Consider the following 71486-nt stretch of genomic DNA (forward strand, 5'->3'; position numbering starts at 1 on the left):
ACAACACTCAACCCTCATCCCCAGAAAACAGAAGCTAACCCCAGGCAAGGCAGCGTGATGCATCCCGAGACAACAGGACTGGGATATCGACATAACTGTGTGAGTCAATTGCCTTCAAAAAGTTTATCAATTCACTTGAACCAAAATTACGAACACCCGGTGCTGCAAGAGTTAATAGTCTCATTGGGGCCAAGATATACATTTTATAGTTGCCTGGTATCAATGGTTGTTCATCTGCCTTTATTTATTTATTTAAAGAACCCATAGGTGGGTGTTACGTCCCCTGGCTAGTCTAGGGGGTTGAAGGGATGAACATAAATGTGGATAGAGAAGGAGGAGCCAAGATGGTAATTTTAGAAGGTTTATTTAATACTGGTGATGGGATTTGGGTTCAGACCGAGGTATAACGTCAGGGAGAGCCAAGGCCAACATAACAAACAAAACATCCCTGACGTAGAAATAAAAGAAACTTACCTAACTCCAAAAGAAACAAAAATATACAACCTATAACCATAACCTACCTACAACACATAAACAGGAGAAAACAGGGTGTCAAAACAAAAGGCAGCTCTCCCCTACAAGCAGTCTGAACATGAAGAAAACAACAATGCTCATACAAGATACAAAGGCCTACACAAGTATGGCAACCAAAATGGCCAGAGGGCCCAGAAACACAGCTCCACAGGCCTTAAATAGTGCTCTGCTGATTACCAATTAGCCGGACTCTGCGCAGCATCCAATCAGGACAGAGGAGGTGGAGCCTGGACAAAACAAAGGGTTAATAGGGAGGAGAGACATCCTCCTGGGGATGTAACAGTGGGAATGTGAGTTGTCTGTCTCTGCGTGTTAGCCCTGCGACAGACAGGCGACCTGTCCAGGGTGCAGGGTATGGTAGCTGGAATAGCAAAATATCCAAGGATAAGCAGAAGAGAATGACTGATATGATGAAACTGGGATTTTGTTACACTTAATTATTGCAAACACAGCAATTATTGCAAAAGCAGAAAGCTTTTGACGTGGTTCAGCACACACTTCTGGAGCTGAAATTGGTTCTCAATGCAGAAAAGACAAAGCTAATGCTGTTTTCAAACATGAAGAGATTTCCTCAAACTGTCCCTTTGGTGTCCACTCTTGAGGGAAACCTCATAGAAGTGGTGCATACGTATAAATATCTTGGCTTTTTAATTGATGAGTCTCTGACCTTTAAATCTCACATAGACAATCTTGTGAAAAAACTCTTTCGAAACAAATTTTGCTTTTTTTTTGAGACAAAAAAGCCTCTTGTAAATGCCACATTTTTATCTGTTTTAGATTATGGTGATCTGCTGTACATGAATGCTTCCGCCCAGTGTCTTCATAAGATCAGTATATCATGCCTCTTTATGGTTTATTACAAACTGCAGGGCCTTGACCCATTGTTGTGATCTGTACGCTCGAGTGGGATGGCCTTCGTTGTCCTCCAGGAGGTTTGTTCACTGGTGCATCTTTATTTATAAGGCCCTGCTTGGACAAATGCCCACCTACATTTGCGATCTGCTCACACGGAGAAGTACTGCTTCTTACAGCCTGCGTTTAAGCGATCTTTTTTTGCTCAATGTTCCATTTGTCAGAACTGAACTGGGAAAGAGGGCTTTTACTTATGCTGCCCCTTTCATATGGAACATGATGCAAAAAGACTGGAAGATAGCAGATCTTATTTCATTAAATACTTTTAAGTCCAGATTGAGAGAGTCAGAGAAAAATGTTTTTAAAATGTAATTGTTACTTATAATATGTATATAACTTTGTAATTTCAACATGTTGTCGCCTCTTGGCCAGGACTCCCTTGAAAAAGAGGTTTTTAATCTCAATGGGACTTTTCCTGGTTAAATAAAGGTTAATAATAAAAAACACAACTAAAACTATAACTGAAACTAATCAAAACTAAACTGAAACTAAGGATTTTCAAAAAAATAAAAACTAAACTAAACTAGCATGCAATTGGTAAATACTAATTAAAACTGATATAAAATTGAAAATCTGAAGTCAAAACTAAATAAAAATAAAAACTAATGAAAATTGCAAAACTATTAAAATGAGCTTCAGCAGGTGTCATTAGAGTGAAGATGAGGATGTTAAACAGTCCCTGTCTTAGAGGAAGTCTCCTGGAGGTGGTCCTTACTGAGGTCACATGACTTATTTTCGATGATGGGACTGGTTGGACTTGTTTCTTTGGAGAACACACAAAGACTCGTTTCATCTCTGACATCTTCTTAAAGTCACGGATCACTAGCATCTCGTATGATTTCAGTTCCCCGCCTGCCCTGTAGGTGGCCTCATTATGTTCCCACTGTTTCCAGTCACCTGATCCCTCCTCCAACAGCACACCTGTTCCCTGCTCCTCCTCCTGCATGTACAGGAAATCTAAACACTCTGTGGTAGTGATGGCCAAATGTAGCTTTCTGAAGCATTGAAACTTGTGTTAAAAACGGTTCATTACCCGAGGCGTTTTAATACAGTCCTCTCTGGTGACATCTGGTGGCCAACAAATGAATAACAGCTTGAATCTTCAAATAAAAGTGTACTGCTTCATTATGCCTGCCCACCCTACAGAGTAGAGTTCACAATTCTGTCTGATACTGGGTCACCTTGGTGTTGCTTTGAACATGTAATTTTTGGGTGAAAAATTATTTGTTAAATAAATACATTTGATGAATAAACATTCCTTATTTAAACACGTGCCATTGTGTGGTCTTTCTTTGCTTCTGACTTCTTGATATTGGTAAATACAATAGATGAAAATACATTATGGAGAATGCTTCTGAACAGAAAGCTGTCTGTTCTTGCAGACCAAAATCAACTCAAAATACTCCCACATGTAAGAGCCTCCTCTCTTCCTCGCTGGCTCCATATCTCTCAATAGAATGATCAATGGAAAGATCAAATACCATGAATAACCAACTTCCTTATAAACCATTCAACAGGTTACAGATGCAGTTATGTTCTACATGAAGCTTTGGATGTCACTGATCATGTAACTCTGGCCAAACAAATGAAGCCTCGGCACAGTCCTTCTGTGATGTTTTTTTTGGACACGCACCGGAGCGTCCCTTCATCACTACTCCATAAAACTGAATGAAATGATCTCAATCGGATATTTAATGAAAACAGTTCAAAGTCAGGAGATCAAATTGTTCAAATTGTAAATTTCTCTTATTTTGAACAAGTTCTTTTTTTGAATTTTGATGTTAGTGATATGTTTAAAATATTTTGCTCAAGGCAAACAAAAGGCTGCATCCTCATTGGCCGACCTGCCCAGGAACCTTTAATGTAACCCGACACAACCAGATCCATATTTGGATATTTACATCATTTCACTCATTTCATTCACACAACAACATCTTCAATAACAGAGTCTGAATGAAGGTCAGGTGTTGATGCTGCTTGCTGATTGAATGGTTGGTTTCAGCTCTCCTCTCAGTCTTTACTGCACAGGTGAAGGTAGAAAGTTCGATCTAGGGATTTCCACCCATTTAACACGTTATTTTATTATATTTTATTTTTTATTTTATACATTTTATTTTGTGATGTGATGTGAGCGCAGGTGCAACCCAACAGGCCCCAAACGTTCCTGGCAGCAAGTAAAAATGAAATATAAAAATATAGTCCAAACAGGTAAGGTGTAATTGTATTATGAGCCATAGTGCTTGGTCTGTTTGTCCCATGTAAATCAATTGCAGTTAGAGGCTACATTAATTTTCTTTCTGTAAGCACTTATTGAAATTATCTGAGCACATTACAAGTACATATTTGCTTACTCTGTATGCTCAAATGTGGCCCGTTATAGCAAACAGAAAAAAAGCGGAGGCCTGAAAAACAGGTGGGGGTCCTCCACCACCACCACTCACAGAGGCTGAGCAGTTGCCCTCAGCCAAAACAGTGGGCCCCCTGTGGCTGAAGGCATCTCTGCGGGGACATCCTCTGAGGCAATAACCCCGCAAGACACAAGTGCCTACATAAGAGGTAAATTCAAAATAATACATGATGTGCATACATCCTTTCTTCACAGTCACCTTTGCAGTGCTGCTCATTCATTTGATAAACTCTTTACCATAATGAATTTGTTTGTAGTGAAGTTATTTTCCTACTGATTTTGCCTTCCCTCAGTCTTGGTTGTCTTTGAGAGCATAATGACAATGAAGTGTAAGGTGCTTGGTATGTTTGTTAATTGCCATTTGGTCCCTTGTAAGTTATAAGTGACCTGTATAAACCTCATATTCTATCAGTTGATGGTGATGGTGTTCTGCATCTGGTGCAGCCTCCTGTTGAGCCAGACCAACATGCAGTTGTGAGTAATACTCCACAGATTACATGAGTTTACAGTAGAACAGCAATGTTGTTTATTTCTTTACTGCAGGAAAATAATGAAGAAACATTGACAGCTGTTACAGAGGAGGAAGCAACAGAGACACTTTATGAGGTTTACATCTTTTAATGGAAAATATAACAATTGAATAAAATGTGGTACTATAATACAACCATGGACTTTCTATGTCTCTAACAGAGTGATGATGGAAATGAAGAGGAAAAGGGTCCAGCCACGTCTCCAACAAACCTTTCCTCAGTAAGATGTTCAGCACTGATTTACAACCAACCTAAGTAGGCATGTACTATGAATGGCAATGCTATTTTCTGTTTCAATAGCTCCCTGTAAATGCTGGAACATCAGTTAAGGGTGGGTGAAGTGGTCAGAGATGGACGAATTATTTCAGTGTTTGAACAACATAATAATATACTTATTAATACTTTGTGTACAGGAAACACAGGCGACCAATAAAGCCAGTTGAACAAAAAATCAGTTTATTCTTCTTTCAACATGTTGAGGTGATGGGTCAAAGGAAATGATTGTGACATATGGTGTCTCTGACTGCGCTTCCATCTTGTATGTCCGTGGGAGGGTCAGGATGTTCATGGTTTGGATCACTGCTGATGTTTGGTTCAGAAGGACAGTGTTCTCCTCTAATTGTGGCAATGTTGTGAAGAATCACACATGCCACAATAATGTCACATGCCCTTTCTGGGGTGACCCTGAGTCTTTGCAGGCACTGGAACCGGGCCTTAAGCATTCCGATAGTCATTTCAATTCTGGCTCTTGTCCTGCAATGAGCCAAATTATATCGCTGCTGTGGGCCCGGTTCAGGGTCAGGGTAAGGGGTAAGCAAATAGGGTAAACATGGATACCCCCTATCACCAAGCAAGTAGCCAGTGAACTCTCCTAAGACAGAAGGGTACACTTCAGTTCAAATGTCCCTGTAGCAATTGGTCTTTATATATTTTAAAGTATTTTCAACTCACCATGTCCAAATTTTGTGCTCAGTGTACATTCACGAAAAATTCGTGAGTCATGAACAGAGCCTGGCCACTTGGCTTCCACATTTGTGATAATGTTGGCAGCATCACATATGATCTTCACAGTGCAGAGAACACAAATTATCATCCATTACTATAATGAAATAATTTGTTAGTTTGAAATGCTACAGGGAACTATGTACCTGCACATTAATGCTGTGGAAAGACTTCCTGTTCACATAGTCTCCTTCATTTACTGAAGGAGCAATGATTGGAATGTGAGTGCCATCTGTACAGCCAATCACGCCTGGGAACCCTGAAAATAAATGTGCAATTTAAGTAGTAGTCCAAGTATCACCACATCATACATTAAGTTTTGTTCATCCTGATACCTGCAATTTTGTGGAATCCCTCTTTGATAAATCTTGTGGGTCTGTGACCGGGGAACACCACACACGTGTACAGGAGACGTTTCAGTGCAACTGTAACATTCCTGACTGCCCGACAGACGGTAGCCTTGGAAACGTGCTCAGCGTCACCAATATTATACAGAAAGCTCCCGTTTGCAAAAAACCGAAGTGCAATACAAATAATATGTACAGAACTGAGAGAATGTCCGCGATGTGTCACATGAGCAATATTAGGCCTGAGGATGTTATCCAAATAAATTATAGATTGTGCTGAAAAACGGTAACGTTCACACAGAAGATCATCAGGAAATGATAAAATGTCCAAACGCGCTCTAATCACTCTTTCCCGGCAGAGAGCTCTGCGGAGAATTTGGGCTTCAACATCTACTGGCTCTTCAAGGAAGGGGCACGCCATGTCTGACACTTCCTACAGTCAGGTTTCCGACACAGAGGCGGAGAAGGTCAGGGTTAGTTGTAGTAAACCTGCTAGGGGGCAGGTTAGCTTCACGGAGTGTGTCGTCATAGTAACTCACTCAGGATTAATCTAAACTCGCTTTGTGAAACCGAAAACCCAGAGTTTTCGTTAACTCAGGGTGTACTTACTCAGAGTTTGCACTAAACCGGCTTCCTGAAACAGGGCCCAGCTTGTGAACTTTACTCTGACTTAGACTCACTCTGAGCAGTCAGGCAACATATTTGTAAATCAGCACATGGAGGTGTGGCCCTCGCACACTCTTCAGGTTTAGTTCCGCCTCCTTCCAGGAAGCAGCTCACCTGTGTGTCTGTGTTTAGTGTCCAAGTGTGGATTGGAGCTTGTTGTTCGTGTATCTGTTTGAAGAAACTGTAAGTTTGCTTTGTGTCGTCCTTTAACAGTTTGTCTTTAGGAACTTTACTGTTTGTTTCTGCTCTGTAATATTAGGACCAGATGTTTAGCTCTTATTTCAGGACAAACTTTGGATCACTCTTATGCTTGAAGATAAATCCACATGATTATAGATTATTGATTGAGTGGAATCCATACTGGTTAACTCTGCACTGAAACATTTGTTACTGTGATAAACAGTTTAAATGAATCTGTTTGACACTGATCATCACTGATGGGACGTTTTTTCCTTCTTTAACTGGAAACAATCAGATATAATCATTCTGTTCTTAGAAGTCGACTTTCAGGTTTTACTGAAGTGACATTGAAAAACAGAAAGTGAATCATCTCCAGCTCAGATCAGTTTACTGCAAACAAAGTTAATGAAAATGAAATCTAGAAGTTTACAAACAACATGAACAATTACTGCGTTTTTTTAAATGAACTTTATAATATCTGCATGTGGAGGCTGGGATATTGTGCAGGAAAGTATTTGGATTTGTTTTTGCGTTGTGTCGCTGTCATGTTCACTTTGTACTTTGTGTTTTAATCAGTGGATTTGAGTTTTCGTCTTCTAGTGTTTGAAGTTTTTAGTCATTAATCGTTGGTCAGAGTGTGGTCTCTTGTGTTTTCCTGTTTGTTGCCCTCTTTTATAGTCGTTGGATTTTTTGATAAACATTTTGAATTTTGTTCCTCGTGAACAGTTTTAAGTCTGAATGAACGTGTGCTGTAAGTTATTTGAGCCAGTTGTCCTGGATTTGGCTTCAAAACTCTGCCGGCTAATGAAAATAGTCTTTTGTTACATTTATAGAGTCACTCAGTGGTACGTTTTCATGAAATAAATAACTGAACAGATACATGTTAAAATTATGTCAGTTGTATTAAAATAAACACAAGTAACTGTTGATAGATGATTTTTGGTGGTTTTGTGTCCCTTTGTGAATTTTATTTCTTAGATAAAACCAGAGGCCCACTGACTCTTTGCACCTCTAGTCTGGTCTCAGTAGTCAGTTCATTATTCTGTAAAAGACTGTTGTTGTTTTAGAGCAAGTAGTCATGTAAAGGTTAACATCGTCACACAGGATGCAATCAGAAGCTCAAGTAATGAAAAATAAGCATCACTCAGTACTGATTATCTGATATCAGAGTCATTATACATCAGACACTTGGTGAACTCGGTAACATCACACAAAACATTTTAATTCCTCATGTATATCATGGAAGCCAGTGAGGGAACTAATGCTGACTTAAATGAACAGCTCAGGATCCACTTCTACTCTTCTTTTCTATTGTAAACAATATTATGGGGATTGTATGTAAATATTGTAAGGATCTTTCTAATGTTTTATACCTTAAAGGTTTTTGAAACATCTCTTTATGCCTGTGTCTGTGAAAGAACTGATGTCTGCACATGGATTATTTTTCTATCAGTAAAGACTATTAATTCTGATGATATTATAGCTACTCTTCGTCAATCTTTCTGTCAGCTTTATATTTAGCTACCACCACCCTCAACCAGTTAATGTTGCTAAAGGCAATATTTCCAATCAAGGATGGTGGAATAGAACACAGCCAAAACTCGGTCTCCTCCTCTCTGATGTGTTCAAAGGTGCTCGTCAATCATCTGTAATTCTTCTGTGCCTTTAAAAAAACAAAAAACAAAACAAAACAAAAAAACAACAACATAGATTTAACAATAGAGAAAAACCTTTGTTCATTTGACTGAATATCCACCAAAGTGGGTGGACGAGATGGCGTCTTCAAGCACCAGATTCTATTTTAAACCAACAATCAGAAGAACGTTGGATTAGAGACAAGGAGGGGAACTGAACTGGCATCCAGACAACTGGTGAACTGGATTAGAATAAAGACAGAAAATAAATTATTATTTTGAACTTATAATCACATAAATTTATTCTAATCACTAAATTCACAAAAAGTATACACTAAAATATAAACCCCAGTTACAAAAGAAAAATCAAACAATAACAGAAGTCCGTATTTTCACAAAAAAAAGCAAAGCTTTTTTGCTCAGGTAGAGCAAGTGAGAACAGGAAAAAAGATATTGCAATATTATGCAGCTCTTACATAAAAGGCTGCATAATAACAGAAACATCTTTTCTTTTAAGCCCAAATATGTACTTACTCCAGTGAGTAACTAAGTAATGTTCTGCATTACTTTTAAGAAAAGAAACCAGTAATGTGTAATATTTTATTTAACTTTTTGAGTGACCACCCTAACAAAGCATGTGAACTTTACTCTGACTTAAGTCTGAGTAGTCAGACAGCATTTTTCTGGAGTGAACACACACACACACGCACACACACACACACACACACACGCACGCACGCGCACACACACACACACACACACACACACACACACACTTTATTCTGGGCTGATAGACTATGAGGTCTTTTATTTATTATTCATTGCTGTTGAACAGCAGTGTGGACAGAGCCTCTTCTTGGTGGGTCCCGCACTTGATGGGGACTTGTGCCATTAGCTTGAAGTTGACCTCTACTGTTGTTCACCACATTCACATTGAGTTCCTGGTGAAGAGTCTTGGGTTCCTGTTGTACAGTTTTAGGCATTCCAAGCTCCAAGTGTGGGGCATCGAGTCAGGCCTTGTAATAAATCCAGGCAGTGCACAGGTTGGTCAGTCTGGCCTTGCAGTTTCGGGCAACGGCTCTGTCTACCAGGAGCTGGTGTTTTGTTCCTCTGGTAATCCTACAATTCTATTTTTGTGCCTCGCTCATGTATTAACTGTAAATGTTGAAAAAAGTATATTAGTTGAGCAGCTCTTGGAGCTTTTTTTTTTTCAACAGTTTTCTGAATTCTCATCCTGATCACCAGCTTCATGCAGTTCTGTCTGGTGTTCATGGGCTTACAACAACATAATAAATCGATTATTTTTCAGGGTTAGTAATTATCAGTTTATTGAAAGATACAAACTCATTATGTTATTTTAATAATAACCAAAACTGCTTGGTGAATAATTGAATTAAATGATACAAGTTGAATTCTACTTTAAATCTGACCACATAAAGGCATATTTTCAGTAACTCTTCTGAAAATCTGAAAATCTGCCTCCTCCAACCTGTCCTACTTCAGGTAGAGTCCCTCCCCCTTCCATGAAACAGCTCACCTGTGTGTCTGTGTGTGTCTGTCTACAGCTCTTTTAATAACCTTTTGTTGCTGTTAATGCTTCAAAAAGATTGTGCGTGCTGCAAACTGAAACTATGCTGCATGCAGTTTCTAGTTTTTCTAGTTTAAACATGTGAGGAATGTTTCCCTAGATGCAAACATCGATAATCAGCTTTAATGTCTGCATGTGATTCCTACTCTTTAAACTAGAGTTTGTGAACTCTGCAGATTGGGACAGTTTTGCTTTTCTCTGTTAAAATCCCAGAACCAGAAATGTGTGAGGCTCTGCTCTGAGATCCAGAACCAGATCACATCTGGGTAGATTTTGGCATAGAAAAAGTGTTCATGTGAATTTGTGAGTGCCCTGATGTACTCATTTCTAATTTACTCACTCGGCCTCTCTCAGTGAAAATCCTAGTACAGTGAGCTGTCACTAAATGTTTCCTTCAGTCTAAATTAAAGCTACACAGTCAGAAAACACCAGTCTGGCATAAACTGAATTCAAGACCAGTTCTCTTACTTTGAAGCTCTGGCTCCTCCTCTCTCTGACTGGCTGTTCACATTAACCCTGAACTGAAGATTCGTATTACCAGTGAATCAGTGTGTCTACAGCTCTCTGCAAACTCAGCAGGAATAGTTAGTCTGAAGCTTTTAGCTCTAATGACCCTAAAGGTTTTTATCATGGATCGGCAGAAATGTTTGAAAATGTTGTTATGTGCACATGAATGATTTGTGTTTCCTCTGCAGGTGAAGGTAGAAAGTGTGTGTGAGCTGATGTGAATTGAGCAGCATGGATCAGTGTGAAGACAGAGAGGAGGGAGCCCCTCCCTCTAAAACCACTCTGTGTGGGGAACATGAGAGCCAGACCAAAGCGCAGAGGTGAGATGACCATCTCTAACTGTCCATGACTCTTTTCCATGTCGCAGCTCAGCACTCGCATCACTGCTCCATCATTATTCACAGGAACCAACCTGGACCTCCACCCAGCTCTGTGTCCTTAATGAGTGACCACTCAAAACGAGACCCCATTGAATTTAAACACCAGCACGTGTCTGCTCCAGAGAGGTGAGCAGTTATTAACATGAACTATTTGAATGTCAGCCAGGTGTCTGATTTAAATGGTGATGCTCGTTGTATTTTGTTTTATTTTTTTATTAATCTTTCATGGTTTCATAAATGCATCTCTGTAGGAGACCACTGGCTAAAAGGACATACACAAAAAAACGAGGAACTAAATGTAAACATGAGCCTGAACCCAGCTGTATGTCCTTAAGGAGTAAACAGTCAAAATGTGACCCCATTGAATTTCAACAGTCGCCTGCTGGAGAGAGGTGAGCTGTTAGTAACACTCTTTCATGTTAGTACAGTGTCTGATTTAAATGATGATGCTTATTTTATTTTTTATTTTTATAAATCCTTCATGGTTTCAAAAATTTATCTCTGTAGGAGACCATTGACTCAAACAACATCCAGGAGAAAACGAGGAACTAAACGTATAAATGAACCTGGAACCAGCTGTATGTCCTTAAGGAGTAAACAGTCAAAACGTGACCCCATTGAATTTAAACATCATGGGTCTGCAGCATACAGGTGAGCTGTTAGTAACATGAAGTCTTTGAGAGGTATCCTGATGCATACTTAGTCATCCATTTAAGTTAATCCCAAAAAGATGATTCTGTTCATTTGGACGTTGTGTTTTCAGTGGTAGAAACATGTTGTCACTCATCCAAGTGACACTTTTTGGATTTACTTTCTTTACTTTCTTGGATTATTGACCATGCATCAAGACATTTTAACCCACTTTGTCAAGTACTGGCTTAAGCTAATATGACTATGAGCAAACAGCACATAAGATAGTTGATTGCCTGAACCACCTGTTGTTCAGCCTCAGATGCAGACAAAACAGGATTACTCCTAGAAGTCTGCAGATGAGCTCTTCAGTTAAGGGCCTTGGAGCAACAAGAAATCTTTAGGAAGACGCAGAACTAGCTCCTCAATGAATGTTTCAAAGAAACAAATTTTATCATTAATGTGCTAAAATCTGAAGAGGAGTGGATGCCACAGAGACTTACAATGCTTCTAGATGAGAATACTCCTCAAAGGGTGTTTGAATTCAGTAAGACAATCCAACTAGCACAGCATGAAAAGTCCAAGACTAACAAAGAAAGTTTTACTTAATTGTTGTTTACCAGAAACCACAACAAATTGAGTATTGAGAGACTTCCTGATCAATGGTTCTTGGTCAATGGTCATGACATTTTGCATATAAATGATCAAGTAACTGACCTCACAGCCCATTGTTCATTCTGTGGAGATTTCAGTCATTGTACAAAGGTATTGTTTATAAGGCTTAGGAAACCTGCAGTCAGCTGAGAATGAAGTATGAGTGACGAAATGTTTCTTCCATTGAAAATGCTACATCCAGATGAACAAAATCAACTTTTGGGATCTTTGAGAGGTAAATAACTACCTGATGTTGTTGAAAAGAAGACTGTAACTGGGTGTAAATTTACACAAATGTGAGAGTTCTAAAAAAAAAACAGTAATACATTTAACTATGTCTCTTAAGCTGGATGTAAACAAAAAATAAATGTTCAAAGTTTTAGAACATGTTTAGTGCCATCTTTGAACATTTGAGCCTGCTGCCAATAGACTTACATTACATTATTTCCTGACTAGTTACAGAATCAACAACAATAAAACTAAATATCAAGTTCAATGCCGAGTTGCTGAAACAATGAATTTATGTTCATAACAAGGATATACTCTCCACTTTCACTTGTTTTTCACTGCGATATCAGTTTTGTCAGTAGTTAGCTAACATTATGTTTTGTAAATCTATTGGCAGCAACCTACATGGTGACATCTTCTGTAACAGCAAAAGATGGCGCTAAATACTTCTAAATCTAGTGTTTCAAACAGTATTTAAATCTAGGACAGTATTTAGAGCAGGGCTCTGACAAAAAAAAGTAGAGACGAAAAGCCCTGAGGAACTAAACATGAAAGAAATTAACTCCATAGAAAAATAAGCTTAATCATGGGCAAAACAAACTCAACAGGCACACAGGAATCACACAGGAGCTTATATTCAAAATAGCAGCTGGATACACTACAAGCTCTAATTTGCTTTGCTCTTGGAATATAAGCCAGCAGATTGGCTACTTTTTTCCTGGACTGGATGAACAGCTAAATATTGTTCAAGAGTTAAATTATATTGATGAGATGAACATCACTAGAAGCACCTGTGTCTTTTCCTTTCCTTGTCTCTCTGGAGACAGATTTCATGGGGACTAACTCTTCATGATTCCTCCACAGAGTGGATCAGGAGAGCTCAGAGGTTCCGAGGGGTCAGTCTGCCCAGCAGCATCAAACACAGCTGGACTTCATATTTATGGTCTGTACATGTACAAAACTTTCGTCTGTGAAAGTTCTCAGTCATCCAGGTCATCGTAGTCAAAGGAGCTTGCAAAGAAAAGCGTCTGGACTTCTTTAAGTTGCTTGAAGACGTTTCACCTCTCATCCGAGAAGCTTCTTCAGTTCTAAGGTCAAATGGTGGGGAGTCCCAGATTTAAACTTAGTGGGAGAATATCCCCCCAAAGAGGGAAAAATGGACCCCCTGATGATCCTCTAATCGCCTGAGCCAAGGTGTGAAAATGGGTCCCAATCAGCCAGGGTTTCGGGTGAGCTCATTGTGAAACCGGGCCCCACCTTATCATGCGAATTCCTGAGGTCAGATGGCCCAGGATGTGAGTGGGTGTTAAGGCGTCTGGGGAGGGAACTTAAAACTGGATTATAGATGGCAGACAGTTGGTGTCGTAAACCACCGCCTCTGTTCAAAGATGGTCGCTCACAGTGGACATAGATGGCTTCTTTCACTCCTCTTTCAAACCATCTGTCCTCTCTGTCCAAAATGTGAACATTGGTATCCTCAAAAGAGTGACCTTTGACCTTTAGATGCAGATGGACTGCTAAGATGAGATGATGAGATAGCCTTTATTTGTCAGTTGCAGGTCTTTTGCCCACAACCGAGATGACAGACCTTGCCGACCGTATATACCTGACCTGTCCTGGTCGTTGTGTCCTTGGGCAAGACACTTTATCCTACTGCCTACTGGTGTTGGCCAGAGGGGCCGATGGCGCGATATGACAGCCTCGCTTCTGTCAGTCTGCCCCAGGGCAGCTGTGGCTACAATCGTAGCTTGCCTCCACCAGTGTGTGAATGTGAGAGTGAATGAATAGTGGCATTGTAAAGCGCTTTGGGTGCCTTGAAAAGCGCTATATAAATCCAATCCATTATTATTATTATTATACAATACACAAACATCACATTGGGGAGACAGGTCAGGCTAGGTAGTGAGGAAAAAAAACATCGAAATGTGTAACACAAAAGGATGATACAGGAATGCACAGATATCAACACACCATAGCACAATAAACACAGACAAGCAACATGGGAAAGAGTTCCAGTGTGTACATCCGATCTGGGATCGCTGCAATCTTTCGACTGCGCCTCCAACTGACCCGATGTCCACATCAGAGGGGAGGTAAGCGTTGGAGGTGGCGTTGGATCCGGGGTAGGGAGGGCGATGCGTCGGTGAGTGCTTATCAGTATCAGTATACCGTATTTTCACAACCATAAGGCACACTTAAAAGTCTTAGATTTTCTTCAAAAAGTACGGCGCGCCCTATAGCGCAGTGCGCCCTGTGTGTTGTAATGAGGACGTAGTAGAGAACACCACGAGAACGCTAAAGGGTGAAGTGTGTGCGTTGACTTTATCGCACATACCTGTATAAAAGAACAGGTATGTGCGTTATGCAGGACATCGTTGTTTTAACAACCCTGAAAATGGCAAAGAGACACGCTTACGAAGCACAGTTTAAACTGAAGGCCATCAGCTACGCGGAGGAACATGGAAATCGAGCAGCGGCGAGAGAATTTAAGATTAACGAATCGATGGTTCGCAAATGGAGGAAGCTGGAAAACAAGCTCCGGCAGGTCAAGAAAACGCAGCTGAGTTTCCGCGGACATAAGGCGAGGTGGCCCGAGTTGGAGGAAAGACTCGAGCGGTGGATCATCGAGCAAAGAACGAGCGGGAGAAGCGTTTCGACGGTCACCATTCGGCTAAAAGCACTTTCACTTTTTATGAAACGGTGCCATTTTTCCATCCGCACCAGGACTACGGTAGCGCAGCAACTTCCAGTGGATTATAAGAAAAAGCTGGCCATCTTCCGCTCCTACTGCAGCAAACACATCGGCGACAAAAACATCCAGCCCAGCCACATCACAAACATGGACGAGGTCCCGCTCACTTTTGACATCCCAGTGAGTCACACTGCGGAGAAGAAGGGGACCAGCACGCTAGCGATACGCACAACAGGGTATGAAAAGTCTTCTTTTACTGTTGTGCTTGGCTGCCATGCTAATGGACAGAAACTGCCGCCTATGGTGATTTTTAAGCGAAAGACTTTGCCTAAAGAGAAGTTTCCAGCAGGAATCATCATTAAGGCAAATGAAAAGGGCTGGATGGATGAGGAAATGATGAAAGAGTGGCTGAGGGAGGTGTATGTAAGGAGACCAGGTGGTTTTTTCCACGCATCACCATCGCACTTAATCTGTGACTCTATGCGTGCCCATCTCACAGCCGATGTGAAAAAACTAGTGAAACAAATGAACTGTGAGCTTGCTGTCATTCCGGGAGGCCTGATAAAGGAACTCCAACCGCTGGACATCGGTGTGAACCGCCCGTTCAAAGTAAGGCTGCGAGCGGCCTGGGAGCGATGGATGACCGATGGAGACCACAGTTTCACCAAGAGTGGAAGGCAGCGCCGGGCGAGTTACGCCACAATTTGCCAATGGATTGTAGATGCTTGGGCTAACATGTCTGCTGGCACTGTTGTTCGAGCTTTCACAAAAGCCGGCATCATTTCCGAGGAGCCGCACGGCACGGAAAGTGACTCTGACAGTGAAGAAAGTGAACCTGGCATGTTTGATGGAGATTTAGCGCAGCTGTTCAATTCAGACACAGAGGATGAGGACTTCGATGGGTTTGATTGATGATAAAAATGTGAGTACCAAACTTTGTTTTGCTCCTGCTTTATTTTTAAATACGCACACTTGTATGCTTGTGTGTTGTTGATGATGATGATTACTGGTAATAAAAATGTGAGTAAGGTACCGAACTCAGGTTTGCTCCCGCTTTATTTTTAAATACGCATACGGTACTTGTATGCGCCCTATGATCCAGTGCGCCTTATGTGTGTGTTAAATACAGTAATGGCACACATAACTGAGACTGCGCCTTTTAGTACAGTGCGTCTTATGGTCGTGAAAATACGGTATGTATGTGTGTGCGTGTCCAGAGTTCAGCTGAGACAGTGTCCTTCACCCTGCCAGGCTAAGTAAACAGTCTTCCAGCCAACCCAGGTGGCCTTGCATGGAATGGGAAGGAACAGACTAAACACAGTCGTTATCAGGGTGTTTTGTTCAGCTCCGGCCTTGCAGCTGGCGCCGAAGGGGTATCCGCATAAGTGATGTTATTTTTTACTTTAGTGCGAACAGCTCATATGAATTTCAAAGCAGTTCTACAGTCCAACACTGGTCTCTCAATCTCCCGTTGGAGAGCCGCGAGCTTCGCCATACTTGACTTCTGTGATGTTGTCATTTCTTGTGCTCAAGGAGCGACTTCTGAGAACTCACAGCAGTGTGCCTCCCCGAGATGTCATCCAATTTTGCGCCCAGAGATGTTATTCCGGGCTAGCCCTTCCGAGATGTATCCAGTCTGCAGTCAAAGATCTTATTCTGAGTATTCACAGCAGCCGTAGCCTCTCCAAGATCTTATCCGTGCTGACTCAATGAGCCTATTTTGAGAAACTCACGCCTCTCCCATTATTCCAATCCCAGCGGGCAACCTTGTGGGAGTTTGAACAGCCGGTTCCGCTTTCCTAATTCTTCGATAAGTCAGGGCCAAGCCAGCTCTGATCAGCCAGAACCCTGTTACCATGGTTCCGAATAGGTAGATATCTTCAGCACTCAGGCTCACCCAAGCCCAAACTGTCATGATTCGGCCGTGTGGCAGGCAGGATGAGAACCCAAATTGCAAACTCACAGACACGGGGGATAAACTCAAAATGCAGCTTTATTGCTGACAGGTGATAAACAATAACGATGATACAAAAGCAATGCAAAACTACACTAAACTGGGAAAAGCTAAAGTAACATATACCGGAAGACACGGGGAGAACCACACACGGCATGAGGGAGAACGCGACGCCGAACAGAGGGAGACGCAGACAGAAATACACACAGGGTAAACGAGGAAAGTTTGAACACACGGGGAACACAGGTGACGCTGATAATCATAACGAGACAGGGCGGGGTGAACTGAACATGACATGTACAGGCGTGAGAGTCACAAAGTAAACAGGAAGTGCACAGAGGTTCAGACAGGAGGAGAGAGAGCACGGGGAAAACACAGACATAACGGGCTGGGGAAACATGGAATAAAACATAAGGAGAGACGAGGGCTCAGATACACAGAGGGGCACACAGGGGGTGAGAGTCACAACGGGAAAACACACAAGGAACAACGTAACAGATCAACCCAGGAAGCATGGCCTAAATAAAGAACAAAATACAAAAATACATGAAAACTAAGAATACTGGGCCCACATGGCCCAGGACCATGACATCACCCCCCCCCTAAAGGGCTGGCTCCCGACAGCCCAAACCCGAGAAACAAAACTAAAACAGAAAACAACCCACCCAGGGCGGGAGGCGGGGGACCAGGACGGAGGGACCAGAACGGGAAACAAAACAAACAACAGAAAACACAGGAGCACATGACCGTAGTCCAAATAAGGTTCAGGGGGCCGACCCAGAGCCCACAGGCACAAGAGTTCACGGGTCACACGGTCGGGGGGCCGACCAGGCGGGTGGCACAGGTGGCAGAGCTGGTCCGGAGGCCGGCCGTGCGGAAGGCAATGGCGGCGGCGACGAAGGAGACGACGGAGCAGTTCAGGAGGCCGGCCGCGCGGAAGGCAGCGGCGGCGACGAAGGAGACGACGGAGCAGTTCAGGGGGCCGGCCACGCGGAAGGCAGCGGCGGCGACGAAGGAGACGACGGAGCAGTTCAGGGGGCCGGCCACGCGGAAGGCAGCGGCGGCGACGAAGGAGACGACGGAGCAGTTCAGGGGGCCGGCCGCGCGGAAGGCAGCGGCGGCGCATCAGTGTCAGGCGCACTGGCTGAGGCCCGGTGGACACAGGACCAGACGAGGCTGAAGACTCTGATGAGGCCGGACCAGACGAGGCTGAAGACTCGGAGGCTGGACCAGGCGAGGCTGAAGCCGGGCCAGGCGAGGCTGAAGCCGGGCCAGGCGAAGATGAAGCCGGGCCAGGCGAAGATGAAGCCGGGCCAGGCGAAGATGAAGACGCTAGAGCTGCAGCGAACGTGGACGAGGCTGCCGGTGGAGCAGCTGGTGGCTGAACGGGCCCCTCGGACCCTCCAGCGGAGACAGGAGGCTGAACGGGCCCCTCGGACCCTCCAGCGGAGACAGGAGGCTGAACGGGCCCCTCGGACCCTCCAGCAGATGAGGTAGATGGCGGCGTGGGAGCCGCGGAGTCCTGGATGAGCTCATCCGGGCTCCCAGCAGGAGCTGATGCAGAGCCAGGGAGATTTGGGACCCCTGGCTGAATGTTAAGCTGACCAGCGGACCATACTGCTATCGGGGACTGGGCTACAGGAGCTACTGGGGCCTGCGCTACAGGCGGCACTGGAGCTACTGGGGCCTGCGCTACAGGCGGCACTGGAGCTACTGGGGCCTGCGCTACAGGCGGCACTGGAGACTGAACTGAGGGGGACACTGGAGACTGAGCTGAGGGGGACACTGGAGACTGAGCTGAGGGGGACAATGGAGACTGAGCTGGACACTGGAGACTGAGCTGAGGGTGGCTGCGAGGGAGCTAACTGAACTGAGGGTGGCTGCGAGGGAGCTAACTGAACTGAGGGTGGCTGCGAGGGAGCTAACTGAACTGAGGGTGGCTGCGAGGGAGCTAACTGAGCCGGGAGTAGCTGCGGGGGAGCTAACTGAGCCGGGAGTAGCTGCGGGGGAGCTAACTGAGCCGGGAGTAGCTGCGGGGGAGCTAACTGAGCCGGGAGTAGCTGCGGGGGAGCTAACTGAGCTGAGTGTGTCTGCGGGGTGGCTAACTGGGCTGCTGGTGGCTGCACCGGCGATAAGCAGCTCGCGTCGACATCCGCCACACAAAACACAGCCCCTGAGCGAACAGTCACTATGTCTGGAAAAGACACAGAGTCCTCACTCACCACAGCAGGTGAATTGGAAGTCCGAGTGTCCGGCTGTGGGGTGGTGCGTCGCTGTACAGTGTCTCCGGAGTCCAAACAAAAGGGGACAGAATTATCCGAGTCCGGTGTTAAAAAAACAGAGCCACTCACAGTTGTGCACGGGTTAAGAAGTCCGGGATCCGAAGGCTCGGGCTGAGAGTGTGACACACGGTCACTCTCTCCCAGGGGTGAAAACTGCTCCGCTGCTCGGGAACGGCGACGACGTGAACGCCGTTTTCTCCGGGAAGGGGGAGGAGACGAGCCGGGCCGCGAATCCGTCAGCGGGCCGGGCTGAACATCCTCCGGCTCTTCGTACAGGAGCGACCGCTCCGGGAGGACGCCTACAGTGGAGACGAGGAAGTCCTGGATGTGGGGGTGGAGCGCGCCGAATAGCCACGGGAGTCCGGACACCATCCGCTGTAGGCGGACGGCTACGGTCTCCCGGTACTCACCCTCGGGCAGCACCACCCACTCCTGACAGTGATACTCCACTGTATAAATCAGATCCTCCCGGAGGTCAGCGGAGGGGTTGTGAATTGCTGGGTCCATATCGTGGTCGCGTTCTTCTGTCATGATTCGGCCGTGTGGCAGGCAGGATGAGGACCCAAATTGCAAACTCACAGACACGGGGGATAAACTCAAAATGCAGCTTTATTGCTGACAGGTGATAAACAATAACGATGATACAAAAGCAATGCAAAACTACACTAAACTGGGAAAAGCTAAAGTAACATATACCGGAAGACACGGGGAGAACCACACACGGCATGAGGGAGAACGCGACGCCGAACAGAGGGAGACGCAGACAGAAATACACAGAGGGTAAACGAGGAAAGTTTGAACACACGGGGAACACAGGTGACGCTGATAATCATAACGAGACAGGGCGGGGTGAACTGAACATGACATGTACAGGCGTGAGAGTCACAAAGTAAACAGGAAGTGCACAGAGGTTCAGACAGGAGGAGAGAGAGCACGGGGAAAACACAGACATAACGGGCTGGGGAAACATGGAATAAAACATAAGGAGAGACGAGGGCTCAGATACACAGAGGGGCACACAGGGGGTGAGAGTCACAACGGGAAAACACACAAGGAACAACGTAACAGATCAACCCAGGAAGCATGGCCTAAATAAAGAACAAAATACAAAAATACATGAAAACTAAGAATACTGGGCCCACATGGCCCAGGACCATGACACAAACTTCTCGTTGAGAAAGGGGTGTCTATTGCATTTAGGGACCAGTTGATCCAATCCATAATTCCTCTTTTAGGTTTTAGAGAACAGACTGTGAGAGAATGTTCCAGGGAAAAAAAAAAAAAAAAAACACGAGACTAGACAAGGACATAAGCAGGGAAGATAAGGGAGAGGAGAAAAAGTGTGTCCGCCTCCTCCGAAAGCCAAAGAAGAGAGTCATGTCCTGTGGAGGTGGCTCTTCTGTGTTGTGCCATGCGCTTGTGAATCGGCTGTTTGGTCTCTCCAATCTAGAGGTCTGGGCATTCCTCGCTGCACTGTACAGCATACACCACATTGTTAAGTTTGTGTTTAGGAGTTTTGTCTTTCAGGTGAACCAATTTTGGTCTGAGTGTGTTGCTGGGTCTGAAATGCACCGGGATGTCATGCTTGGAGAAAACTCTCCTGAGTTTACATAGGGGATGACAATTTTGTTGCGTCCTCCCTTGCTGGTGTCTGGTCTATCTTCTTTTCTGTGCCTCTTTGCTGACATTATGAACGCCTAGTTAGGATAACCGCATGTTTTGAGTGCTTCCTTTAAAGTCTAAGCCACCCTCTCCAGTGCCAAAGTCCCTCCATCCAACCTCACAATACAAGAAAAGAAGGCCGTCGCTTCCCTGAGCAAAGACTACAACATCACTGTTTTACCAGCTGATAAGGGAAGATGCACCGTGGTCCTAAACACTACAGATTACCACACAAAGATCACTACTCTCCTCAGTGACAACAATACCTACGAAGCCTTAAAGCAAGACCCCACAAGCCCCTACAAAAAGAAAGGTATAGGTTGCCTTCAGGACCTTGAAAAGGACAAAATCATTGACCGCCTTACATATCACCGCCTTTATCGAGAGATTGCCATACCCTGCATTTACGGACTTCCTAAAATCCACAAGGAAGATGTCCCACTCATAGTAAGTAGCAAAAACTCAGCCACTTATAACATTGCAAAACACTTTGCTACCATCCTTGCACCTCTTGTGGGGAACACCCACATCAAAAACTCCACCGACTTCACCGAAAGGTCCAGAAACTTACCCTGGATCCAGATGAAACCATGGTGTCCTTTGATTTAGTCTCTCTTAACTTGCATACCCACCACAGAGGCCGTGGAAACTGTCAGAAAACGACTACAAGACGACAGCTCCTTGGAAGACAGGACCAACTTCACACCCGATCAGATCTGCACACTGTTAGACCTCTGCCTTACCACAACATACTTCAAATACAACGAAGGCTTCTATAGACAAAAACATGGCTGCGCCATGGGCTCCCCCATGTCACCTATTTTAGCCCAGACCTCTACATTGGAGAGACCAAACAGCCACTTCACAAGCAAATGGCACAACATAGAAGAGCCACCTCCACAGGACAAGACTCACCAGTCCATCTGCATCTTAAGGATAAAGGTCACTCTTTCAAGGATACCAATGTTCACATTTTGGACAGAGAGGACAGATGGTTTGAAAGAGTGAAAGAAGCCATCTATGTCCACTGTGAGCGACCATCTTTGAACAGTGTCGGTGGTTTACGACACCAACTGTCTGCCATCTATAATCCAGTTTTGAGTGCCCTCCCCAGATCGCTTAACGCCCACTCACATCCTGGGCCATCTTACCTCAGGAATTCACACGATAAGGTGGGGCCAGGTTTCACAATAAGCTCACCCAAAACCCTGGCTGATTGGGACCCATTCCCACACCAGTTTTCACACCTTGGTTCAGGCGATGAGAGGATCATAAGGGGGTCCTTTTGTCCCTCTTTGGGGGGATATTCTCCCACTAGGTTTAAATCTGGGACTCCCCACCATTTGACCTTAGAACTGAAGTAGCTTCTCGGATGAGAGGTGAAACATCTTCAAGCAACTTAAAGAAGTCCAAACGCTTTTCTTTGCAAGCACCTTTGAACACTTACTTTTACAACTTCATGCTGCTCTTTATGCAACAGTGGATAATCTGTATTTGGCTCCATGATTTCAGTATAATTGGGTCATTCATGAAGTATTCTATTCCAGCTGCTGGAGGACAACATCATCAGCTTTGTGAAGAAAGAGCTGAAGAAGATCCAGAAGGTTCTGAGTCCAGATTACCCAGAATGCTTAGAGAGTCAGAGGGAGGAGGAAGAGGAAGAGCAGAGGAGGAGCAGCAGAGAGGCATTTGTGAAAATCACCCTGGACTTCATGAGAACAATGAAGTTTGATGAGCTGGCTGACCGTCTGCAGATAAGTAAGTCGATTTCCCTAAAGATTTAAGTTGCTGGTGTAAAGAATTTACTAATTTCAAAATAAGTAGAACAACACATAACAATGATGATATATGGAATTTAAATTGTCTATACATTTTTTTTAAACAGTACCTTATGTTGTACTTTTTTTGTTGTTTTTTCTCTGAAAACGTCTAGATGCCATTTGTCCTCACAAACTTAAATCTACACTAAAGGAGAGGTTCCAGTGTGTGTTTGAGGGGATCGCTAAAGCAGGAAATCCAACCCTTCTGAATCATATCTACACAGAGCTCTACATCACAGAGGGAGGGACTGCAGAGGTCAATGAAGAACATGAGGTCAGACAGATTGAAAAGGTATGCAGGAAACGAGACAGACCAGAAACATCAATCAGAGAAGAAGACATCTTTAAAGCCTCACCTGGACGACTTGAACCAATCAGAACGGTGCTGACAAAGGGAGTGACTGGTATTGGAAAAACAGTCTTAACTCAGAAATACATTCTCGACTGGGCTGAAGACAAAGCCAACCAGGACATCCAGTTCATATTTCCATTCACTTTCAGAGAGCTGAATGTGCTGAAAGACAAAAAGTTCAGCTTGGTGGAACTTGTTCATCACTTCTTTACTGAAACCAAAGAAGCAGGAATCTGCAGCTTTGAAGACTTCCAGGTTGTGTTCATCTTTGATGGTCTGGATGAGTGTCGACTTCCTCTGGACTTCCACAAAACTACAATTCTAACTGACCCTAGAAAGTCCACCTCAGTGGATGTGCTGCTGATAAACCTCATCAGGGGCAAACTGCTTCCATCTGCTCACCTCTGGATAACCACGCGACCTGCAGCAGCCAATCAGATCCCACCTGACTGTGTTCACAGGGTGACAGAGGTCAGAGGGTTCACTGACTCACAGAAAGAAGAGTATTTCAGGAAGAGATTCAGAGATGAGGAGCAGGCCAGAAGAATCCTTTCTCACGTCAAGACATCACGAAGCCTCCACATCATGTGCCACATCCCAGTCTTCTGCTGGATGACAGCTACAGTTTTGGAGAATGTGCTGAAAACCAGAGAGGGAGGGCGGCTACCCAAGAACCTGACTGAGATGTACATCCACTTCCTGGTGGTTCAGGCCAAAGTGAAGAAGGTCAAGTTTTATCAAGGAGCCCAAACAGATTCACACTGGAGTCCAGAGAGCAGGATGATGATTGAGTCTCTGGGAAAACTGGCTTTTGATCATCTGCAGAAAGGAAACCTGATCTTCTATGAATCAGACCTGAAAGAGTGTGGCATCGACATCAGAGCAGCCACAGTGTTTGCAGGAGTGTTCACACAGATCTTTAAAGAGGAGAGAGGACTGTACCAGGACAAGGTGTTCTGCTTCATCCATCTGAGTGTTCAGGAGTTTCTGGCTGCTCTTCATGTCCATCTGACCTTCATCAACTCCGGAGTCAATCTGCTGGAAGAGCAACAAACCACCTCCCAGAAGCCTGAAACAACAGCGTCTCACTTCTACCAGAGTGCTGTGGACAAGGCCTTACAGAGTCCAAACGGACACCTGGATCTGTTCCTCCGCTTCCTCCTGGGTTTTTCACTGCAGACAAGTCAGACTCTCCTACAAGGTTTGCAGACACAGACAGGAAATACTTCACAGACCAATCAGGAAACCGTCCAGTACATCAAGAAGAAGCTCAGCGAGAATCTGTCAGGAGAGAAAAGCATAAATCTGTTTCACTGTCTGAATGAACTGAATGATCGTTCTCTAGTGGAGGAGGTCCAGCGGTACATGAGTTTAGGACGTTTCTCCATACGTAATTATTCCCCTGCTCAGTGGTCAGCTCTGGTCTTAATCTTAGTCTCGTCAAAAAAAGATGTAGACCCAAAGACATTTTCTTCAGATGACGTTCTTCTGGAGCTGCTGCCAAAGGTCAATGCCTCTAATAAATCTCTGTAAGTAAATATGTGCTGATGCCTTTATTTGGTAAATGGTTATTCTAGTTAACATAAAGCAGTTTGAAAACAGCTGTAATGGTTCAGGGTTTTTTAAAAATATATAAAACATTTACATTATCATCAGTACTCAATCCAACTGTTAATGCATATGTAGCGGCAACGATTGTCAGCATTTCTGACAAAAAAACTAGTAATGTAAGAAAGTAATGTCCAGACCCACCCTGTAGTGAATACACAAGTGCTAAACATAAACTCTTCAAAAACATTTTGTTCATACCAAAACCACATGGAAAAAAACAGTGTTCTGTTACTGCACTGTTCTCTCTTCAGTTCTACCTCATTTCCAAAATACTGCTCTGCTACATTCGGCCTTACTTGTACAATCACCCAAATTTCACCAGCTGCTGGTGAACTGAATCATTTTCCTCATGTTGCTTGTAGTTCATGTTGCCAGTTCTAAGAAAAAAGTCTTTATTTTCTACAACTTTGTCTCATTTCCCTCACCCTTGATTCCTCTATGCTGGTTAGTTCTGTCCTCCCTTTCAGTCTTTGTGGTGTTTTTGTATTCAGTTGGATATTTAATTTCTTACTGACTTCTATCAGTCAAAGAATTGCTTGCTTTTTTTTAGTCCACATGTCCTCTGCATCCTGCACTTTGGGTCAGTCCTGTTCCACAAACTGTGCGATTCTTGACAGATTGTGACAGAATGCCATGACCAGTATGGACCTGTGAAAAGGTACCATTAACGCTTTGGAAAATAAGGCATTAGACTGCTGAATTTAGGTGTCAAAAACTGTGGTAGAGCACTACAAAGGATGCCTTATTGTGAGGCTAAAAAAAAACCATTTTCCTTGTTGCTTTACTTTTGGTTTTACCCGAGAACAATAATTTTCCTCTTAAGCTGATATTTTAGCTAATTTTCTTTTTGGACACATTTTAATCGGGACACTGTTTATATAAATTTGTTTAGTTTAATCCCAAACTGCATTACTTTTTCAGACTGAGTCTCTGTAACCTGTCAGAGACAAACTGTGAAGCTCTGTCCTCAGTTCTCAGCTCCCAGACCTCCAATCTCAGAGAGCTGGGCCTGAGTAACAGCATCCTGCAGGATTCAGGAGAGGAGCCTCTGTCTGACGGACTGAAGAGTCCACAGTGTAAAACTCTCAGGTCAGATCAAATGAAATATATATACACTCAACAAAAATATAAACGCAACACCTCTGCCCTGAACAATGTGAACCATGATTCATCCGTGAAGCGCACACCTCTCCAACGTGCCAGACGCCATCGAATGTGAGCATTTGCCCACACAAGTCTGTTACAGCGACGAGCTGGAGTCAGGTCAAGACCCCGATGAGGACGACGGGCATGCAGTTGAGCGTCCCTGAGACGGTTTCTGACAGTTTGTGCAGAAATTGTTTGGTTGTGCAAACCAATTGTTCCAGCAGCTGTCTGGGTGGCTGGTCTCAGACGATCTTGGAGGTGAACCTGCTGGATGTGGAGGTCCTGGGCTGGTGTGGTTACACGAGGTCTGCGGTTGTGAGGCCGGTTGGATATGCTGCCATATTCTCTGAAACGCCTGTGGAGACGGCTTATGGTTGAGAAATGAACATTCAATGCACGGGCGACAGATCTGGTTGACATTCCTGCTGTCAGCATGCCAGTTGGACGCTCCCTCATTGCTTGTGGCATCTGTGGCATTTTGCTGTGAGACAAAACTGCACATTCCAGGGTGGCCTTTTGTTGTGGGCAGTCTGAGGTACACCTGTGCACTACTCATGATGTCAGATCAGCATCCTGATGTGGCACACCTGTGAGGTGGGATGGATTATCTCAATATAGCAGATGTGCCCACTACCACACATTTGGACTGATTTGTGACCACTGTTTGGGAGGGATGGTTATATTGTGTATCTGGAATGAATTTTAGGTCTCTACGTCCATCCCATGGGGAATGGGAGCAGCAACAAAGGTGTTGCGTTTATATTTTTGTTGAGTGTATACATATATATATGTATATATATGAATTGTCAAAAATGAATTAAAGATCAAGGTAAAAAATACAATTATTATTGCCAAATGTTTTAGTCCTTTAGTCCTGATTACTCTTTAGCAGTTTTGTTTGGTTTGTTTTTCAGAGTGATGGGCTGTAACCTCTCAGAGAGAAGCTGTGAAGCTTTGTCCTCGGTTCTTAGTTCTCAGTCCTCTAGTTTAGGAGAGCTGGACCTGAGTAACTCCAACCTGCTGGATTCAGGAATGAGGCTTCTTTGTGATGGACTGAAGAGTCCGAACTGTAAACTGAATACACTTAGGTCAGACCAAGCTATATATATTTTTTTCATCTGATGAAAGAATTAATAAATTAAATGTTTTGGCTAAAGGAATTACAGGGTCCAGAGAAAAAAAAGTATTAGATATTGCTAAAATAATAATTCAAAATTTCACTTTAAAAACAAATTATTTTTTCAATGGTTACTAATCTGTTATCTTTCAGACTGAGTCACTGTAGCCTTTCAGAGAGAGATTGTGAAGCTCTGTCCTCAGTTCTCAGCTCCCAGTCCTGCAGTCTGAAAGAGCTGGACCTGAGTAACTCTGACCTGCAGGACTCAGGAGTGAAGCTTCTGTCTGTTGGATTAAAGAGTGCAAACTTTAAACTGGAAACTCTCAGGTCAGGTTTCAAACTGTTCTACTGATTATCATCTAAAATCTACATTCAATTGTTGTATAAAAGTGAACCTTTAAAGAATTTTATTAGACTTTGAATTATTGTTTGAGATTTTTCATAATCACATTTCTTTTGTGATGTATTCAAAGAAAATTATGTTACACTAGTAAAGTTAGAGATTTGGGGCAATTTGTCCATATTATATTCTATTAAATTCTGTTCTTTGCATACTTTTGGAGGCAAAGAAAAACTCAAAGCTCAAAGTTTTCTAACTCATGATCTTTATTTCCATTCCTGAGAATGGGAAGCTGTTAGGCGCTCTCATGCACCCACAGCTCTGAAAAAAAATCACAAGATGAATCTGTATGTGTCTAGTTTGGCTATGTCACACACACATAGGGGCGGATCTAGAGAAATATTCTTGGGGTGGCAAAGAAATCAAATGGGGTGGCTCTGTCTCGCTGCCATTACCATCACTCCCAAAACTTTTCCCTCTTCCTAAACAATCAAATCCCACATGTTGACTTTTTTTTAAAATTGGTCGACATGGTACATTTTTCCACCGACAGGAAAGCGGTGGCTTTTTTTCCTTTCTTTACTTTTTTTTCGCGCTGTCCTTAGAAAACGCTTAAAAAACACACACACACACACAAAAACGTTTTTAGAAAAAAGCGTGGCTTATATATATTATCATAACTCTGGATTTACTGGCCTGTAATTAAAATTTAAAAACTTTGAAGTCCGAACTTTCAATACGGGCTGAAATAGAGACTAGAGCACGACTGCAGCTTATATCAGCTTACATCAGTCATGTGATTTGGAGGTGCAGCGTGTCCGTGGACCACAGAGGGTTAATAACACTCACCTTCCTTCCATTTCCAGAGTGTAACATCCAACCACCTGTGTAAAATCCGAAACTCCCATGGTGTTGTTCAAAATGTGCTCTGGCCGGTCCTGCTTTGGGCTGAACCATTTGTTAATGGTGGAGGGGGGGGACACTATCCAATATATTCAGTTTTAGTATTTATATTCACTGTTGACTGTAACTACGCTCAAACTGTTAATGCTATCTTATTTTAATAAACAACAGTGTCATATGAAAAACTGGGGTGGCACTTGGGGTGGCAAGAGATCATTTTAGCGTGGCACTTGCCAACCCATGCCACCCTTCTAGATCCGCCCCTGCACACACACCCTCAGTTTACTCAGTTCCTCTTTCTTTGTGTCAGATTTCTGGTGCAGCTCTGCGCTAAACTTCCTCTTTTCTTCACTTCTTCTTTCTAAAGTCTATTGCCAGGGCAACTTCTCACCCTTTGACTTAGTTCTTTGTCACCTCTGGGCCTGGTTTATAAAGGCCTATACATAAAACAATATAATCAGAAAATAAGCATTAAGAATATATATTTAAATCCCAACAGACCCCCTTTTTAACTAATTTTCTTAGTTAACCTAATTAACTGACTCCCTCAATAACTAGTGTGAACTAAAAACAGATATAATTAACTTTTTCTGGTAAAAAATTCCTACATTACTTTTGTCACTCTTTGGAAACAGCCTCTATAGAGTTAACCCGTTTCCTCTTTAAAAATTTACTCCTGTTTTTCACTCCCTTTAATGGGTAGCACATATCCGGCCTTAACACTATTTTTGGGCAAGTTACATAACATAGAAATCCTACCAACTATCACTGTCCTTAGTTTAAGGTCTTTACTTTTAGTTTAGGTCCTTAGTTTGTATTTTGTTTATTGTTTTTTTTTTCATCTCTCTGAGATCATCCCTTCTTCTTGCCCTCACTCTGCCACCAGTAATGGTAGATGGTCCTTTTGAAGACTGTTTTCATTGGAAATATCTTTGTGTATAAATAAATAAAAAATAAATACTACACAAAGATATTGAATAATGTTATTGTATCTGAAATACAGAAAATCATTGTTCACAGATGGATTGTTGTTTTGTGTGTCTGCAGTCTGTCAGGCTGTCTGATCACAAAGGAAGGCTTTACTTCTCTGGCCTCAGCTCTGCGCTCCAACCCCTCCCATCTGAGAGAGCTGGACCTGAGCTACAATCATCCAGGTCACTCAGGAATGAAGCTGCTGTTGGCTGGACTAAAGGATCCAAGCTGGGCACTGGACACTCTCAGGTATGGAGGGAATGTCTGATAGAGACCTGGAAACATTTCCTGTGGCCTTCGCTCACTTCCTGTTTGTTTCATACACATGTCACATGAAACAATCCATAAAGGATAGGAGGTCTCCAGGGAGACCAACATATCTCAGTATTATTAACAGTTCAGATTAAGGAAATATTTATCCCAGAACACAACAACCACTGGAACCAGGGGGAACTGTTGGGCTTGCTTTATCAAAAGAATAAAATCACTATTCTTTTTTACGGCTGTGGTAGAAACTGAGAACTACATGGAGATGTTCTCTGTAGGCTTAAAGAAAAGCAGCCCTGCAGTAAGGGATTTATGTGTTTCTAGTGCTTTTCATAGACAAAAGTAGCAATGTGATTTTAAAAGCCAATACACAATATACAATAATGAAACTGGAAACAGTCCAATGTCTTGACACATAGTGAATCATCCAGGTAAGTAAATCCCCAAAATATGATTCCACTGATCAATGGCCTTGAGTAGCATTCACAAAGAGTTGGGGAATGGCTGCAATCACAGCATTGTAAGATGGTGACAGATTAGGCCATTAGCATTCACAGAGAGCCATTCCTCACAGAGAGAGGAATGGCTGCAATCACAGCATTGATCCAGCTAAACAGAAGAGTAATATAAAGATGATGAAGGTCACAGTTTGAATCAGTCATATTTCTTTCAACACAGTGGTGTACTGACAGATCCAGGATCAGTCAAAATCATCATCAGTTTGATCAACATATGGATTGAAGAGAATTTGTAAAAATGTTGGACTGTTCCTTAATCAGTGTCTAACAATATGTGTATGAGAGCCATGTAAATGTCCATGTGTGCATGCTGACTGTGCTGGTCTGACCCTCCTCCTCCTTTCAGGGTGGAGCCTGCTGGAGTCCGATGGTTGAGACCAGGTCTGAGGAAGTGTAAGTGTGTTTTTAATGTGATTCATGAAAACAAATCAGCACTCATTCAACCATCATCAAACTTTCACATCACTCATTCACATCTCTGATGTCAGGAGTTATCATCAAAGTATTAATCAATGAACAGATGATGGATCAATAACTGCAGCTGGATTGTGTTTGTTCTCTCCATCAGATTCCTGTCAACTCACAATCGACACAAACACAGTGAACAGACACATTAAACTGTCTGACAACAACAGGAAGATGACACATGTGGAGGAGGTTCAGTCATATCCTGATCATCCAGACAGATTTGATTATTTTTATCAGCTGATGTGTAGTACTGGTCTGACTGGTTGCTGTTACTGGGAGGTCGAGTGGAAAGAAACAGTTGAGATATCAGTGAGTTACAGAAGAATCAGAAGAAAAGGAGACAGTTATGACTGCGTGTATGGATGGAACGATCATTCCTGGAGTCTGATCTGCTCTGAAGATGGTCCTCATTATGTCACGTACAATAACAGAGTGACATTCATCTCCTCCTCCTCCCCCTCCCCTGTCTCTAACAGAGTAGCAGTGTATGTGGACTGTCCTGCTGGCACTCTGTCCTTCTACAGAGTCTCCTCTGACACTCTGATCCACCTCCACACCTTCAACACCACATTCACTCAAACTCTTTATCCTGGGTTTGGGTTCAATCCTGGTTGCTCGGTGCATCTGTGCTGAGTTGAGTGTAAAGAGTGTCCTCATGTTAGAGAAACACTCTGACTGTTGAACAGTTCAGTCTGTACATGTCTGTCTGGTTCACTCAGAAACAGGTTTTCAGATTCATGGATTCAATCAGTTGATGTTTTAAACTGTTCTAAATGATTCCTTGTAAACTTCTTCCTCTTCAGTCCTTTAGCAAACAAATGTTAACATGTAGATACTAGATTAAGATGAATCATTTCATCTGAATTCAGTGAATGTGATCTTTGATTTTTACGAAATTAACATAATTCCTTTCGTCATTTTATAATATTAAAATATTTAAAATCAATCCAATGTATTTGAAATGTCAGATATAAAATCAAGCACTTCGCTCTCGCTCTGCAGGCCTACTTGTTGTTCCTAGAGTATTTAAAGGTAGAATGAGAGGCAGAGCCTTCAGTTTCCAGGCCCCTCTTCTGTGTAACCAGCTTCCAGTTTGGATTCAGGAGACAGACACTATCTCTACTTTTAAGATCAGGCTTCAAACTTTCCTTTTTGCTAAAGCATATAGTTAGGGCTGGACCAGGTGACCCTGAATCCTCCCTCAGTTATGCTGCAATAGGTGTAGACTGCTGGGTACTGAGTGTTTCTTCTTCATTCACCACGTGTGTATACAAGCCGTATGCCTTTAATTATGAGTTACTGTATTATTGTATTTACCTTACAATAGAAGATGTAAATATAAAGCACCTTTAGCTGACTGCTGTGCTATATGAATAAAATTTGACTGAAGGTAACACTGTAATGTGTGTCTGTAATGTGTGTGTGTGTGTGTGTGTGTGTGTGTGTGTGTGTGTGTGTGTGTGTGTGTGTGTGTGTGTCCTGGAACTACCTCTGGTACTGTAAGACAAATATGGACCAGTTCTAGGTTGGTCAATCAACCTGAGTCTCCTAGTCTTCTTAAAAACACAACACAATGCAGCGCAAAGGAGCCTGTTTGGGACGAACTGTTACAGCAGGGTGAAGCAGATGGTTACAAAAACTTGGATAATAAGTAGAAAACAACAGACCGAGAATTGCTAGATAATATTAATGTAGCAAGGTTAGAGATGGAAATCTCATTCAAGGGGAAGGAGCAGATGCAGACGAGGTCAGACATGGATGAAGTGCAGAAGAAGATCCAGTCAGGAGATGGCAGGACCGGTTGCATGTTTCCCAGAAAAGAGTCATAATAGTATTTGTTTTTGTTGTGGTATTATACTGTATTGCCCACTTACAGGGTCATCCTGTTTGTGAAGCAGATCGCTGATTCACATTGAGGTCCAGCATGCTGGAACTTCAATGTGAATTTCAACTGCTGAAATGAATTAAATCTTTTAAAAGGTAGTCATTCTCCTGTACTTCCCAAGAGAAAGAAAAAACAAAGAACACTAACAGAGGTCAGGTTGCCCAGGTGTTTGGCCTGGTCTATCAGAGCTCCTGAGGGCAGCTGTGGGTCATCCAGCAGGGGGCAGCCTTGTAGCTATTGGAATATGAATGTGAGTGAATGTTAGATAACCAGCATTTATATAGAAATAAAAGCTTAGTAAAAGTGCGTGTGTGAATAATAAGGCAAGTTGTCCAGGTGTCTTCCCTGCTCACCCTGATACGAAGAAACCTGAGTAGTCTCGCGGGTCAAATCGTATCAGTCACACCTACTATGGCAGCTCCCCTGTTGATCATGGCACTTGGTTTTTTATCTGACTTGGTTTCAGAGTCTGGACAGCAGGCCCCAAAGATAGATATTACTTGGAAACGCTAAAGCAACCTATTTGGATTAATATAGATTAATATTCATATTCATATATATAATGTTTCATAAAAGGTTAAAAAAGGAATGTTCATTATTTAGGCTTTTTTGTTTAGAAGATTGTATTAAAGCAACTTAGAGAAAAACAAAAGCAAAAATGATTTTAGAAAAGTAATATATATATATATATATATTCACATCACATTGGAGGGAGAGAGATTGGTGGTGATATGGAAGAAAATGTTTTCCACCTCAGTGCTCTGTGGAAATAATCTGGAAAGCAGGATTCCTTGATAGATCGCACATCTTCTCAAACTTCTACTTTTGCTTTTCCACAGGGAAAACCTTCAAAATATCCCCTCTGGATTGTGACTGTATTTATAAATAATATTATATTAGGGAAATTTTCCTATACATATTTTGACCTGGGGGTAGAATTGATTGTGAAATGGAAAGGGAAAATGCTTATGAACTTGCAATTTAAAAACATGATGCATTTAAGGTAACCCTTTTTCATTTTTATTTAAGAAGAGAATTTGTTCCTCTGTGCGATGGCCGAACCTGTTCCTTTTCGTGGAGATAATTTCTCCTGCCTTATGGAAAATCCCTTCACATGGCACAGAAGAGGCTGGAGCGCACAGAAACTGGTAGAGATGCAGTTACACAGTCTACCTGGGCCCCACCAACTATCAGCTAAAGAGAATAAATACATTAAATTGCTGCACATTTTGTAGACTAACATTTTAAGATTATTTAAAAAATATAATATATCTTTTTATAACATTAAATGTTATGAGTCAAACAGAAGTCTTTCTAAAGTTCCATCCATCCATCCATCTTCATCCGCTTTATCCGAGGCCGGGTCGCGGGGGCAGCAGCCTAAGCAAAGAGGCCCAGACCTCCCTCTCCCCAGCCACCTCCTCCAGCTTATCGGGGGGAACACCAAGGCGTTCCCAGGCCAGCCAAGAGATATAATCTCTCCAGCGTGTCCTGGGTCTGCCCCGGGGCCTCCTCCCGGTGGGACATGCCTGGAACACCTCACCCAGGAGGCGCCCAGGGGGCATCCTTGTCAGATGCCCGAACCACCTCAGCTGGCTCCTTTCGATGTGGAGCAGCAGCTGCTCTACTCTGAGCCCCTCCCGGATGGCCGAACTTCTCACCCTATCTCTAAGGGAGAGGCCAGCCACCCTTCGGAGGAAGCTCATTTCTGCCGCTTGTATCCGCGATCTCGTTCTTTCGGTCACTACCCACAGCTCGTGGCCATAGGTGAGGGTAGGGACGTAGATCGACCGGTAAATTGAGAGCTTCGCTTTTACACTCAGCTCCCACTTCACCACGACTGACCGGTGCAGCGTCCGCATTACTGCAGCTGCAGCCCCAATCCGTCTGTCGATCTCCGGCTCCCTTCTCCCATCACTCGCGAACAAGACCCCGAGATACTTGAACTCCTCCACTTGGGGCAGGAACTCATCCCCGACCCGGAGTGGGCACTCCACCCTTTTCCGGCTGAGAACCATGGCCTCAGATTTGGAGGTGCTGATCCTCATTCCCGCTGCTTCACACTCGGCTGCGAACCGTTCCAGTGCGAGCTGGAGGCCCTCACCCGATGAAGCCAACAGAACCACATCATCCGCAAAAATCAGAGATGAGATTCTAAGGCCACCAAAGCGAAAGCCCTCCTCCACTTGGCTGCGCCTAGAAATCCTGTCCATAAAAATTATGAACAGAACCGGAGACAAAGGGCAGCCCTGGCGGAGCCCATCACCCACCGGGAACGAGTTCGACTTATTGCCGGCAATGCGAACCAAGCTCTTACAACGGTTGTATAGGGATTGAATGGCCCGTAACAATGGGCCAGACACCCCATACTCCCGCAACACCTCCCACAGGACACCCCAAGGAACATGGTTGAATGCCTTCTCCAAGTCCACAAAACACATGTAGACTGGTTGGGCAAACTCCCATGCACCCTCAAGTATCCTCGAGAGGATAAAGAGCTGGTCCAGTGTTCCGCGACAAGGACGAAAACCGCATTGTTCCTCCTGTATCCGAGGTTCGACTAGCGGACGAACTCTCCTTTCCAGCACCCTGGCATAGACTTTCCCAGGGAGGCTGAGGAGTGTGATCCCCCTGTAGTTGGAACACACCCTCCGGTCCCCCTTCTAAAGTTATTTAATGATATTTATATTATGAAAAGCAGATTTGTGACATTTTAAGTTTTTCCCGTTTTCAGATAAAATAAACATGCACAAAACAAAAGCAAACAGCCAGAACACAAAATGCGATTTGATGCGCTTTCGCCTGCAGTGTGAACGTAGCCTTAGACTCAACCAACAGAGGATCATGTACGTGTAGCAGTTTCTGACAGCCAATGAAATTACAACATAATACGACATGACAAAGAAGATACATTTTAGGGTTCAACGTAATCAAAAATCACAAGTTCTAATTTAGTCTGATTGAACTGTTGCCTTTTCTTCGACAGTTTAAAGTGCATTCTTAGTTTTCGTCAGCTGAGGTTAAAGCTCCACAACGTCTGAACTTCTTTTATATATAGAGAACCTGGAGCTGAGGGTTAAAATGAGGAAGTGTAGCTGGCACTGTGCAAATGATGCATTTGGCTTAAGCTTCTTAGAAGTATTCTTGGTTTATTCCAAGTGTTTCTCTTTTCCCTCATGCTTTATTGGTCTTCTCTTTGCTCACCTTTTTGGACTTTGTTGTTAATGACTTTCCCCAGCCTGAAATAAATTGCTCGCTTTTTTTTAAAACTGAATTCTGCCTTACATTTAGTCCCTCTCATTCCATACAATATCCTGCTAGCACTTATTTACTCATTACTTTTCAGTCACGCTTCCCTGGCAATATACTAACAAAAATATGACAAGCAGCAGAAATACTTTTATTATGTGAGGGTGTGTTTTTAGTCTTACTCACACCATGAATGTTAAATAGATAGATCCTCTTCCTTCTGACATCAGCACCAACAGCTGCAGCAACAGTTCCACCGCTGGCTGAGTGTGTAAACTATACAAATGAAGCACACAGCTGGACCGTGTATTACGACTCATGCCCTTCAAGGAAGAGGTATAAAGGACAAAAACCTGAAGTATCAGCACCAGAATGTACCTGGAAGTAAATGCCATTTTTTTCTTCAGTTGTATGAGACATGGAGTATTTTGGATTGATAGTACTGCTGTGTTTGTGGCATAATATTGCTGTAGATGTTTATATGCTTTATACATTTTGAGGTAAGTTGATTTAGAGCATTACATGATTTTAAAAAGATGTGTTTGTATCATCTCTATCTACTCGTTCCTGTTTGTTGGAGAGGTTGTGGACAGATCAGGAATTTCTCACATATATTTTGTCTTTAAATGAACCGTCCCTCAAACACCTCACAGCTGGACATGTGAACAGCTGCATGTGAGTAAGTTAGTATTGTGCATTTTCACTCTCAAAGTGCAACAATAAAAGCTTTTCTGTCATGTTAACTACAGTATAAGATGAAAACATTTACTTTGAAGACAAAACAACAAAACAAAACAGAAAACAGTAGATACTCTAATTTTATTGATTATCTTTGAGGTACAGTAATACATTTTTATATAATGTTTACAGATTATTTTCCTACAGCCTAATCCCAAATCTGCTTACCTACATGCCTATTATTATTATTTTTTTCTTGTGCTGGAATTGGTGTCTCGGTTAACCTGTGGTTAAAATCATAGTATGATAAACTGTAGGTACTTCTTGGGAACATTGGGATTGGACATTTTACTATCATTGATTATAATTATAGAATATTCACATCACTAATGAATGACTTACTTCCAAATAGTCAGGTTTCGTATCATGTGTGGTGATCAACCTTCCTGTTTCCACTACACATAGGAAAAAGTAAAAGGCTAAAACTAATATCATAACAATAACTATGACCATGCTAGATTTGGCTCCCAGCCACTAAAGTTAAATTGAAGTTAAACTTAGAGATACGAGGACATCCAGCATGCATTACAGCCGGTATCCTGATCAAATTTGAAATCAGGTAAAGTTTGAGGCTCTCATGGTCCCATTTATGGCTGATATTTTTATAGTTATCAAACAGTGAAAGCAGAAGCAGAAAGACAGTGTCAAAGTGGTCAAAAAGAGATACTGCAAAACAAAACAAGAGACTAGAGCCTATCAGGAAAACTAGTGAGTGGACCTCTGATTAAAGACTTTCTACCAAACTACAACTGCAGCTGAACAAATGAGCTGTTGGTGGAACTTTACACTCTGAAATATTGAAAGATTTAAAGGATGAGACAGCTCAGCACAGCATGTTATTAACTTCACACATGAAGTGGTTCAGTCCAGTCAGACTTCAGTTTTGCAGCCACCGTCCACATCCTGCTTCTTTGACTGGTCGTCACGGTAACTCTGGACTTTCCTCCAACGAATCCTGAAGTCTGTCAGTCCTTCTGACAGCATGAGGCCTGACAGCTGGACAAAATGTGCAGATGATGAAAAACATGAAGCATAGTTTGAACTTGTGTCAAGTTTGTGTTGGTGACGAACTGCTGACCTGCTGTGAAACCTGCTGCTGGATCTCTGTGCTGTGCATGTCTGCCTCTGACTGAAGCTTCATTTTCACCACTGTTTGCTTTGTCACTGCTAAAAATGAACCACATATAACAACACAAACATTAGTGTTTTACATGATGACAGGATCTTACAGTGTTTGCATTCTGGACCTCACCTTTGAAACAGAAAACATAGGCTGTGTCGAAACAGGCGGAATCAGACCATGTCCCTTTGATAAAACTTATTATTGCACAGTACTGAATTGAATTGTAGTTATTAGGCTCAGAAGGCATCCAGTTAGTGAATGTGGAGGTTGTGTTGTCAGACCAGAAGGCCCAGGGATCCCTGTAGAGGCCAATCCACACATACTGAACCCCTGATCCATTCAAAGTGAGCGTGATGTTGGATTTCTCCTCTTTGCTTCTTATACTGGTCAGGTCTGTGTGGTATGTCCTGCAGTACGACTGAGCCTCTGACCAGGTTTGGTTCTCCATCACTAAGATGTAACTTGTATTTTTGGCTGTGAACAAATAAAAAGGATGAATTTTCAAACACTGAATCTCATAAAATTGTAGCATAAGTAGGGCAACAAATGTTTTTTTCCTACCATTGTAACACAGGAAAGGGTAAGAAGCTCCACAGGGTCTATCATTCATCTGTGTTTGTCCCTGAAGAGCCACACAGTATTCATTTGCATTTACACAGTCTGGTTGGCCGTTAGCCCAGAACAGAAATTCATGTGTACTGCCAACATAGAAAAGTTTTCCCTCCATGGACCACTTCCAGCTGTAACGATCATCATAGAGCCCTATCCAAGCCCAAGCATTGATCCTTGGTGCCATTGAAACAAGCAGTTGGTTGATGTTGCTGTTGTAGATGGTGACCAAGTCAGTGAAGTGTTCTCTGCAGTAACTCTGAGCTTCAGTCCAGGTCATCAGCTGGTTCACAAAGTGGTATTCTCTGGAGTGGGGAGGAAGAGTGGAAAGTCCTCCTGAGAAAAATATAAATATAAAAATATAAAGGGCCTTTCTCAATATGCATACTTGTGTGTAGTTGCGTTCTCGTGTACTCGTGATACGTCATCAGTCGGAGACAAAGTACTGTTCCAATTCAAAGTAGGCACCAAGCCGAGAACGCGAAAAAGTCCCGGATGTGTTCTCGCTCCGTCTGTTATATCAAGTATGCATCGGTGGTGGTAAATATCCCAGAATGCATTTCGTCCAAAACTCAAATGCGGCAATGGTGGACGAGCGGGGCTAAAAACTTTTAAATATTACTCTTTCTGGGTCACAAAATAAACGTTTAAGCTATTTTCAAGCGAGAATGCAGCTGTGTAAACTTCAAATATCTGCTCGATTTATCAAGATATCATATATTTCCAAACATGCTCCGACGTTTTCGGAGACGTCTGTGACCCGCCAGCTCCATAGCAGACAGCGAGGTCGAGGGTTATTAGAGCCGGCAAGAACAGCGAACTCCCTCACGTTGTTTTCAACCCCGCCCCACCCCGCGGTCTTTTCGCTACCCAGCATAAACAAACCCTAAACCCCAGTAGCTGTCTATTGTATTGAATGTCCACTAAAATAAAAATAAAAGTGCTCTAACATCTCACCTGCTTGTTTTTATTAAGGTATGTACATGTACACTATTTTTATTAAGAGAGATTTCACTACTGAGGTTAAACATGATATATAAGTCACTTAGATCACTTCTAAATGTTAATGTTTGGTTTATTTCAGTGTTTTATTTGTTCCTGAGTAAACCGATTTGGCTGTGATTAAAGTTAAGCTTCATAACATATTACTCACAGTTAAATTAAGAGGGGACGGCAGTAAAAATTCCGGACCTGTGACATCATCAAGTATGCTGGTGTTCTCGGCGAGTATGTACTTGCGTACTTGACAATTGAGAAAGGGCCAAAGTTTTTATTGGTGAAACTGGACTGTCAGACGAATCACTAAAAAGGTTTTAAAAATTAAACCAATTTAAACTAATTTAAACATCGGAGCACTTTTGCAAATATGTGATATTTGAAGTTTGTAGAATGTAGAATGATGTAGAAATAGAATTTCCAGGTGTTTTACTTTTACTTTTACATATTTACAGATACAGATTTCTGTTTGTTTTCTTTTTTTCTTTTTTTTTACATTTGTGTTATTTGTGTTTGTGTCATTTGTGTTTTAACACATTTTGGAAAGTCTGTATTTCACATCACTGTGTGTTGTCAAACACAAACATATTTAATCTAAATGAATGGAACAAAAACAGAAAAGAATGTCCAGCTAGAGATTCCACCACCTGGACTTTTAACCATGCAATGAGATGAAAGAGGCAAAAACATACAGTTTTTTTGTTTAAACACATGTTGCATATGTTTAAGACAACAGAAAATAGAACTATAGTTTTTATGCTATTTATTTTTCTCTTCTCTGTTGTTAAACTGCAACAACTACATGTAATGCAACAATGTACAACTAGTTTTCAACCCTCTGAAGCCAGGGCAAGTGATGGTTCCTGTTGGTACCTTCGGGTGGCACTGTCACTTGGTGTTCACTCTCGCTGTGGTAGAGTATCACTTGCTGTTCCCGTTCCAACCCACAAGGTCCAAATTCGTAGGCTGCATCCTCCTGAGGACCCGGTCTTTGCGGTCTACGTGGGCCGGGTCCTCAGAAGGTTGGGTAAGCCGGAAGTAAACAGCTGTGAAACTGGACGGTCTAGCTTTCACCGCCGTCTCGGTGGAGTTTAATAAACTCAGCCATCTGCTCGTATATCAAATATAAAACGACACTGGTGTAAATTCTCAACCATCTCACGCTTCTAAATCAGTTTTTTGTTTGACGTTTATTCAGTGGTGTGAAAACCAAGGAGGAACCCACCCGAGGGATTGATAAAATGTTATGGTCCTGGGTCGGTGACCCAGAGTTTTTGGTTTTTGTACTTTTACTTTTGATTTCATCATGGTTTGTGACTGTTTGTGTTTTGGGTTTCTGTGATAGTGTTTCTAGCTCTCAAGTTTCGTGGTACTTCCTGAGTCCTGATTCGTAGGTTTTGTTAATTCTGTGCTCCCTCTGTTCTGTGTCATCCCTACCTTTGTATCCCCTCTAGTGTAGTCAAGTCTCCACATAAAGCCCGCATCTCTAAGTCTGTGTCTTTGCGTGTGTTTTGAGTTTCCTGTTTTATTGTGAAGGTCTGTCTGTGTCTTATGCCAGTGTGTTCAGTTTGCGTTTCCCCTGTCTCCTCTTGTCGATCACAATCAGCTGTGCCTCCCTCCTGTGTGTAGTTTCCGCGTTCCCTTCTGTGTATTTATAGGCTGTATCCCAATTCAGGGTCTGCAGCCAGTTTTTTCAAAAAGGTCTCAAAGACTTTAGAGTCAGACCTGTTACAGATCGTCAACTTTTCTTTATTATCAGGTGTGTTTCCAGAATCACTAAAAACTGCTGTAATAAAACCTATACTGAAAAAGGACAATCTTGACAAGACACAAATGAACAACTACAGGCCGATCTCAAATCTCCCATTTTTAAGTAAGATCATTGAAAAAGCAGTTTCTCAACAGCTCAGTTACTTCTTAAAACAGAATAACTGCTATGATGCCTTCCAGTCAGGTTTTAGACAGAACCACAGCACTGAAACCGCTCTGACCAAAGTGTTTAATGAGAAATATGTCTGAATACAGACAGTGGCAAAATGTCAGTCTTAGTTTTACTGGATCTCAGTGCAGCATTTGATACAGTTGACCACAACATATTACTCAAATGACTGGAGAACTGGACAGGTCTTTCAGGAACTGTACTAAACATACTTAGAAAACAGGAAATACTTTGTATCAATAGGTAACTTCACATCTGAGCAGACATGTGGAGTTCCCCAAGGTTCCATCTTGGGACCCCTTCTGTTTAACATTTACATGCTCCCACTGGCACAGATTATAAAGAACAACAAAATAAACTATCATAGCTATGCAGATGACACACAAATATATATCACAATGTCACCAGGAGACCAAGGCCCTGTACAGGCTCTTGGTAAATGCATTGAGGAAATTAATGACTGGTTGTGCCACAATTTTCTAAAACAAAACAAAAACAAGCTAAACAAAAACAAAACTAAAGTAATAGTCTTTGGTGCCAAAGAAAAACGATTACAGGTCACCAGAGAACTTCAATCTATACATCTAAAAACCACAAACCAGGCGAGAAATTTGGGTGTAGTGATGGATGCAGACCTAAACTTAGAAAAACACATTAAGACAATAACAAAGTCAGCTTACTATCACCTCAAGAATATTTCAAGGATAAAAGATCTGATGTCTCAACAGGACCTGGAAAAACTAGTCCATGCATTCATCTTTAGTAGGCTTGATTACTGTAACAGCATCTTTACAGGTCTACCTAAAAAATCAGTCAGACAACTACAGCTCATTCAGAACTCTGCTGCTCGAGTCCTCACTAAGACCAAAAAAGTGGACAACATCAGTCCAGCTCTGAGGTCTTTACACTGGCTGCCTGTCCGTCAGAGGATAGACTTTAAAGTTCTGATGCTGGTCTATAAAGCTCTGAATGGTTTAGGACCAAAATACATCAGTGACCTCCTGACCCAGTATGAACCTTCCAGATCCCTCAGGTCATCTGGATCCGGTCTTTTATCAGTTCCCAGAGTCAGAACCAGACACGGAGAAGCTGCATTCAGGATGTCCAAAAAACTTGCTGAAAAGCCTTCAGCTTATCCAAAATGCTGCAGCAAGAGTCCTGACAGGGACTAGAAAGAGAGAGCATATTTCTCCTGTTTTGGGTTCCCTTCATTGGCTTCCTGTTAAGTCCAGAATTGAATTCAAAATCCTGCTCCTCACATACAAGGTCTTAAATAATCAGGCCCCATCTTATCTTAATGACCTTGTAGTACCATATCACCCTATTAGAGCACTTCGCTCTCGCTCTGCAGTCCTACTTGTTGTTCCTAGAGTATTTAAAAGTAGAATGGGAGGGAGAGCCTTCAGTTTTCAGGCCCCTCTTCTGTGGAACCAGCTTCCAGTTTGGATTCGGGAGACAGACACTATCTCTACTTTCAAGATTAGGCTTAAAACTTTCCTTTTTGCTAAAGCATATAGTTAGGGCTGGACCAGGTGACCCTGAATCCTCCCTTAGTTATGCTGCAATAGACGTAGGCTGCCAGGGGATTCCCATGATGCATTGAGTTTTTCCTTTCCAGTCACCTTTCTCACTCACTATGTATTAACAGACCTCTCCGCATTGAATCATATCTGTTATTAATCTCTGTCTCTCTTCCACAGCATGTCTTTATCCTGTTTTCCTTCTCTCACCCCAACCGGTCGCAGCAGATGGCCCCGCCCCTCCCTGAGCCTGGTTCTGCCGGAGGTTTCTTCCTGTTAAAAGGGAGTTTTTCCTTCCCACTGTCGCCAAAGTGCTTGCTCATAGGGGGTCATATGATTTTTGGGTTTTTCTCTGTATCTATGAAGCACCTTGAGGTGACTTTTGTTGTGATTTGGCGCTATATAAATAAAATTGAATTGAATATTGGGTTATTTAGACCAAAATAATAAATTTTGCTCAACAATGGCCTAATATCCACTTACGAGGACATCATACTGCTACTGTTCTATCGATCTTTTAAACGAATATCCTGATATGTGGCTCTCATTTTTCTTAGAAACAAAAATCAGGTAAAAAAAAAAAAAGATTTGGTAATTCTTTGTTTTTGCATTCATCAGGCCCCAATATTCCCAGATATCAAAGAGAAATTAAAAATGCATGCCGTGGAAGAGTTCAGGTCTTAGGAGGGATTTTTTGTCATAAATTCCTTTTAGAATGTTTATATAATGTTTCAAAAAAGTGAATGCAGGTATTTTGGTAAAAGGAGAAAAAGGTTTTGTCTTTGTACTTGTGGCGGATGTTTTAATAAATTACATTTTAAAACCCTTACATGTAATGAAATTACCCAAATGGTTTCAGTCTGTCACTGTGTGTTCATATGCTATAATTTGAATGCTTAAGATAATTATTACTGACCTGAGAGCAGTAGGATGAGCAGTAAACAGGTTTCTTCCATTCTTTGCATCTATATAATAGATACAGTCATTACGATTACTGTGCCATATTTATTTATGATATAAGATTTTTATCATTTAAAATTTCTTATCTCCATTCTAATAGCTGCTTGGTATGTGTTTAATATGTATATTTGCAAAATAATCATATGCAATAGTTTTTCAATGTTTACATGTATCTATCATGTCTTAAAAATTTTTAAATAATCATTTATAAGTTTTATCATTAATAAAGTAATGATGTATAACTTACCTGGCAGTTTATTTTTTCATCTGTTGACTCTTCTCTCAGAGAAGAAGACAAATATGTTTTAAATTATACTTTTTTATAATTTATTATCAAAGATTTAGAATTTTAAATTAGTTTTGAGCGGTACCATGGACCTGCGTCTCTCTGGCTCTGACACAGAGTGCTGCCTCACCCAGACAGTAAACACTTTTATTACATGTCATAAAAACAGAATGTTAACGTGATTGGTCAAAAAGCTCAAAAGTTCATGTTTCATCTCCTGCACCTTTCAGACATCTCCCTATAAGGAGACATTGCTTCTAACATCACCATGGCAACCATCTCTTGTCAGGCCTGTAATGCGAGCGGTGGCCATTCCCTAATAACTGATTGGTTGCTCTGTTTTTTTCTCTCAGAGAGTCAGCCATACTTCTGGTGCCATCTCTAGTCTAGTCTCTGTCTACTTATGTCCTATAAAAGAATAAATTCTAACATGCCTGAAGCTTTAAACAAGGTTTTTATTTAATCTTCTAACAGATTTTACTGTCAAATGAGGACACAAAAACAGAGTGAATATCCTCTAGAAAATCGAGACATGTGAAGTTAATGGTAGTTCAGATTAGTCGAAGGAGTTTGCAAAGAAAAGCCTCTGGACTTCTTTAAGTTACTTGAAGACGTTTCACCTCTCATCCGAGAAGCTTCTTCAGTTCTAAGGTCAAATGGTGGAGAGTGCCAGATATAAACCTAGTGGGAGTAACCCCCACAGAGGGACAAAAAGGACCCCCTGATGATCCTCTGTTCAAAGATGGTCGCTCATTCACATCCTGGGCCATCTTTGTCTTAGTTTCACAGTCCAACTGGGGAGGGTCTCCTAAAATCTACTCCTAAGTTCATGACACAATCAGGCCTTTATTACATTGAGGGCAGTGTCAGTGTCTCTACAATAATACTAAATACACACATTAACACATTTCTCAACTCTAAAACAGCTAAACATTCCTACATCTGTCAATCTCTATTGTGCTTTGTACATTGTGCTTTTTCCACAATGTTGACACAGTAGTATTCCTAAAATTTAGACAATACTTGTACAATATCTAATTCCATTCAATCAGTCCCTCTGCTTTAATAATGATATTTCTTTACCTGACAACAGAAAGTAGTATGTAAAAACAAATTGCTTGCTAATAAAAACTTCAATTCTCTGAATCATGAAGACAATTTATGAGCACACACTCTATAATCCTTCCCGACATCTTCCTACTAAACATGTTGTTTGTTCCTAGAACCACATCTAACCTCATTTGCCTTTCTTTTAAAACCTACTTTAACAGCTTGATATTCCTAGTGATTTGAATGCTGGTGAAGTAGATTCACCTTTATGTAACCTTGCTTATGCTTCTTAAAGCATCAAGACACGTCACTTACAGAATTTATGGGTTTAAAGTAGCATAGGTATGGTTACATGAGAGAAAAATGGCGCTACATTTAATTTTGGGAGATCTCGAATAAGAGATCTTAATCTTAAATTACAGAAGGTAAGGTGATTTTGCCTTTGATCAAAGCTCAGAACATACAATACAAGTATAATACTTGTAATAATAGTTAAAAGTTTACAGCGTTTCCTTAACTACAATCTCTAATCTGAACTACGTCTGTGAAGGTTCTCAGTCATCCAGGTCATCGTAGTCAAAGGAGCTTGCAAAGAAAAGCGTCTGGACTTCTTTAAGTTACTTGAAGACGTTTCACCTCTCATCCGAGAAGCTTCTTCAGTTCTAAGGTCAAATGGTGGAGAGTCCCAGATATAAACCTAGTGGGAGTAACCCCCCACAGAGGGACAAAAGGACCCCCTGATGATCCTCTAATCGCCTGAGCCAAGGTGTGAAACTGGGTGTGGGCTCCAATCAGCCAGAGTTTCGGGTGAGTTCATTGTGTGAAACCTGGCCCCACCTTATCATGCGAATTCCTGAGATCAGATGGCCCAGGATGTGAGTGGGCGTTAAGGCGTCTGGGAAGGGAACTCAAAACTGGATTATAGATGGCAGACAGTTGGTGTCGTAAACCCCGCCTCTGTTCAAAGATGGTCGCTCACAGTGGACATAGATGGCTTCTTTCACTCCTCTTTCAAACCATCTGTCCTCTCTGTCCAAAATGTGAACATTGGCATCCTCGAAAGAGTGTCCTTTATCCTTAAGATGCAGATGGACTGCTGAGTCTTGTCCTGTGGAGGTGGCTCTTCTGTGTTGTGCCATGCGCTTGTGAAGTGGCTGTTTGGTCTCTCCAATGTAGAGGTCTGAGCATTCCTCACTGCACTGTACAGCATACACCACATTGTTAAGTCTGTGTTTTGGCGTTTTGTCTTTCAGGTGAACCAGTTTCTGTCTGAGTGTGTTGCTGGGTCTGAAATGCACCGGGATGTCATGCTTGGAGAAAACTCTCCTGAGTTTCTCTGATACACCGGCTACATAGGGGATGACAATGTTGTTGCGTCTGTCCTTCTTATCCTCCCTCGCTGGTGTCTGGTCTTCTTTTCTGTGCCTCTTTGCTGACTTTAAGAACGCCCATTTAGGATAGCCGCACGTTTTGAGTGCTTCCTTTACATGTGTGTGTTCCTTCTTTTTTCCTTCAGGCTTAGAGGGAACATGTTCTGCCCGGTGGTGTAGGGTCCTAATTACTCCAAGTTTGTGTTCCAGAGGGTGATGGGAGTCAAAGAGGAGGTAATTAATAAGATTGTGAAGTTCTTCTCCTCAGTTCTCAGCTCCCAGTTCTACAGTCTGAAAGAGCTGGACCTGAGTAACTCTGACCTGCAGGACTCAGGGGTGAAGCTTCTGTCTGTTGGATTAAAGAGTGCAAACTTTAAACTGGAAACTCTCAGGTCAGGTTTCAAACTTTTCCACTGATTATCATTTAAAATCTATATTCAATTGTTCTATAAAAAAGTGAACACGTAAAGAATTTTATTAGACTTTGAATTATTGTTTGAGATTTTTCAGAGTCACATTTCTTTAGTGATGTATTCAAAGAAAATTACTTAACACTGGTAAAGTTAGACATTTAGGGTCATTTGTCCATATTATATTTTTATTAAGAAAATATCCAAACCGGATGTTTAGGGGTCTATTATTTTTTCTTAATGCGGAAAAATTTATTTATTAATGCCACATCTGCACATTTAGATGTAAAACATTAAGAAACTAGACATCTTAACGCTTTATTCCCCATGATTATAATAAAATTCTAACAGAATTCTAACAGAAATCTGATGAGCAGCATAAACTCTTAAATATGGCTTTAAAAAAAACATTGGAGAATGTTGGTTATGAATTTGTTTTAATTTGGATGTAGATTGTCATCTTTTTTTCAGCAGATAAGATTCACAATGCCCTTGAACGTGGATTTAAAAAATGTGAGCGTGAATGGATTCGTTGACACTGAATCATCCCTTAGTTATGCTGCTTTAGTGTCAGGCTTTTAGTAGAGTTCCCATGGTGCTCTCTTTTCTTCTCCATTCCCTTATTTTCACCCCTGATGCTTTTATGTGCCACTGGTGCATGTGCTTATCTCTTTCTTTAGTTTGTGTTTTGTTTTTTTGGGTTTTCTCTCTCTCTCATCTCTTCTTTTTGCCCTCACTCTGCCACCAGTCATGGGAGATGGTCCTTTTGAAGACTGTTTTCATTGGAAATATATTTGTGTATAAATAAAGAAAAATTAAATACTACACAAAGAAGTAAATACTGAATAATGTTATTGTGTCTGAAAAACAGAAATTTGTTGTTCACAGATGGATTGTTGTTTTGTGTGTCTGCAGTATGTCAGGCTGTCTGATCACAGAGGAAGGCTGTACTTCTCTGGCCTCAGCTCTGAGCTCCAACCCCTCCCATCTGAGAGAGCTGGACCTGAGCTACAATCATCCGGGTCACTCAGGAATGGCTTGATTGAAGGATCCAGGCTGGACACTGGACACTCTCAGGTATGGAGGGAATGTCTGATAGAGGAGGAACAGCTGGAAACATTTCCTGTGTCCTTCAATCACTTCCTGTTTGTTTCATACACGCATCACATGAAACGATCCATAAAGGATAGAAATGTAGGAGACCTACATGTATTCAGTATTATTAACAGTTCAGATTACAGAAATATTTATCCCAGAACAAAACAACTACTGGAACTGTTAGATTGAAATCATTCTTCTATTTTTGAGCTGTGGTAGAAACTGACAACTACAGGGAGATGGACAAAGGTCACAATGGGATTTTAAAAGCCAATACACGATATACAATAATGGAACTGGAAACAGTCCAATGTCTTGACACAAAGTGAATCGTCCAGGTAAGTAAATCTACAAAATATGATTCCACTGATCAATGGCCATGAGTAGCATTCACAAAGAGTTGGGATGGCTGCAATCACAGCATTGTAAGATGGTGACAGATTAGGCCCCCTGCTTGATTCAGAGATGGTCCTTCCCTTTTCACGTAAATGGCCTCCTTGACTCTGTGCTCAAACCAGCGTTCCTGCTTGTCCAGGATGTGTACATCCTCATGAAAACAACCCAGTAGAAAAGCTAATTTGGAGAAGAGCCCAGTGAAAGCTATAGAGGCAGGAAGGAAGTGAAAAAGTGAAGCATGGTGGATCAAGAATGTAACACAGCAGTAAAGGACAGAGACAGTATTAAGAGATCTTAAAGGAAGTACAATATAACAAAGATCATCGCATTGAAATGTTAAATCTGAAATATCCTGGAGAAGAAGATGGTTCAAAGCAGCTCTTAAATCCATGACAATTATTTCCTGTGGGAAGGATCATGATGCTACATCATGATGAAGCGTTTTGAGGGTGAGGTACTGAATATTCTGCTGCTCTTCTACAATTGAATATGGCAGGACATAAACTATTCACAAACAAATACATGGCTCACTGTTTGTGTGACACAGGCAGACATTTTTCTGTGAGAGAAATAGGATCAGAACATGAATAGTTTTCATATTTCATTCAACACAGTGGTGTACTGACAGATCCAAGATCAGTAGAAATCATCATCAGTTTGATCCACGTATGGATTGAAGTGTATTTGTAAAAATGTTGGACTGTTCCTTTATCAGTGTCTAACAGTATGTGTGTGAGAGCCATGTAATGTCCATGTGTGCATGCTTACTGTGCTGGTCTGACCCTCCTCCTCCTTTCAGGGTGGAGCCTGCTGGAGTCTGATGGTTGAGACCAGGTCTGAGGAAGTGTAAGTGTGTTTTTAATGTGATTCATGAAAACAAAGCAGCACTCATTCAACCATCTTAACACGGTCACATCACTCAGTCACATCTCTGATGTCAGGAGTTATCATCAAAGTGTCAATCAATGAACAGATGATGGATCAATAACTGCAGCTGGATTGTGTTTGTTCTCTCCATCAGATTCCTGTCAACTCATAATCGACACAAACACAGTAAACAGACACATTAAACTGTCTGACAACAACAGGAAGATGACACATGTGGAGGAGGTTCAGTCATATCCTGATCATCCAGACAGATTTGATTATTTTTATCAGCTGATGTGTAGTACTGGTCTGACTGGTTGCTGTTACTGGGAGGTCGAGTGGAAAGAAACGGTTGAGATATCAGTGAGTTACAGAAGAATCAGAAGAAAAGGAGACAGTTATGACTGCGTGTATGGATGGAACGATCATTCCTGGAGTCTGATCTGCTCTGAAGATGATCCTCATTATGTCATGTACAATAACAAAGTGACACCCATCTCCTCCTCCTCCTCTGTCTCTAACAGAGTAGCAGTGTATGTGGACTGTCCTGCTGGCACTCTGTCCTTCTACAGAGTCTCCTCTGACACTCTGATTCACCTCCACACCTTCAACACAACATTCACTGAAACTCTTTATCCTGGGTTTGGGTTCAATCCTGGTTGCTCGGTGCGTCTGTGCTGAGTTGGGTGTAAAGAGTGTCCTTCTGTTAGAGAAACACTCTGACTGTTGAACAGTTCAGTCTGTACATGTCTGTCTGTTTCACTCAGAAACAGGTTTTCAGATTCATGGATTCAATCAGTTGATGTTTTAAACTGTTCTAAATGATTCCTTGTGAACTTCTTCCTCTTCAGTCCTTTAGCAAACAAATGTTAACATGTAGGTACTAAGATGAATCATTCCATCTGAATTCAGTGAATGTGAACATAGATTTTTAGGAAATGAACTTTTTTCCAACCGTCATTTTACAAAATTTGAATATTTCAAATCAATCAAGTGTAATTGAAATGTCAGATATAAAATGAATGTGGCGGAGGCGTGGCCCCGGGCACAGCTGCAGGGGAGGAGTGGAGCGGAAGGCTCAACAGGGCGGCGCTGCGAGGCCGGTAAGAACAGCTGATGTTGTTTATGGACTGATGATGGTCTCCCTCCGCTGTGTTTATAGTGAGACGAGGAGGAGCGGCCAGGAGAGAGATCAGCTGGGCTCGTGAGCTGTCAGACTGTGTGACTGAGTCAGCTGTCAAAACAACAAACACTTGAATAAATGTGGAAGTTGGCTGTACCTACCTGTGTGTGCGTGTGTCTGTGCCTGGTGTATTCTACAAGTGGTGCCGAAACCCAGGAAAGTGCCGGTGGGGAAATGTCCGACCCACAGGCCGCGCCGCCCGCCCAGCCTCTGCAATTCTTGGCGCAGATGCTGGCGGAGATGGCGACGATGAGCCGGGATCAGGCGGCCGACCAGCGGACCCACCTGGCCGCGCTGCGGGAGCAGACGGACCGGCAGACGCAAGTTCTGGAGCGGCTGGTCGGGGCCGCTGCCACGCCGAAGCCCTCGCCACTGTCAATCTGATAAGTAGTGCTCCAGTCACAGTCATCAGAACAGCTTTCCTCTACGTCTGCTGTTAGACTTGGGTGGGCAGTCCACTTGCGCATCAAGACCCCATCTTCCAAGAAATAAGAAGCCTTTTTATTTCCTGTTTCAGAAAGAGAAGTAAAGCATTTAGTCAATGAGGGATCAGACTTCTGAGCAGCAACAAGGCTTTCACGTGTGACTGGCAAGTCTAACTGTGGAAGATGTAGATCCTTCCACTTCTCAGTAGTATCCTTTGAACCACTTTTAAGATCAATCAGGGTTTGCAAATCATCTGTAGCCAGAGCCTGAGCCAACGAAGAGTCTGACAAATCAATTTCTGCAGCTTTACGTCTTGCTTGAGCCCTGGTGAGAACACAAGCAGGAAAAACAGATGGGAAACATGTTGCTAGGTCGTTGCTCTTCAAGTTTGATTCTGGATCATTTATTACTTCGGGAACAGGTTGCACTTTTCCACCAGCAATATCATTTCCCAAAATGAACTGCACCCCTTTTATGGGAAGTGAGGGGCGTACTGCCACAGAGAAGATGCCATTAACCAACTTTGACTTGATGTGTACATAATGCAAAGGAGCTTCGACATAGCCCATTTCAACTCCTTGAATCAGAATACTACCATGACAAGAGGATTGGTCACTCAGGGGTAATACATCAGATAAAATCACAGATCTTGACCCTCCTGTATCTCTGAGTATTCGAATGGGTTTTTCATCCTCAGGCTTCCCAGTCAATGACACAGTGCCATCTAAGAGGAAGGGTTTGAAGCAGGGATCAACTCCTTCACTTGGCGGATGGGGGACGGGGACGACCCACAGGTTTTTTTGGAGACCTTCCGTGCCACGGCAGAGGCTTGCCAATGGCTGCGGGAGGAGTGGGCTCCGAGGCTGCTCCCCCTGCTGTCCGGGGAGGCACAAACAGCGGCCCTGAGTCTGCCTCCGGCGTCGAGGAGCAGCTTCGCGGACGTGAGCCGGGCGGTGGTGGACAGGCTAGGGCTCACCGCCGAAGACCACCGCCGGCGGTTCCGGGCCTGTCGGCTGGCTACAACGGACCGACCATTCGCCTGGGCCCGGCAGCTGCGCGACGCGGCGGTACGCTGGCTGCAACCGGGAACATCGGAGGGGGAGACGAAGCTGGTGGACAAGGTGGTGCTGGAGCAGTTCACGGAGGGATTGCCAGCGGAGACGGCGAGATGGGTCCGGTGCCACCGGCCCGCAAGCTTGGAGGTAGCGGTGACGCTGGCGGAGGACCACCTTGCCGCTGGAGCAGGGGAACCCGGGGACGCCGGACGGAGGCCGAACAAACAGGCCCCAGTGCCGGCCCCGAGGCGCCGTGTGCCGGCACCAGGGCAGGCAGAGCAGCTGCCGGCGCTGAGCCCCACTAACCCTTTCGCGGCGTTGGTGCCGTCCAGGGGAGCCGAGCCAAGTGGAGCCGCCCCCGAGCCACGGAGAGCAGCACAAACGCCGGGGCCGGAGTGTTGGAAGTGCGGGCAGCCGGGGCACCTGAGGAGGGATTGTCCGCTTATGGAAGTGGGGCAGGTGTTTCGTGTTGCTGGCGCCCCAGCACCCTCCCCCGGTCCAGGAGGGACATGCAGTATTCCGGTAAGGACTCGAGGGGGTATACGCCAGGCGTTGGTGGACACGGGCTGCACGCAGACCCTCGTACACCAAAGCTTGGTTCGCCCCGGGGCATTGCTGGAGGCAGAATGGGTGGAGGTGAGGTGTGTGCATGGTGACGTTCACAGGTATCCCATAGTGCCGCTGTTATTAAAGTATAAGGGCAAAACGCATAGAGTAACGGCGGCGGTTAGCCCGCGCCTGTCGCACCCCCTGATTCTGGGTACCAATTGGCCGGGGTTTCATCAGCTACTGGGGCAGTACGCGGGGGTGCGATCACGACCGGAAGCGGGGTGTAGCATGTGCGCGGCGTTCAGCGGTGACGCGGGGTCGTCCGACACTGACTCCGGGGAGGAGGAGCCGGCGGGTCCCTCACGGGACGTCCCGCCGGCCCCGGAAGTGTCCCCCATGGGCGATTTCCCACTGGAGCAGTCTCGTGACGGCACCCTACGCTCAGCCTTTGACCAAGTGATGGCTATTGATGGTCACGTGGTGCGCCCTGAGGCCGCGCAGACCTACCCGCGTTTCGTCGTATTAAACGACCGATTACATCGAGTGAGTCGTGACACTCAGACAGAGGAAACACACACCCAGTTGTTGGTGCCGCAGGGCCGCCGGGAAACGCTTTTCCAGGCGGCCCACTATAACCCCATGGCAGGGCATATGGGCTATGAGAAAACTCTGGAGCGAATAACGGCCCGATTTTATTGGCCGGTGTTACGTCCCCTGGCTAGTCTAGGGGGTTGAAGGGACGAACATAAATGTGGATAGAGAAGGAGGAGCCAAGATGGTAAATTTAAAAGGTTTATTTAATACTGGTGATGGGACGTGGGTTCAGACCGAGGTGTAACGTCAGGGAGAGCCAAGGCCAACATAACAAACAAAACATCCCTGACGTAGAAATAAAAGAAACTTACCTAACTCCAAAGAAACAAAATATACAACCTATAACCATAACCTACCTAACAACACAAAAACAGGAGAAAACAGGGTGTCAAAACAAAAGGCAGCTCTCCCCTACAAGCAGTCTGAACATGAAACAATAATGCTCACACAAAATACAAAGGCATGCAAGCCTGCACCAGTATGGCAACCAAAATGGCCGGAGGGCCCAGAAGCACAGCTCCACAGGCCTTAAATAGTGCTCTGCTGATTACCAATCAGCCGGACTCTGCACAGCATCCAATCAGGACAGAGGAGGTGGAGCCTGGACAAAACAAAGGGTTAATAGGGAGAAGAGACATCCTCCTGGGGGATGTAACAGCCGGGCATCCGAGCGGATGTGCGCCGCTGGTGCGCGTCCTGCCCGGACTGCCAACTTGTTAACCAGCCGGCCATACCGAAGGCGCCGCTGCGCCCTCTCCCCCTCATTGAGGTCCCGTTTGAGCGCATCGGCATGGACCTCATCGGGCCGTTTCACCGGAGTGCACGCGGCTACCGCTTTGTGTTAGTCCTGGTGGATTACGCAACGCGGTACCCGGAAGCAGTTCCGCTGCGCACCATCTCTACAAAGAGTGTGGCGCAGGCACTGTTTCAGGTCATCTCCCGAGTCGGAATCCCGAAAGAGATACTGACTGACCAGGGCACGTCGTTTATGTCTCGTACACTGCGGGAACTGTACGAATTACTGGGCATTAAATCTATTCGGACCAGCGTCTACCACCCTCAGACTGACGGGCTGGTGGAGCGGCTGAATAAGACTTTAAAGTCCATGATTCGGAAGTTCATTAACGAGGATGAACGCAATTGGGATCACTGGCTAGACCCTCTGTTATTCGCAGTGCGGGAGGTGCCCCAGGCCTCCACGGGATTTTCTCCCTTTGAACTGCTGTTCGGCAGGAGGCCACGTGGGGTGCTCGACCTGATTAAAGAAAGCTGGGAGGACGGTCCGAGCCCCGCCAAAAATGAGATTCAGTACGTGTTGGACCTGAGAGCAAAACTCCACACTTTGGGGAGGTTGTCACGGGAGAATTTGCTCCAGGCTCAGCAGCGTCAGCAACGCCTGTATGACAGAGGGGCTAGGCTCAGGCAATTTTCACCGGGAGATAAAGTGCTTGTGTTACTCCCTTCTTCCAGCTCAAAGTTGCTCGCCAAGTGGCAAGGACCCTTTGTGGTCACACGGCAAGTCGGGGACGTGGACTATGAGGTCGCTCGGTCGGACAGGGGAGGAGCCACGCAGATTTATCACCTCAATCTCCTCAAACTGTGGCGAGAGGTTGAAACCGCTTCTCTGGTGAGCTTGGTGAAGGAGAGAGATGAGTTGGGGCCTGAGGTGCCAAATTCTATCATTCCCACCTCCCTCCCTTGTGATGACCATCTCACACAGGCCCAGAGAGCGGATGTTGTCGCGTTGCAACAGCGTTTTGCGGACGTGTTCTCCCCCCTGCCCGGCCGGACGTCCCTCATCGAGCACCATTTCGTGACGCAGCCCGGCGTGACGGTGCGTTCACGGCCCTACAGGCTCCCGGAGCATAAGCGAAAAATCGTGCAGAGGGAATTGGCGGAAATGCTGAGGATGGGAGTAATAGAAGAGTCGCACAGCGCCTGGTGTAGCCCCATCGTTCTGGTGGCGAAGAAGGATGGGTCTATACGGTTCTGTGTCGACTATCGCAGGGTGAACGAAGTGTCACGCTTTGATGCCTACCCCATGCCTCGGGTCGACGAGCTCCTGGACCGGTTAGGCACGGCCCGCTTTTTCACGACACTGGACTTAACCAAGGGCTATTGGCAGATTCCCTTGTCTGCCGAGGTCAGGGAGAAAACGGCCTTCTCCACTCCGTACGGTTTGTACCAGTTCGTGACACTTCCGTTTGGCCTGTTCGGGGCCCCGGCCACTTTCCAGCGTCTCATGGACCGGGTACTGCGTCCGCACGCAGCGTATGCTGCCGCCTACCTGGATGACGTGATCATCCACAGCGACACCTGGGTGGAGCATGTGCTGCGGGTGGCCGCGGTCCTGGAGTCCCTGAGGGGGGCGGGGCTCACGGCCAATCCGAAGAAGTGCGCGGTTGGACGGAGGGAGGTGCAGTATCTGGGGTATGTAAAATTATGATATTATTTTATGCCATGTTATACCCCTAATTAAAGATTGTGAATTATTATGTAGTTTTAGTTTGCATTATTCTCCTGAATTAGAAGAAGCTGATAACTATTGCATTAGTTAAACTGATTTGCATTACATTAAATTGCTGACTTGTTGTGAATGAATGATATTGTTTTATGATGCATTATATTGCTGAGTTATAAGAAATACTGTTCGCAGAAGGTTATTGTCTAATTTGTCTGAGTAGAAGAGAACAGAGTGTGCTGGAGTTTTCTGCCCCATTTCAGCAGGAGCAGATAAACAGGGAGCCAAGGTCGTAGCTCAGGCGCTGTGTGAGAGAGAGCATGTGAATGTTTAGGCTTTTTATGATAAGGTGGAGGCACCAGAGGCTATAAAAGTTTGAGCAATGCTCCACCATTTTGAGATTTTGAGGCTGTCTGCATCAGTGTCCATCTCCCACGTGTGTGATCATTAAATCATCGTTTGACTCAACCCGGCCGGACCAGTGTTGTTATTGTGGTTTTTTCTCTTGTCTCCATCCCCAATATTTTGAACCTTAACAGCTACCACCTAGGGGGCGGGCAGGTGCGTCCACAGGTGGAGAAGACGGCGGCTATCGCATCCTGCCCGCGCCCCAGGACGAAAAAGGAGGTGAGACGGTTCTTGGGGTTGGCGGGTTACTATCGTCGCTTTGTGCCGGGGTTTGCGCAGCTAACCAGCCCCCTGACCGATCTCACTCGAAAGGGTGCCCCGGATCTGGTCCAGTGGACGGGGCCGTGCCAGGCGGCGTTTGTGCCGGTTGAAAAAGGCTCTCTGTGGGGAGCCGCTGCTTCACACTCCTAACTTTTCCCTCCCTTTTGTTCTGCAGACTGACGCCTCGGACAGAGGGCTGGGAGCCGTTTTGTCCCAGCAGGTGAGGGGGGCCGACCGCCCTGTCCTATACATCAGCCGGAAGCTAGCAGAGCGCGAGCGCCGGTACAGCACCGTGGAGAAGGAGAGCCTGGCCATCCGGTGGGCGGTCGGCTCCCTGCGCTATTACCTCCTGGGACGCTCATTCACCCTCTGTTCGGACCACGCCCCGCTGCAGTGGCTCCACCGCATGAAGGATGCCAACGCCCGGATCACCCGGTGGTATCTGGCGTTGCAGCCCTTTAAGTTCAAGGTGATCCATATCCATAGGCCGGGGGCGCATATGGCAGTGGCCGATTTCCTCTCTCGCTCGCGGGGGGGGGGAGTTGGCTCGGCCGGACGGCTCCCCGGCCTCGAACGGGCGGTGGGGGTGTGTGGCGGAGGCGTGGCCCCGGGCGCAGCTGCAGGGGAGGAGTGGAGCGGAAGGCTCAACAGGGCGGCGCTGCGAGGCCGGTAAGAACAGCTGATGTTGTTTATGGACTGATGATGGTCTCCCTCCGCTGTGTTTATAGTGACGAGGAGGAGCGGCCAGGAGAGAGATCAGCTGGGCTCGTGAGCTGTCAGACTGTGTGACTGAGTCAGCTGTCAAAACAACAAACACTTGAATAAATGTGGAAGTTGGCTGTACCTACCTGTGTGTGCATGTGTCTGTGCCTGGTGTATTCTACAATGAAATTCTTGAAATCTTTGTTCCAGGTTGTAAAAAGTCAACTGTAAGATGTGCATTTCAGGAAAACTGAGTGGAGTGCATTAAGCTCTATATGTACTTTAATATTAATGTTAAACCCATCCATCCATCCATCCATCTTCAACCGCTTATCCGAGGCCGGGTCGCGGGGGCAGCAGCCTAAGCAAAGAGGCCCAGACCTCCCTCTCCCCAGCCACCTCCTCCAGCTTATCCGGGGGAATACCAAGGCGTTCCCAGGCCAGCCGAGAGATATAATCTCTCCAGCGTGTCCTGGGTCTGCCCCGGGGCCTCCTCCCGGTGGGACATGCCTGGAACACCTCACCCAGGAGGCGCCCAGGGGGCATCCTTGTCAGATGCCCGAACCACCTCAGCTGACTCCTTTCGATGTGGAGCAGCAGCTGCTCTACTCTGAGCCCCTCCCGGATGGCCGAACTTCTCACCCTATCTCTAAGGGAGAGGCCAGCCACCCTTCGGAGGAAGCTCATTTCTGCCGCTTGTATCCGCGATCTCGTTCTTTCGGTCACTACCCACAGCTCGTGGCCATAGGTGAGGGTAGGGACGTAGATCGACCGATAAATTGAGAGCTTCGCTTTTACACTCAGCTCCCTCTTCACCACGACGGACCGGTGCAGCATCCGCATTACTGCAGCTGCAGCCCCAATCCGTCTGTCGATCTCCGGTTCCCTTCTCCCATCACTCGCGAACAAGACCCCGAGATACTTGAACTCCTCCACTTGGGGCAGGAACTCATCCCCGACCCGGAGAGGGCACTCCACCCTTTTCCGGCTGAGAACCATGGCCTCAGATTTGGAGGTGCTGATCCTCATTCCCGCTGCTTCACACTCGGCTGCGAACCGTTCCAGTGCGAGCTGGAGGCCCTCACCTGATGAAGCCAACAGAACCACATCATCCGCAAAAATCAGAGATGAGATTCTGAGGCCACCAAAGCGAAAGTCCTCCGCCACTTGGCTGCGCCTAGAAATCCTGTCCATAAAAATTATGAACAGAACCGGAGACAAAGGGCAGCCTTGGCGGAGCCCATCACCCACCGGGAACGAGTCCGACTTATTGCCGGCAATGCGAACCAAGCTCCTGCAACGGTTGTATAGGGATCGAATGGCCCGTAGCAATGGGCCAGACACCCCATACTCCCGCAGCACCTCCCATAGGACACCCCGAGGGACACGGTCGAATGCCTTCTCCAAGTCCACAAAACACATGTAGACTGGTTGGGCAAACTCCCATGCACCCTCAAGTACCCTCAAGAGGATAAAGAGCTGGTCCAGTGTTCCGCGACCAGGACGAAAACCGCATTGTTCCTCCTGTATCCGAGGTTCGACTAGCGGACGAACTCTCCTTTCCAGCACCCTGGCATAGACTTTCCCAGGGAGGCTGAGGAGTGTGATCCCCCTGTAGTTGGAACACACCCTCCGGTCCCCCTTCTTAAAGATGGGGACCACCACCCCGGTCTGCCAGTCCACAGGTACTGCCCCTGATCTCCACGCAACATTGCAAAGGCGTGTCAACCAGGACAACCCTACAACGTCCAGAGCCTTCAGGAACTCGGGGCGGACCTCATCAACACCAGGGGCTCTGCCACCAAGGAGTTGTTTAACTGCCTCAGTGACCTCGCCCCCGGAAATTGGCGGGTCATTCCCCTCATCCCCAGACTCTGCTTCCTCCTCGGAAGACGTGTCAGTGGGATTAAGGAGGTCCTCGAAGTATTCCTTCCACCACCTGACAATTTTCTCAGTCGACGTCAACAGCGCTCCACCAGCACTATACACAGTGCAGGTAGAGCACCGCTTTCCCCTCCTGAGACGCCTGACGGTTTGCCAGAATCTCTTCGAGGCAGTCCGAAAGTCTTTTTCCATGGCCTCTCCGAACTCCTCCCACACCCGAGTTTTTGCTTCAGCCACTGCCCGAGCCGCATTCCGCTTGGCCTGTCGATACCTGTCAGCTGCCTCCGGAGTCCCACAGGCTAACCAAGCCAGATAGGACTCCTTCTTCAGCCTGGTGGCTCCCTTCACCTCTGGTGTCCACCATTTGGTTCGGGGATTACCACCACGGCAGGCACCAACCACCCTGCGGCCGCAGCTCAATGCAGCAGCTTCGGCAATGGAGACGCTGAACATGGTCCATTCGGACTCAATGTCCCCAGTCTCCCTCGGAATGCTGTTGAAGCTCTGCCGGAGGTGTGCGTTGAAGATCTCGCGGACTGGGGCCTCTGCTAGACGTTCCCAGCACACCCTCACTACGCGTTTAGGCGTACCAGGTCTGTCCAGTGTCCTCCCCCGCCACCTGATCCAACTCACCACCAGGTGGTGATCAGTTGACAGCTCAGCCCCTCTCTTTACCCGAGTGTCCAGAACATATGGTCGCAGGTCTGCTGATACGATTACAAAATCGATCATCGACCTACGGCCTAGAGCGTCCTGGTGCCATGTGCACTTATGGACACTCTTATGTTCGAACAGGGTGTTCGTTATGGACAAACTGTGATTAGCACAGAAGTCCAATAACAAAGCACCGCTCGGGTTCAGATCAGGGAGGCCGTTCCTCCCAATCACGCCCCTCCAGGTCTCGCTGTCGTTACCCACGTGAGCATTGAAGTCTCCCAGCAGGACAACAGAGTCTCCAGGTGGAGCACCTTCCAGCACCCCCCCCCCCCCCCCCCCCCCCCAGGGACTCTAAGAAGGCTGGGTACTCTGAACTGCCACTCGGCGCATAAGCGCAGATGACAGTCAGGACCCGTTCCCCGACCCTAAGGCGCAGGGAACAAACCCTCTCGTCCACCGGGAAAAACCCCAACGTACCGGCAGCAAGCCGAGGGGATATTAGAATACCCACCCCAGCCCGCCGCCTCTCACCAGGGGCAATTGGGTTTAATGTTAAACCCATGATTCAAAATCCTGCTCCTCACATACAAGGTCTTAAATAATCAGGCCCCATCTTATCTTAATGACCTTGTAGTACCATATCACTGCTGGTGACTGAGTGTTTCTTCTTCATTCACCATGTTTGTATACAACTCTCTGCCTTTAATTATGAGTTACTGTATTATTGTCTTAACTTATAATATAAGATGTAAATATAAAGCACCTTTAGCTGACAGCTGTGCTATATGAATAAAATTGAACTGAAGGCAACACTGTAATGTGTGTGTCTGTGTTTGTCTGTGTGTTTCCTGGAACTGCTGTACTGTAAGACAAATATGAAAGCTACTGGACCAGTTCTAGGTTGGCAGGAGTTTTGGAGCAAAGCACAGTGAAAAGATCGGAACTGGAAAACTTTAAATGAAAAGCCGGCATCTTTAATAAAACACAAACAGAGAAACAAAACAAATCAGTGACAGTTGAGTAAGTCACACTTAACCTTCCATAGATAAAGATCATTTTAGTTATTCCAGCTTTGTTCTAAATGACACACCGAGGTTGTTCTTTAAGCTTTATTTCTTGATTCACGAATAAGATTTAAACTAAAACTTTAGCTTCACAATGCACTTATTTAAGACAATATGAGGGTCTCAGACCAGTCTGTTCTGTAGGGCTAATAAAGCCACTTGGTGCTATGAGTTCATTGAATTTATGCCCACTACTAGTCACGATGAGCAGGTTCTGTCTTTCTTTGCATGAGCTCTAAATTGTTCTCAATCCCAGTTTGGTGCATTGGTGCTTAAACACAGAGTTCCTATAGAAAAATCTATTTCAGCTCAAAACAAGAAAATATCGTCATCATATAACATGAGTCAACAGTCCAAATTATCACACTTTTACACAGTTTAGTTCTTTGTCACTGTGATCAGATCAAATCCACAGTTTTTCTTTGAGTAAGAAGACCTTTGTGTTTTCCAAATCCCGGATTCTTCTCTCTGGAGTCACTAGATTTTTTTTTGTTTTTGTTTTTTCACAAAGCTAACTCTCTCTTACAGGAAGAAGTGGAAAAGGTTCCATTAAAGGAGCAAACATAGCAAACACAAAACACTCGTTCAATCAGAACCTGTTTTCTAGTTTTAACAAGAATTTTTACACACGTTTGTTCAATTGTTTACAGCATGAATGTGACTCACGATGACTTTCTGTTTAATCATATTTATTCTTATTTTTTGTATTGTATCATTTCCTGTTGTATTATTGTAACAGTTTTATCCATGGTTACATGTGCGCCTCATAAGTTCCACACTGTGAAACAGCGTCCCATCCCTTTTTCGTGTTTCCTTCCTTCTCAAAGTTCCTCTCTTCTGAACTTGGTCTCCCAGGTGATGATCTCTGTGTGATCCTACATGTGAAGCTGTTGGGAGCAGTTTCAGCTGCTTTCTCTTCATCTTTTCTTGATTTCACTTCTGCACTCACTTCAACTCAGAGGTCGCCTCACACTTTCTCCTTATCGTCTTTTTGATGGACAGGGTGGGAAAAATTCCCTCATGATGTAATTTTATCTCCATTTCAAAGTCAAAGTCAACTTTATTGCCATCTCTGCTATGTGTATTACAGTATATAGAGAGATGAGACAACAAGGCACCAGTTCCATTCAGTGCAAAAAACCCCAAAAAACAATAAATATAATATATAATATAAGAAGAGTAAGAAATAAATATGCACTTTAAGACTAGGGTAAGGCAAAGGGAATAAATAAATATACACTTTAAAAAGGATCAATAACAGTTCTGAATTTACAATTTACAGTTGAATTAATATTTTTAACAAAAGTTGTTTAAAAGCATTATCATTTGAAAATAAGTGATGTACAAACAGAGTGAGCATTTCTGAGGCCACAGAGAGAAAAGAGGAGCACAAACACTGTGAGCTCACCAACACACACATTTACACTTGGTTTGTCTTCACAAAGAAAAATACACTTCCTGCTGCTGATGTTTCACAATAAAAGCCTCGATAAGAAACAGAAAAACTGTAAAAACATTTGATTCTATTGGGGAAAATGTCTCAATGTGTCTAGTATTAAAATAAGTATGTATAACTATAACGAGTGTCTAACTTGTATAAGGATGATTTACTAAATGTGAATATAACATTTCCATGGTGACGAAGCACCATCATAACAACGAAAAAGAAACCCACACAGTTATACCTGAAGTTATGTCGCTGAGTAACTAAGAGAGTGGTCACTGTCAGTAACTACAACTCTCCACATAAGATAATACTGACATTAGGACACATTCACTGCAGCGTTTCACCACTACTGTTAGTCAGTGCGATAATGATGCTTTACATGTGAACTGTGGAGATCAGGGAAATATTTTACTGCTACTATTCATAACATCATCATTACCATTACATTAAATATCATTTCATCAAAGCATTTATTTAATAGATCACACATGTTCTTAGTTAAGATTGTTACACCTATCACAGAGAGCTTCTGTCTGGTAAAAGGTTAGAAGCGCCGACGGGCGGGGTGAGGCTGAGTGCGTTGGAGGTTGAGACACACACACAAACAGTAGTTAGATTCATGTTTAGGTAAGAGTTCAAATAATAGTTTGCAAAAGCTTGTGACTGCCCGCTATCACCGGCTTTAAAGGGTTAACAAAGTTCAAAAGCATCAATACAGTGCTATGATTGGATTGAATTATTGAGACTAACATGCTGAGCTACAGAGATATTTGTCCCGGATGTAACAGTGTTTATATGGTATTATTCCACTTTCCAACAAATCTCAGTGTAATTGGGAAACAGCGGCTTCCTCTTGGTGTGGCCGATTAGGTGAGGCTGGCTGCAGTAATCGCTGCCAGTCTCCTGTAGCCATACCAGAGGTTAGTTGTGTTGTTCCACACATAACATAGTTAAGCATTATAGATACATAAAACTTGTTTGAGCAACTGACGGGCACAGATTGTAATAAGTGCTCAGTGGACACGTCCAACACCAGTTTTATATATTTTTCATTTGTTTAATATCGTGTAAAACTGTATGCTGAAGCAGAATGGGATATGTTGCCGTATTGTGCTGTGTGAAATTGTGTGTCATGAGCCATTTGCACTGATCGAACACCATTATGTTTCCAAATAGTATATGAAATGCATATACTATTATATATTGTACATATATTTATTTGTCTCAGATTTAGCCATTCTTATATTTTGCTTTTTTTACGTTATTGTGTTTTGTACAACTCTGTTGCTTGTGAAGCTCGCACACAAGAATTTCACTCACATGTACTGTACCAATGTACCTGCACATGAGATGTGACAATAAAAGTGATTTGATTTGATTCAGGAAATGAATTAGCAACAATCAACCTGAGTCTCCTAGTCTTCTTAAAAACACAACACAATGCAGCGCAAAGGAGCCTGTTTGGGACGAACTGTTACAGCAGGGTGAAGCAGATGGTTACAAAAACTTGTATAATAAGTAGAAAACAACAGACTGAGAATTGCTAGATAATATTAATGTAGCAAGGTTAGAAAAGAAAATCTCTTTCAAGGGGAAGGAGAAGATGCAGACGAGGTCAGACATGGATGAAGTGCAGAAGAAGATCCAGTCAGGAGATGGCAGGACTGGTTGCATGTTTCCCAGAAAAGAGTCATAATAGTATTTGTTTTTGTTGTGGTATTATACTGTATTGCCCACTTACAGGGTCATCCTGTTTGTGAAGCAGATCGCTGATTCACATTGAGGTCCAGCATGCTGGAACTTCTAATTTCAACTGCTGAAATGAATTAAATCTTTTAAAAGGTAGTCATTGTCCTGTACTTCCCAAGAGAAAGAAAAAACAAAGAACACTAACAGAGGTCAGGTTGCCCAGGTGTTTGGCCTGGTCTATCAGAGCTCCTGAGGGCAGCTGTGGATCATCCAGCAGGGGGCAGTCTTGTAGCTATTGGAATATGAATGCGAGTGAATGTTAGATAACCAGCATTTATATAGAAATAAAAGCTTAGAAAAAGTGCGTGTGTGAATGGGTGAATTAGGCAAGTTGTCCAGGTGTCTTCCCTGCTCACCCTGATACGAAGAAATCTGAGTAGTCTCGCGGGTCAAATCGTATCAGTCACACCTACTATGGCAGCTCCCCTGTTGATCATGGCACTTGGTTTTTTATCGGACTTGGTTTCAGAGGCTGGACAGCAGGCCCCAAAGATAGATATTACTTGGAAACACTAAAGCAACCTATTTGGATTAATATAGATTAATATTCATATTCATATATATGATGTTTCATAAAAGGTTAAAAAAGGAATGTTCAATATTTAGACTTTTTTGTCTAGAAGATTACAGGGAGTGCAGAATTATTAGGCAAATGAGTATTTTGTCCACATCATCCTCTTCATGCATGTTGTCTTACTCCAAGCTGTATAGGCTCGAAAGCCTACTACCAATTAAGCATATTAGGTGATGTGCCTCTCTGTAATGAGAAGGGGTGTGGTCTAATGACATTAACACCCTATATCAGGTGTGCATAATTATTAGGCAACGTACTTTCCTTTGGCAAAATGGGTCAAAAGAAGGACTTGACAGGCTCAGAAAAGTCAAAAATAGTTAGATATCTTGCAGAGGGATGCAGCAGTCTCAAAATTGCAAAGCTTCTGAAGCGTGATCATCGAACAATCAAGTGTTTCATTCAAAATAGTCAACAGGGTCGCAAGAAGCGCAAAATAACTGCCCATGAACTGAGAAAAGTCAAGCATGCAGCTGCCAAGATGCCACTTGCCACCAGTTTGGCCATATTTCAGAGCTGCAACATCACTGGAGTGCCCAAAAGCAGAAGGTGTGCAATACTCAGAGACATGGCCAAGGTAAGAAAGGCTGAAAGACGACCACCACTGAACAAGACACACAAGCTGAAACGTCAAGACTGGGCCAAGAAATATCTCAAGACTGGTTTTTCTAAGGTTTTATGGACTGATGAAATGAGAGTGAGTCTTGATGGGCCAGATGGTAAAGGGCAGAGAGCTCCAGTCCGACTCAGACACCAGCAAGGTGGAGGTGGAGTACTGGATTGGGCTGGTATCATCAAAGATGAGCTTGTGGGGCCTTTTCGGGTTGAGGATGGAGTCAAGCTCAGCTCCCAGTCCTACTGCCAGTTTCTGGAAGACACCTTCTTCAAGCAGTGGTACAGGAAGAAGAATTTATTATTCTAATAGCTCTTTTTTGCAGTTTAAATATTGAATCCAAATATGTTTTGTATGTGGCACGGTTCTGGGTCAGTTTCGACCCAGTATCTTGAGTTTTGATTGATTAGTTTATTTTTGAATGCCGACTCCAAGGAGGAAGCGACGTGCGCGGCACCGGCACGGCACACCACAGCCGGACTTCAGGATGTCAAAACAGCCGGCTGTGGTGGGTGAAACAGACACTCTTTCTGTTCCTTCTGACCCAGATACTAGGTCTATTTCTTCTGGAGCTATTTTTTGTGTCTCCTCTAAAAATAATAAGGATTTCTCTGTCTCACCTATGACCATTGCTCCTAAGACTGCCTTTGTTGAGCCGACTTTTCGTGTTAATGACTATGTTCACGCTGTTGTTCCCATGCCCGGAGTAGTTGAGCCTAGCACTACGAACATAGGGAATTTAAGTGTCAGGGAAGCTTTCTTGTCTCCGTCAGTCCCTTCAGGGAAAGCAATAAACCTTTCTGAAACTGTTTTTTCTGGCCATATTGTCCCATCCTCACTTTCACCCCAGTCGCCCTCAGTTCAGTCAGCAGCCCAGCTGCCCTCAGTTCAGTCAGCAGCCCAGCTGCCCTCAGTTCAGTCAGACACTCCACAATTTATTACACCTCCACTACAACAGTCTCCGCTACTGGTAGGTCAGTCTGTAGCCACTTCGCTGCCTATAGCTCTGTTGCCACCAGTTCAGCTGTCTGCCCACTCATTTGCCCAGCCACCATCCTCACCTTCTCATTCAAAGCAGGAAACACACTTCAACACAATATTTGCTGGTTATCTTAAGCTGGCCATCTCAGAGACAGTTGCCTCCCCAGAGGCAGTCAGTCACCAGCCAACTCTGGACCCCTAGAGGTCAAGACGCCAGCGCCAGCAGCTCACCCGGAGAACTCACCAGAACGGTCTCGGCTCTCAGCACCCCCTGAGAGATCAAGTGAGTTCACCCGTCCGCCTCCGTCCTCTGCTGAGTGTATTGGGGAACACTTGCAGCCCTCCGAGGACTGCATCCCACTGTTGCTGCCTGAGTCAAGCCACTGTGCTGCTCAGCCCCAGCCAGTGTCCACACTGCCAGGGGTCTCCGTACCTGCTGCTTCAGTGTCTGTCTCCACTGGAGGGCCCGAGGAGCCCGTCCAGTCTCAAGCCACGTTAGCTGGGAGTTCAGGTGAACCCAGCCAGCATCCTGCCTCATCGGCTGGAGGGCCTGAGGAGCCCGTCCAGCTTCAAGCCACGTCTGCTGGAGGGCCTGAGTCGCCCGTCCAGCTTCAAGCCACGTCTGCTGGAGGGCCCGAGCCGCCCGTCCAGCTTCAAGCCACGTCTGCTGGAAGGCCCGAGCCGCCCGTCAAGCTTCAAGCCACGTCTGCTGGAGGGCCCGAGCCGCCCGTCCAGCCTCAAGTGTCGTCTGCTGGTGGGCCCGAGCCGCCCGTCCAGCTTCAAGCCAAGTCAGCTGGTGGGTCCGAGTCGCCCGTCCAGCTTCAAGCCAAGTCATCTGGTGGGTCCGAGGAGCCCACCCAGCACCACGCCTCGTCTGCTGGGGGTCCTGAAGGACCCAGCAAGCACATCCTCACATCTGCTGACGGTCTGGGGAAGTTTGTTCAGCCACCACCTGCTGAATCAGCCCCTGTGATTTCTACACCTGTGCCTTCATCCACGCCTGGTCCAGCCTCCGTGCCTTCGTCTGGTCCTGCCTCGTCGGGTCCAGCCTCCGTGCCTTCGTCTGGTCCTGCCTCGTCGGGTCCAGCCTCCGTGCCTTCGTCTGGTCCTGCCTCGTCTGGTCCTGTGGTTGCCACACCGCCGTCAGAGCCAGCTCGACCTGTTCCGCTTCGCCTCTGCCGGCCGTTTTCCAGGCCTCTAAGTTGGCATCATGGCCTTCGGGGACGGCCTCCGGAAAGAGTTCGACGCCACCGCTGGCATCGCGGCCGACCTCCGGACTTGCTTAGTGGCCGCCACTGCCTTCCGAGTGGTCGGCCTCCTGATTGGTTTTGCCTGCGCCGCCGCCGTGTGCACGGTCGGCCCCCAGAACTGTTTGCCCGTCGCTGCCGTTGCTGTGTGCACGGCCGGCCCCCAGAACTGTCTTGGTCCTTGTGTTGTCGACCCCCGGGTCGACCCCCTGAACTTTTCTTGGACTCTTGTTGAGCTCTAGTTTTGTTTTTGATCTGTTTTCCTGTGTTCATGGACTGTTTTCTTGTGTTTTTGGACTCTTGTGCCCCTTGTTTTTGGTTTCATCCACAGCCGTTGCAATATTTTCAATAGATTCCATCACAGCTAGAGATGTTGAGCGATTTCTTCTGAACGATGAATGAATGATCATTCAATAAATCATATTTATCAATAAAAGAATCTAGTTTGTTTGTAAATAGCTTTTCAAGAATCTTTGAAAAGTCCAAAGTATGGATGCCTATCTCCCCACACCACACTCCCGGTGATGCCGTGAGACGTCGGTGTGTTGGTGGTTCTTGGTGGTGAGCGTTCAAGTATGCACACAGGTGTACAAACGGGTGTTCACAGACACAAACTACACCTTTCATGGATGCTACCTCAAGGCACATTGTGTGCTGTCGATCTTGTGTGATGCACAATAACATTTAATATTTAGTATTTACTGTTATTTACACTTAGCTAGACTATTGTAATTATGTTGTTTTCTTTTGCTTGTTTTCTCTTATTTTTTTTTCCTCTCTCAACAGCTGATCCTGAGCTGTGTGTCAATATGGCAAGGCCATAATAATCCACTTGGTAGAGCAAATCCAGTGGGTGCCTTCAGACAGCAATTGTAATGGTTACAGAACCACACCGGACCAACAACAAAAGAAAGTCTTTCTGTTCATAATATATAAGTATTTTTTTATTTAAAAATTTGTAAAATGAAATATATACCACAATTAAAAGAAAAAACACTTTTTATCTATATATCGTAATCCTTACATGTTTTTAAAAAGCGCAACAGAAGCAAACTGAATATTTACATTTACAAAAACAAAATGTCCCTTTTTCAGATGGTAAAACAAATTAATCTGAATAATTAACAAAAATGAATTATTCTTATTGGTTATCTGTTCAGGCATGGAGGATTATTGGATAATATGTATACCCATATAACTATATACACTACATATTTATCTGCATTGAAAATATATACTGTAACTTACTCGTAGACCCTTCTTCACCATTGTTTATTTAGGTGGTACAGTAACAGGGCCGTTAATGCCACTGAAAGTTCTCCTGAATAACTCGCTCTCCATCTCTCAATACTCACTCAGTCTCTTTCATGCACCACAACCAAAACAGTAACATTATAACAGAAATACTGAACCCATCACGATAAAATCACCTTAAGGATAATTTTAATGCTTTACAATCATACACAAAAACACTATAAACCCACACTGGGATATTTTATATATGAGGATAGAGCTGGGCGATAGAACAATAACGATATGTATTGCGATATAACTTTTTCTCGATAGAAAAATTAAACTATTGCGATAGACCTCGCCGCTCTTGTCCTCTTAAAAAAATTAAAAAAAAAAGAACAGCCAATCCAAATTAAGTAGCGCAGAGCCGAACCAATCACAGCCGCAGCGTCACGTGACTTGTTACGTACAGCACAAGTGCCAAGCCGCACATGTGTATTTGTTTGGGAAGCAGCCAGCCACCATACCGCCCGGGTAAGGAGGAAATGAGTGTGCCGACTAGAAAAATCAACCGAGCGTGACCGAAGGTTACCGAAGAGAAAACAGATGATGGTTCCAATGCCGGAGAGATTGTCGAACGGAAGAGCCACAGAAGTTCCGTAGTGTGAAGGTATTTCGGCTATTTCAAGTCTGACAAAAAAAAAAAGCGTAGCGTTCACTGTAAATTGTGCCGAAAGCAAGTCTGGAAATAGTCTCTGACTGGAAGCGCTAATTCGTCATTCGGCTTTTGTCAGACTAAAGTAACTGTTAAAACTGTTTGAAAAGCTCAGCTATACAACAAGGAGAGATTGAGAATTTCCTTTTAGTTCTCAGTTTATTTGATATTGACAAAAGTTAGTCAGTTTTGTCTGTTCTTCTGTAAAACAAACTAAGATTTATTTTTAGAATTAATATTTTGTTTCTAAGTGGAATTGACAATTTAGTAGTCTGTTTCGTTTGTTCTATTTTGAAACTTAAACGCTTTAGCGTCTGCCTTTTGTGTAGTTTGCAATATTTGCCTTTATCTGAAAAAGTCTCATGTTCCTTAAGTACATCTACCCTGTTGAACTTATTATGGGAAATAAATATTTAAATAAAAACAAGCTGCTGATTATTTCACATTTTACTTGTGAGCAACGGCACATTTAAATCTTACAAATATAGTTATTTGGCTTATATCGTGATAGATATCGTTATCACCTGAAATGAAAAAAAAACCATATCGTGATATGAAAAAATCTTATATCGCCCAGCTCTATATGAGGATCACCATAATATATGTATAATAAAAGATTATGCTGACTGCCTGTTGTAAGATTTAATATTTAGTATTTATGTGCGATGTTTGACCGTGTCTTGACCTATTATGATAAGCCAAAGCAAAGGGTTTCTGTCTGTCTCTGTGTTCCTTTGCTGCTTGTGCTAAAGGCTGTACACCCCAGGTGGTTTTGCTTTGTTCGCTTTCTGCTGTATGTATGTTCTTGCTGTTCATATGATGCAGTGAATAAACTCTGTTTCAAGAATTCTAATCTTCTCCAGAGAATCTTTCTGAGTGCATTGATTTTAATTGGATCTTAAAAGCAATCCCGCTCGAAAGCTGTGCAGTCTTACAATTCATCACAATTGTATTATTACAATTTGTCAGTGAGAGTACAAATACAACTTAATAAGAGGAAACAACATTAGAAATGTAATCATCCTCATTTCACCTGCTCCACTGACACTGACACCGTCAATGGCAACACCTTCACTTCTTCACGACTGCGAATGTATGGAAACAACTTCTCAGTAAAAGTGTCTCTGAAGGTGTGAATGTGTTTGTTAATATCAGGACCAGAGAACGACAATTTTCCACTGTTCCAGTTCAGATTCACTCTGATCCTCTGGAGCTTCTTTTGTACTACGAGAGCAGTGAGAGGAGCTGATGGTGAGTGTGCGTAGTATTTATCTTCACATAATTTTATCTTCCATAATCCAGCACATAACTCTTTCTTCTTCTCCACAGACTTTGCCAACACACCCAGTTCCCACCCTGTACTGTCTCCAACTTCGACATCCCAGCTGTGAGTCCCTGAGTTAAAGCCCTCAGAGCCCAGGACAGAGTAGAACAAATGAATCCTCTCTGGATTATCAGGAAGCTGCTGCCTCTCTCCTCCTCTCACACTGGTCAGATCTTCCGACAGGATGAGGTTTGGATGAACAGTGTTTGGGTCCAGGATGAGAGGAGTGTAGGAGACCATGTATTTCATGTTCTTCCAGATGTTGAAGGTCAGGTTGCCCAGGTGTTTGGCCTGGTCTATCAGAGCTCCTGAGGGCAGCTGTGGATCATCCAGCAGGGGGCAGCGCTGGACTCTTTCCACTGCAGCCTTGTAGTTGTGCAGGAATGAGACGTCTTCAGCTCTCAGCTCCTCCTCTGTGGCTCTGACTGTGTCTGAAAGAGCTGCTATCTCTCTGCTCAGAGCCTCCATCTTCTCCTTCATCATCCCACTCTTCTGCTCCTCTTCCTCCCTTACTGCAGCAAGCCTGTCCTCCTCTTCCTCTGCAAGAAACTGGTGAAGCTTCTTAAACTGCTCCTTAATCTGCCTCTCTGTGTGTCGGGCCTGGACCTTAATGTGTTCTGCTGTTTGATCAAACTTCATTTTAGCTTCTTCATAAACCTTTAACTTCTCCTTTAAGGGCTCCAGAGTTTCCTGAAGTTCCTTCTTGTATTGTCGTGCAGGTTCATCGATGGGTCTGAATCTGTGATTGGTGTGTTTTTCTGAGGCGCAGCAGATGTGACACACTGTCTGCTGATGGTCCAGACAGAAGAGTTTGAGTTTCTCAGAGTGCAGACTGCAGTGAGCCTCTGAAGCTCTCTGATCTCTCTCCTGGAAGAATGAGGAACACATAGTAATGTAAGTTCTTAACTTTGTGCACATTTTTTGTAGAATTTCTTTTAATTGTTTATTGAATTGTTATATTCAAACACATTGCAGGGTCTACCATATATTACAAGGTAGATCCTGCAATAAAACAACAGAGAAAAATCCAACAGTCATATGACCCCTTATGTGCAAGTGCTCATGTGCAACATTGGGATGGGAAAACTCCCTTTTAATTGAAAAAAAAAAAAGTCAGCAAAACCAGGCTCAGGGAGGGTCCAATTCAATTTTATTCATATAGCACCAAATCACAACAGAAGTTGTCACAGGGCACTTTATATTGTAATTTAAATCATATAATACAGATAAAAACAATTATATGAACCCTCATAAACAGGACAAAAGACATGCTGTGGAAGAGAGCCAGAGATGAATAATCATAATTCAGTGCAGAGAAATATATAAAGGAAGAAAGGTGTATTTACACAGTGTGAGGTGTGTATACACCTCAAAGATGAGAGACTCACAACATCATGAGAATGCCCCAGCAGCCTACACCTATTGCAGCACAATTGTCATGATACTGGGTCGTGTGACCCAGTGTTTGAGTTTTTATGTGTCTTTTGTATTCATTTGTGTTCTAGTTTAGCTCATCTAGTTAATTTCTAGGTTGCAGGTTAGTCCTTTGTTTCTTAGTTGTTT

The 71486-nt window shown here is 44.1% G+C and overlaps 3 protein-coding genes and 1 pseudogene across 5 annotated transcripts in view; 2 read left to right on the forward strand and 2 right to left on the reverse strand.

The window, feature by feature from the left end:
- The first annotated feature begins 6520 nt into the window (after positions 1 to 6520).
- Positions 6521 to 31691, forward strand: LOC146712765 (protein NLRC3-like). 2 transcript variants are annotated; one of them, XM_085443772.1, is made up of 14 exons: positions 6521 to 6581; positions 10496 to 10627; positions 10712 to 10813; positions 10939 to 11079; positions 11195 to 11338; positions 13064 to 13142; positions 22337 to 22547; positions 22723 to 24490; positions 25494 to 25661; positions 26633 to 26806; positions 26989 to 27162; positions 29126 to 29299; positions 30182 to 30228; positions 30404 to 31691. In XM_085443772.1, the coding sequence occupies exons 2-14, from the start codon at positions 10539 to 10541 to the stop codon at positions 30934 to 30936; spliced, it is 3804 nt and encodes a 1267-aa protein (XP_085299898.1). In that variant the 5' UTR covers positions 6521 to 6581; positions 10496 to 10538; the 3' UTR covers positions 30937 to 31691. The 2 variants fall into 2 exon arrangements, with proteins under 2 accessions (XP_085299898.1, XP_085299906.1); XM_085443780.1 differs by lacking the exons at positions 25494 to 25661; positions 26633 to 26806; positions 26989 to 27162; positions 29126 to 29299.
- Positions 31692 to 36872: 5181 nt separating this feature from the next.
- On the reverse strand, positions 36873 to 38231 carry LOC146712766 (C-type mannose receptor 2-like). The gene is made up of 4 exons (XM_085444290.1): positions 37860 to 38231; positions 37428 to 37772; positions 37254 to 37342; positions 36873 to 37171 (listed from the first exon to the last, which is right to left on the reverse strand). The coding sequence occupies exons 1-4, from the start codon at positions 38185 to 38187 to the stop codon at positions 37046 to 37048; spliced, it is 888 nt and encodes a 295-aa protein (XP_085300416.1). The 5' UTR covers positions 38188 to 38231; the 3' UTR covers positions 36873 to 37045.
- Positions 38232 to 48501: 10270 nt separating this feature from the next.
- LOC146712767 (stonustoxin subunit alpha-like) lies at positions 48502 to 50040 on the forward strand (annotated as a pseudogene). The gene is made up of 2 exons (XR_014917213.1): positions 48502 to 48778; positions 48954 to 50040. The product of XR_014917213.1 is annotated as a stonustoxin subunit alpha-like (transcript).
- A 17539-nt stretch (positions 50041 to 67579) lies between these two features.
- LOC146712768 (E3 ubiquitin-protein ligase TRIM39-like) overlaps positions 67580 to 71486 on the reverse strand; it is a 5991-nt gene continuing 2084 nt past the window's right edge. The window contains exon 3 of the mRNA XM_085444160.1: positions 67580 to 70790. Coding sequence (XP_085300286.1) covers positions 69624 to 70790 — 1167 coding nt within the window. The 3' untranslated portion in view covers positions 67580 to 69623. The remainder of the gene's footprint in view (positions 70791 to 71486) is intronic.

Source organism: Copadichromis virginalis, linkage group LG3, assembly GCF_057382275.1.
Source record: "Copadichromis virginalis isolate Kocher_CV1m ecotype Utaka linkage group LG3, C_Virginalis_male_GT1.1, whole genome shotgun sequence".
Taxonomy (NCBI): Eukaryota; Metazoa; Chordata; class Actinopteri; order Cichliformes; family Cichlidae; genus Copadichromis; species Copadichromis virginalis.

Excerpts from the sequence above, each read along its gene's own strand:
- LOC146712765 (XM_085443772.1), top strand. The coding sequence starts at position 10,539 with ATGGATCAGTGTGAAGACAGAGAGGAGGGAGCCCCTCCCTCTAAAACC. Across the intron at positions 13,143-22,336 it reads AGCTGGACTTCATATTTATG|CTGCTGGAGGACAACATCAT; the intron begins GTCTGTACATGT and ends ATTCTATTCCAG. Across the intron at positions 26,807-26,988 it reads TGTAAACTGAATACACTTAG|ACTGAGTCACTGTAGCCTTT; the intron begins GTCAGACCAAGC and ends GTTATCTTTCAG.
- LOC146712766 (XM_085444290.1), bottom strand. The coding sequence starts at position 38,187 with ATGACCTGGACTGAAGCTCAGAGTTACTGCAGAGAACACTTCACTGAC. Across the intron at positions 37,343-37,427 it reads CTATGTTTTCTGTTTCAAAG|CAGTGACAAAGCAAACAGTG; the intron begins GTGAGGTCCAGA and ends GTTCATTTTTAG. Across the intron at positions 37,172-37,253 it reads AGCAGCAGGTTTCACAGCAG|CTGTCAGGCCTCATGCTGTC; the intron begins GTCAGCAGTTCG and ends CATTTTGTCCAG.